This window comes from Macaca thibetana, chromosome 7 (assembly GCF_024542745.1).
Source record: "Macaca thibetana thibetana isolate TM-01 chromosome 7, ASM2454274v1, whole genome shotgun sequence".
Lineage (NCBI taxonomy): Eukaryota > Metazoa > Chordata > Mammalia > Primates > Cercopithecidae > Macaca > Macaca thibetana.
The window spans coordinates 122,299,491-122,360,780 of NC_065584.1; the positions used below are offsets into that span (position 1 = coordinate 122,299,491).

Genomic DNA, 61,290 nt, shown 5'->3' on the forward strand with positions numbered 1-61,290 from the left:
TATATGTTTAGGATTGTGGTATTTTCCTGTTGGACAAGGCCTTTTACCATTATAAAATGTCCTTCTTGTCTTTTTTAACTGCTGTTTCTTTAAAGTTTGTTTTGTCTGATATAAGAATAGCTACTCCGGGGGGGGCGGAGCAAGATGGCCGAATAGGAACAGCTCCAGTCTCCAACTCCCAGCGCGAGCGACACAGAAGACCGGTGATTTCTGCATTTTCAGCTGAGGTACTGGGTTCATCTCACTGGGGAGTGCCGGACGATCGGTGCTGGTCAGCTGCTGCAGCCCGACCAGCGAGAGTTGAAGCAGGGCGAGGCATTGCCTCACCTGGGAAGCGCAAGGGGGAAGGGAATCCCTTTTCCTAGCCAGGGGAACTGAGACACACAACACCTGGAAAATCGGGTAACTCCCACCCCAATACTGCGCTTTAAGCAAACAGGCACACCAGGAGATCATATCCCACACCTGGCCGGGAGGGTCCCACACCCACGGAGCCTCCCTCATTGCTAGCACAGCAGTCTGTGATCTACCGGCAAGGCAGCAGCGAGGCTGGGGGAGGGGCGCCCGCCATTGCTGAGGCTTAAGTAGGTAAACAAAGCTGCTGGGAAGCTCGAACTGGGTGGAGCTCACAGCAGCTCAAGGAAACCTGCCTGTCTCTGTAGACTCCACCTCTGGGGACAGGGCACAGTAAACAATAACAAATGCAGCAGAAAACTCTGCAGACGCAAACAACTCTGTCTGACAGCTTTGAAGAGAGCAGTGGATCTCCCAACACGGAGGCTGAGATCTGAGAAGGGACAGACTCCCTGCTCAAGTGGGTTCCTGACCCCTGAGCAGCCTAACTGGGAGACATCCCCCACTAGGGGCAGTATGACACCCCACACCTCACAGGGTGGAGTACACCCCTGAGAGGAAGCTTCCAAAGCAAGAATCAGACAGGTACACTCGCTGTTCAGAAATATTCTATCTTCTGCAGCCTCTGCTGCTGATACCCAGGCAAACAGGGTCTGGAGTGGACCTCAAGCAATCTCCAACAGACCTACAGCTGAGGGTCCTGACTGTTAGAAGGAAAACTATCAAACAGGAAGGACACCTACACCAAAACCCCATCAGTACATCACCATCATCAAAGACCAGAGGCAGATAAAACCACAAAGATGGGGAAAAAGCAGGGCAGAAAAGCTGGAAATTCAAAAAATAAGAGCGCATCTCCCCCGGCAAAGGAGCGCAGCTCATCGCCAGCAACGGATCAAAGCTGGACGGAGAATGACTTTGACGAGATGAGAGAAGAAGGCTTCAGTCCATCAAATTTCTCAGAGCTAAAGGAGGAATTACGTACCCAGCGCAAAGAAACTAAAAATCTTGAAAAAAAAGTGGAAGAATTGATGGCTAGAGTAATTAATGCAGAGAAGGTCATAAACGAAATGAAAGAGATGAAAACCATGACACGAGAAATACGTGACAAATGCACAAGCTTCAGTAACCGACTTGATCAACTGGAAGAAAGAGTATCAGCGATTGAGGATCAAATGAATGAAATAAAGCGAGAAGAGAAACCAAAAGAAAAAAGAAGAAAAAGAAATGAACAAAGCCTGCAAGAAGTATGGGATTATGTAAAAAGACCAAATCTACGTCTGATTGGGGTGCCTGAAAGTGAGGGGGAAAATGGAACCAAGTTGGAAAACACTCTGCAGGATATCATCCAGGAGAACTTCCCCAACCTAGTAGGGCAGGCCAACATTCAAATCCAGGAAATACAGAGAACGCCACAAAGATACTCCTTGAGAAGAACAACTCCAAGACACATAATTGCCAGATTCACCAAAGTTGAAATGAAGGAAAAAATCTTAAGGGCAGCCAGAGAGAAAGGTCGGGTTACCCACAAAGGGAAGCCCATCAGACTAACAGCAGATCTCTCGGCAGAAACTCTCCAAGCCAGAAGAGAGTGGCGGTCCAATATTCAACATTCTTAAAGAAAAGAATTTTAAACCCAGAATTTCATATCCAGCCAAACTAAGTTTCATAAGTGAAGGAGAAATAAAATCCTTTACAGATAAGCAAATGCTTAGAGATTTTGTCAGCACTAGACCTGCCTTCCAAGAGACCCTGAAGGAAGCACTAAACATGGAAAGGAACAACCGGTACCAGCCATTGCAAAAACATGCCAAAATGTAAAGACCATCGAGGCTAGGAAGAAACTGCATCAACTAACGAGCAAAATAACCAGTTAATATCATAATGGCAGGATCAAGTTCACACATAACAATCTTAACCTTAAATGTAAATGGACTAAATGCTCCAATTAAAAGACACAGACTGGCAAACTGGATAAAGAGTCAAGACCCATCAGTCTGCTGTATTCAGGAGACCCATTTCACATGCAGAGACACACATACGCTCAAAATAAAGGCATGGAGGAAGATCTGCCAAGCAAATGGAGAACAAAAAAAAGCGGGGGTTGCAATACTAGTCTCTGATAAAACAGACTTTAAACCATCAAAGATCCAAAGAGACAAAGAAGGCCATTACATAATGGTAAAGGGATCAATTCAAGAGGAAGAGCTAACTATCCTAAACATATATGCACCCAATACAGGAGCACCCAGATTCATCAAGCAAGTCCTTAGAGACTTACAAAGAGACTTAGACTCCCATACAATAATAATGGGAGACTTCAACACTCCACTGTCAACATTAGACAGATCAATGAGACAGAAAGTTAACAAGGATATCCAGGAATTGAACTCATCTCTGCAGCAAGCAGACCTAATAGACATCTATAGAACTCTCCACCCCAAATCAACAGAATATACATTCTTCTCAGCACCACATCGTACTTACTCCAAAATTGACCACGTAATTGGAAGTAAAGCACTCCTCAGCAAATGTACAAGAACAGAAATTATAACAAACTGTCTCTCAGACCACAGTGCAATCAAACTAGAACTCAGGACTAAGAAACTCAATCAAAACCGCTCAACTACATGGAAACTGAACAACCTGCTCCTGAATGACTACTAGGTACATAACGAAATGAAGGCAGAAATAAAGATGTTCTTTGAAACCAATGAGAACAAAGATACAACATACCAGAATCTCTGGGACACATTTAAAGCAGTGTGTAGAGGGAAATTTATAGCACTAAATGCCCACAAGAGAAAGCAGGAAAGATCTAAAATTGACACTCTAACATCGCAATTAAAAGAACTAGAGAAGCAAGAGCAAACACATTTGAAAGCTAGCAGAAGGCAAGAAATAACTAAGATCAGAGCAGAACTGAAGGAGATAGAAACACAAAAAACCCTCCAAAAAATCAATGAATCCAGGAGTTGGTTTTTTGAAAAGATCAACAAAACTGACAGACCACTAGCAAGACTAATAAAGAAGAAAAGAGAGAAGAATCAAATCGATGCAATTAAAAATGATAAAGGGGATATCACCACCGACCCCACAGAAATACAAACTACCATCAGAGAATACTATAAACACCTCTACGCAAATAAACTGGAAAATCTAGAAGAAATGGATAATTTCCTGGACACTTACACTCTTCCAAGACTAAACCAGGAAGAAGTTGAATCCCTGAATAGACCAATAGCAGGCTCTGAAATTGAGGCAATAATTAATAGCCTACCAACCAAAAAAAGTCCAGGACCAGATGGATTCACAGCTGAATTCTACCAGAGGTACAAGGAGGAGTTGGTACCATTCCTTCTGAAACTATTCCAATCAATAGAAAAAGAGGGAATCCTCCCTAACTCATTTTATGAGGCCAACATCATCCTGATACCAAAGCCTGGCAGAGACACAACAAAAAAAGAGAATTTTAGACCAATATCCCTGATGAACATCAATGCAAAAATCCTCAATAAAGTACTGGCAATCCGGATTCAGCAACACATCAAAAAGCTTATCCACCATGATCAAGTGGGCTTCATCCCTGGGATGCAAGGCTGGTTCAACATTTGCAAATCAATAAACATAATCCAGCATATAAACAGAACCAAAGACAAGAACCACACGATTACCTCAATAGATGCAGAAAAGGCTTTTGACAAAATTCAACAGCCCTTCATGCTAAAAACGCTCAAGAAATTCAGTATTGATGGAACGTACCTCAAAATAATAAGAGCTATCTATGACAAACCCACAGCCAATATCATACTGAATGGGCAAAAACTGGAAAAATTCCCTTTGAAAACTGGCACAAGACAGGGATGCCCTCTCTCACCACTCCTATTCAACATAGTGTTGGAAGTTCTGGCTAGGGCAATTAGGCAAGAGAAAGAAATCAAGGGTATTCAGTTAGGAAAAGAAGAAGTCAAATTGTCCCTGTTTGCAGATAACATGATTGTATATTTAGAAAACCCCATCGTCTCAGCCCAAAATCTCCTTAAGCTGATAAGCAACTTCAGCAGAGTCTCAGGATACAAAATTAATGTGCAAAAATCACAAGCATTCTTATACACCAGTAACAGACAAACAGAGAGCCAAATCAGGAATGAACTTCCATTCACAATTGCTTCAAAGAGAATAAAATACCTAGGAATCCAACTTACAAGGGATGTAAAGGACCTCTTCAAGGAGAACTACAAACCACTGCTCAGTGAAATAAAAGAGGACACAAACAAATGGAAGAACATACCATGCTCATGGATAGGAAGAATCAATATCCTGAAAATGGCCATACTGCCCAAGGTAATTTATAGATTCAATGCCATCCCCATCAAGCTACCAACGAGTTTCTTCACAGAATTGGAAAAAACTGCTTTAAAGTTCATATGGAACCAAAAAAGAGCCCGCATCTCCAAGACAATCCTAAGTCAAAAGAACAAAGCTGGAGGCATCACGCTACCTGACTTCAAACTATACTACAAGGCTACAGTAACCAAAACAGCATGGTACTGGTACCAAAACAGAGATATAGACCAATGGAACAGAACAGAGTCCTCAGAAATAATACCACACATCTACAGCCATCTGATCTTTGACAAACCTGAGAGAAACAACAAATGGGGAAAGGATTCCCTATTTAACAAATGGTGCTGGGAAAATTGGCTAGCCATAAGTAGAAAGCTGAAACTGGATCCTTTCCTTACTCCTTATACGAAAATTAATTCAAGATGGATTAGAGACTTAAATGTTAGACCTAATACCATAAAAATCCTAGAGGAAAACCTAAGTAGCACTATTCAGGACATAGGCATGGGCAAAGACTTCATGTCTAAAACACCAAAAGCAACAGCAGCAAAAGCCAAAATTGACAAATGGGATCTCATTAAACTAAAGAGCTTCTGCACAGCAAAAGAAACTACCATCAGAGTGAACAGGCAACCTACAGAAGGGGAGAAAATTTTTGCAATCTACTCATCTGACAAAGGGCTAATATCCAGAACCTACAAAGAACTCAAACAAATTTACAAGAAAAAAACAACCCCATCAAAAAGTGGGCAAAGGATATGAACAGACATTTCTCAAAAGAAGACATTCATACAGCCAACAGACACATGAAAAAATGCTCATCATCACTGGCCATCAGAGAAATGCAAATCAAAACCACAATGAGATACCATCTCACACCAGTTAGAATGGCGATCATTAAAAAGTCAGGAAACAGGCCGGGCGCGGTGGCTCAAGCCTGTAATCCCAGCACTTTGGGAGGCCGAGACGGGCGGATCACGAGGTCAGGAGATCGAGACCATCCTGGCTAACACAGTGAAACCCCGTCTCTACTAAAAATACAAAAAACTAGCCGGGCGAGGTGGCGGGCACCTGTAGTCCCAGCTACTCCGGAGGCTGAGGCAGGAGAATGGCGTGAACCCGGGAGGCGTAGCTTGCAGTGAGCTGAGACCCGGCCACTGCACTCCAGCCTGGGCGACAGAGCGAGACTCCGTCTCAAAAAAAAAAAAAAAAAAAGTCAGGAAACAACAGGTGCTGGAGAGGATGTGAAGAAATAGGAACACTTTTACACTGTTGGTGGGATTGTAAACTAGTTCAACCATTATGGAAAACAGTATGGCGATTCCTCAAGGATCTAGAACTAGATGTACCATATGACCCAGCCATCCCATTACTGGGTATATACCCAAAGGATTATAAATTATGCTGCTATAAAGACACATGCACACGTATGTTTATTGCAGCACTATTCACAATAGCAAAGACTTGGAATCAACCCAAATGTCCATCAGTGACAGATTGGATTAAGAAAATGTGGCACATATACACCACAGAATACTATGCAGCCATCAAAAAGGATGAGTTTGTGTCCTTTGTAGGGACATGGATGCAGCTGGAAACCATCATTCTTAGCAAACTATCACAAGAACAGAAAACCAAACACCGCATGTTCTCACTCATAGGTGGGAACTGAACAATGAGATCACTTGGACTCAGGAAGGGGAACATCACACACCGGGGCCTATCATGGGGAGGGGGGAGGGGGGAGGGGGGAGGGATTGCATTGGGAGTTATACCTGATGTAAATGACGAGTTGATGGGTGCAGCACACCAACAAGGCACAAGTATACATATGTAACAAACCTGCACGTTATGCGCATGTACCCTACAACTTAAAGTATAATAATAATAAATAAATTTAAAAAATAAATAAATAAAAATAAATAAATAAATAAACTTTAAAAAAAAAAAAAAAAGAATAGCTACTCCGGCTCACTTTTGGTATCCATTTGCATAAAATGCTTTTTTCCATCCCTTTAAGTTTATATGAGTCCTTATTAAGTTTAGATGAGTCCCTTGAAGGCAGCAGATAGTTGGTTAGTGAATTCTTTCAATTTCACAGTTCTGTAATTTTTAAGTGGCACATTTAGGCCATTTACGTTTAATGTTAGTATTGAGATGTAGGGTAGCATTCCATTTATCATGCTATTTGTTGCCTGTATACCTTTTTTGTTTGTTTTATTTTGTTTTTTAAATAGCATATTTTTGTTTTATAAGTCCTGTGTGATTTATCCTTTAAAGTGGTTCTGTTTTGATGTGATTCCAGGATTTGTTTCAAGATTTAGAGCTCCTTCTAACAGGTCTGGTAGTGGTGGCTTGGTAGTGGCAAATTCTTTCAGCATTTGTTTTTCAGAAAAAGACTGTATCTTTCCTTTATATGTGATGCTCAGTTTCTCTGGATACAAAATTCTCAGCTGATAATTGTTTTGTTTGAGGAGGCTGAAGATTGGGCCCCAGTCACTTCTAGCTTATAGGGTTTCTGCTGAGAAATCTGCAGTGAATCTGATAGGCTTTCCCTTATAGGTTACCTGGTGCTTCTGTCCCACAGCTCCAACCATTCTTGCCTTCATCTTAAATTTAGATAACCTGATGACTATGTGCCTACGCGATGATCTTTTTTGCAATTAATTTCCCAGGTCTTCTTTGTGCTTCTTGTATTTGGATGTCTAGGTCTCTAGCAAGGCCAGGGAAACTTTCCTTAATTATTCCCCCAAATATGTTTTCCAAACTTTTAGATTTCTCTTCTTCCTCAGGAACATGGATTGTTCTAAGGTTTAGTCATTTAACATAATTCCAGTCTTCTTGGAGGCTTTGTTTATATTTTCTTATTCTTTTTTCTTCACCTTTGTTGGATTGTGTTAATTCAAATACCTTGTCTTTGAAGTCTGAATTTCTTTCTTCTACCTGTTCAATTCTATTGCTAAGACTTTCCAGAGCATTTTGCATTGCTGTAAGTGTGTCCAATGTTTCCTGAAGTTTCTAATGTTTTTATTTATGCTACATATTTCATTGGATATTTCCCCCTTCACCTCTTGTATCAGTTTTTTTATTTCCTTGCATTTGGCTTCACCTTTCTCTGGTGCCTCCCTGACTAGCTTAATAACCTCCTGAATTCTTTTTCAGGTAAATCAAGGATTTCTTCTTGGTTTGGATCCATTGCTAGTGAGCTAGTGTGATTTTGGGGGTGTGTTAAAGAGTCTCATTTTGTCATATTACCAGAGTTGGTTTTCTGGTTCCTTCTCATTTGGGTAGGCTCTGCCAGAGGGAAGGTCTAGGGCTGAAGGCTGTTGTTCAAATTCTTATGTCTCAAGGGGTGTTTCTTTGATTAGTACTCTCCACCTTTTCCTATGGATGTGGCTTCCTGAGTGCAAAGCTGTAGTTATTGTTATCTCTCTTCTGGGTCTAGCCACCCAGCAAATCTACCAGGCTCCAGGCTGGTACTGGGGGTTGTCTGCAGAGAGTCCTGTGATGTGAACCATCTATGGATCTCTCAGTTGTGGATACCAGCACCTGTTCAGGTGGAAGTGGCAGGGGGTGAAATGGACTCTGTGAGAGTTCTTAGCTTTGGTGGTTTAATGCTCTATTTTGGTGCTGGTTGGCCTCCTGCCAAGAGGTGGTGCTTTCCAGAGAGCATCAACTGTAGTAGTATGGAGAGGAACTGGCAGTGGGCAGGGCCCTTATAACCCCTGAGTATATGCCCTTTGTGTTCAGTTCCAGGGTGGGTAGAGAAGGACCATCAGGTGGGAGGCATGACTAGGCATGTCTGAGCTCAGACTTTTTGGGTGGGTCTTGCTGTGGCTGCTGTGAGGGATGCGGGTGAGGTTCCCAGGTCAATGGAGTTATGTACTTAGGAGGATTATGGCTGCCTCTGCTGAGTCATGCAGGTTGTCAGGCAAGTGGGGGAAAGCCGGCAGCCACAGGCCTCATCCAGTTCCCACACAATCAAAGAGCTGGTCTCACTCCCACCATGCCCTCCCCACCAACAGTGCTAAGCCTATTTCCAGGCAGTGGGCAAGCAGGGCTGAGAAACTGCTGTAGGCTACCCACCTCCCAGCTGTGAAAGAAAGTGGGGCTTTAGTTCTTCCCCATACTCTGGAGTCTGCATGTCAGATTCATGCCCTCCCCGAGTTCTGGCCAGGTTTCTTGACCAGTTCAAACTGTTACAACATTCAGCTGGAGGTTTTGTTCTCCCTGTGGCATTTTTCCTGCATCTCTGGCCACCCTCCCAAAGAATCCCTGTAGTGCCAAGCAGGAACGACCTGCTTGGGGACCTAGCAAGCTCACAGGGCCTTTCCCATTGCTTCATCTACCCCTGTGTTGTGCTCAGCTCTCTACATTGGCTCAGCTCCAGGTAAGGTCAGAATCTTCTCCTGTAAACTAGACCTTTGGTTTTCCCAGTGGGGGCGTGTGTTCAGGGGCGGAGGATCTCCATTTTCAACTTCTACAGTTTGGGCACTCACAGTATTTGGGGTGTCTCCCAGGTCCTGCAGGAGCAATCCACTTCCTTCAGAGGGTCTGTGGGTCCTCTCAGGTTTCCTGATTCATTCCTGCAGTCGTGCTGGAGCTAAAATTCATGATGCGAGCCTCCACATGCTGCTCTGTCCATCCGAGTCAGAGCTGCAATCTAGTCCTCCCTCCTGTCCAGCATGATGGAAAGCTATGCCTATCTCTTCTTATAAGAGCACTAATTCCTGCATGGGGGCTCTACCTGCAGCACCTCGTCTAAACCTAATCACCACCCAAGGGTCTCACCTGCAAATACCATCATACTGGAGGTTAGAGATTCAACATATAAATTTTAGGGGACACAAACATTCAGTCCCTAGCACAAGCTGACTGGATTCTACCTTAATTAGACTCCCCATGATGGATGATGGAGCTTGGCACAGAGCTGAACCTGCATTTGTATGAATGTGGGGCAGAAAATCAAACAGGTCACACAGAGTTATCTACTCCAATATTCTACTTCCAAAGGGGGAAAAAAACTTACATGAGATGCTACTGAATATTTTAAACTAGGTCATATAAATGTTAAAACTGCAAGGTATCAGGATGCAAAGCAGGGAGTAGAAGTCAACAGCAACTTCCCAGACTTTTCAAAATAAACTCTTAATCAGAGGGAAATGAATCTTTTAACATATAGAATATGAAATGATGTATTATTGTTTTTCTACATGACTGCTATTATAACACTTTCTGCAAGTACGAAAGCTGACATACTAATTGCTATTGGAATACTTTAACTATGAAATTAGAAAACTGTAAAACAAAATGTGAATGTGAAAAACACTCAGATAAGGACTTGAGTGTAAATCAGTTTCTTTGAAAAACTGTTCAGAATTCAGAATAATAATTTTAAAGAAGTTCAGGGAACTGCCAGAAAATACTAATAGAAAATGAGGAAATAAAATTTAGCTAATAATTTATGAAAAAAAATTAAAAGTTTGACAAAGAAATAGAAACAATAAAAAACATAAATTCTAAAGATAAAGAAGATGGTAACTGAACTGAAAAATTCAATTAAAAACTTCAATAGCAGACTTCATCAAGCAGAAGACTCAGTGAGCTTGAAGACAGAACATTTAAAGTTCTCCAGTTAGAGGAGTAATAAGAAAAATGAGGGAAAAGAATGATGAATTCAGGAATTATGGGACACCATCAAGCAAACTAACCTTTACATAATAGGAGTTACTAGAGGAGAAGAGAGAGAAGAGGCCTGATAATGATATTTAAGGAAGTAGTGGGTGACAATTTCACAAATCTGGTGAAAGGCAACATTCAGGTACAGAAAGCTCAGGGGTCATCAACCAAATTAAGGCCAAAAAGGAGTTAGTCAAGACACCTCATAACCATCATAACCAAATTATCAAAAATCAAATACAAAGAAAACATACCAAAAGTAGCAAGAGATAAGAAATGCCTGTAGATGTCTGAGTTCACTTGGTGCAGAGCTGAGTTCAATTCCTGGATACCCTTGTTAACTTTCTGTCTCACTGATCTGTCTAATGTTGACAGTGGGGTATTAAAGTCTCCCATTATTATTGTGTGTGAGTCTAAGTCTCTTTGTCAGTCTCTAAGGACTCTTTATGAATCTGGGTGCTCCTGTATTGGGTGCATATATATTTAGGATAGTTAGCTTTTCTTGTTGAATTGATCCCTTTACCATTATGTAATGGCCTTCTTTGTCTCTTTTGATCTTGGTTGATTTAAAGTTTGTTTTATCAGAGACTAGGATTGCAACCCCTGCCTTTTTTTGTTTTTTGCTTGGCAGATCTTCCTCCATGCCTTTATTTTGAGCGTATGTGTGTCTCTGCATGTGAGATGGGTCTCCTGAATACAGCACACTGATGGGTCTTGACTCTTTATCCAATTTGCCAGTCTGTGTCTTTTAATTGGAGCATTTGGCCCATTTACATTTAAAGTTAATATTGTTATGTGTGAATTTTATCATGTCATTATGATGTTAGCTGGTTTTGTTGCTCGTTAGTTGATGCAGTTTCTTCCTAGCATCAATGGTCTTTCTATTTTGGCATGCTTTTGCAGTGGCTGGTACCAGTTGTTCCATTCCATGGTTAGTGTTTCCTTCAGGAGCTCTTGTAGGGCAAGCCTGGTGGTGACAAAATCTCTCAGCATTTGCTTGTCTGTAAAGGATTTTATTTCTCCTTCACTTATGAAACTTAGTTTGGCTGGATATGAAATTCTGGGTTGAAAATTCTTTTCTTTCAGAATGTTGAATATTGGCGCCCACTCTCTTCTGGCTTGTAGAGTTTCTGCTGAGAGATCTGCTGTTAGTCTGATGGGCTTCCCCTTGTGGGTAACCTGACCTTTCTCTCCAGCTGCCCTTAAGATTTTTTCCTTCATTTCAACTTTGGTGAATCTGACAATTATGTGTCTTGGAGTTGCTCTTCTCAAGGAGTATCTTTGTGGCATTCTCTGTATTTCCTGAATTTGAATGTTGGCCTGCCTTGCTAGGTTGGGGAAATTCTCCTGGATAATATCCTGCAGAGTGTTTTCCAACTTGGTTCCATTTTCCCCATCACTTTCAGGTACACCAATCAGATGTAGATTTGGTCTTTTCACATAGTCACAAAGTCCCATATTTCTTGGAGGCATTGTTCATTTCTTTTTACCCTTTTTTCTCTAAACTTCTCTTCTTGCTTCATTTCATTCATTTGATCTTCAATCGCTGATACCCTTTTTTCCAGTTGATTGAATCGGTTACTGAAGCTTGTGCATTTGTCATGTAGTTCTCGTGCCATGGTTTTCAGCTCCATCAGGTCATTTAAGGACTTCTCTACATTAGTTATTCTAGTTTGCCATTCATCTAATCTTTTTTCAAAGTTTTTAGCTTCTTTGCTGTGGGTTCGAACTTCCTCCTTTAGAACAGAGAAGTTTGATTAGAATCCCTGAATAGGCTCTGAAATTGAGGCAATAATTAATAGCCTACCAACCAAAAAAAGTCCAGGACCAGACGGATTCACAGTCGAATTCTACCAGAGGTACAAGGAAGAGCTGGTACCATTCCTTCTGAAACTATTCCAATCAAAAGAAAAAGAGGGAATCCTCCCTAACTCATTTTATGAGGCCAGCATTGTCCTGATACCAAAGCCTGGCAGAGACACAACAACAACAAAAAAGAGAATTTTAGACCAATATCCCTGATGAACATAGATGCAAAAATCCTCAATAAAATACTGGCAAACCAAATCCAGCAGCACATCAAAAAGCTTATCCACCATGATCAAGTGGGCTTCATCCCTGGGATGCAAGGCTGGTTCAACATTCACAAATCAATAAACATAATCCAGCATATAAACAAAACCAAAGACAAAAACTACATGATTATCTCAATAGATGCAGAAAAGTCCTTTGACAAAATTCAACAGCTCCTCATGCTAAAAACTCTCAATAAATTTGGTATTGATGGAATGTATCTCAAAAAAATAAGAGCTATTTATGACAAACGCACAGCCAATATCATACTGAATGGGCAAAAACTGGAAGCATTCCTTTTGAAAACTGGCACAAGACAGGGATGCCCTCTCTCACCACTCCTATTCAGCATAGTATTGGAAGTTCTGGCCAGGGCAATCAGGCAGGAGAAAGAAATAAAGGGTACTCAATTAAAAAAAGAAGAAGTCAAATTGTCCCTGTTTGCAGATGACATGATTGTGTATTGAGAAAACCACATCATCTCAGCCCAAAATCTCCTTAAGCTGATAAACAACTTCAGCAAAGTCTCAGGATACAAAATCAATGTGCAAAAATCACAAGCATTCTTATACACCAATAACAGACAAACAGCCAAATCATGAGGGAACTCCCATTCACAACTGCTTCAAATAGAATAAAATACCTAGGAATCGAACTTACAAGGGACGTGAAGGACCTCTTCAAGGAGAACTACAAACCACTGCTGAGTGAAATAAAAGAGGACACAAACAAATGGAAGAACATTCCATGCTCACAGATAGGAAGAATCAATATCATGAAAATGGCCATACTGCCCAAGGAAATTTGTAGATTCAATGCCATCCCCATTAAGCTACCAATAGTTTTCTTCACAGAACTGGAAAAAACTACTTTAAAGTTCATATGGAACCAAAAAGAGCCCATATAGCCAAGACAATCCTAAGCCAAAAGAACAAAGCTGGAGACATTACGCTACTTGACTTCAAACCATACTACAAGGCAAGAGTAACCAACATAGCATGGTACTGGTACCAAAACAGAGACCAATGGAATAGAACAACAGAACAGAGCCCTCAGAAATAATACCACACATCTACAACCATGTGATCTTTGACAAACCTGACAAAAACAAGAAATGGGGAAAGGATTCCTTATTTAATAAATGGTGCTGAGAAAACTGGCTAGCCATATGTAGAAAACTGAAAATGGATCCCTTCCTTACATCTTATACAAAAATTAATTGAAGATAGATTAGAGACTTAAATATTAGACCTAAAACCATAAAAACCCTAGAAGAAAACCTAGGCAATACCATTCAGGATATAGGCATGGGCAAGGACTTCATGTATAAAACACCAAAAGCAATGGCAACAAAAGCCAAAATTGACAAATGGGATCTCATTAAACTAAAGAGCTTCTGCACAGCAAAAGAAACTACCATCAGAATGAACAGGCAACCTACAGAAGGGGAGAAAACTTTTGCAATCTACAGATCAGACAAAGGGCTAATATCCAGAACCTACAAAGAACTCAAACAAATTTACAAGAAAGAAACAAACAACTCCATCAAAAAGTGGGTAAAGGATATGTACAGACACTTCTCAAAAGAAGACATTCATGCAGCCAACAGACACATGAAAAAATGCTCATCATCACTGGCCATCAGAGAAATGCAAATCAAAACCACAATGAGATACCATCTCACACCAGTTAAAATGGCAATCATTAAAAAGTCAGGAAATAACAGGTGCTGGAGAGGATGTGGAGAAATAGAAACACTTTTACACTGTTAGTGGGACTGTAAACTAGTTCAACCATTGTGGAAGACAGTATGGCAACTCCTCAAGGATCTAGAACTAGAAATACCATTTGACCCAGCCATCCCATTACTGGATATATACCCAAAGTATTATAAATCATGCTGCTATAAAGACACATGCACACGTATGTTTATTGTGGCACTATTCACAATAGCAAAGACTTGGAACCAACCCAAATGTTCATCAATCACAGACTGCATTAAGAAAATGTGGCACATATACACCATGGAATACTATGCAGCCATAAAAAAGGATGAGTTCATGTCCTTTGTAGGAACATGGATGCAGCTAGAAACCATCACTCTCAGCAAACTATCCCAAAAACAGAAAACCAAACACTGCATATTCTCACCCATAGGTGGGAATTGAACTATGAGAACATTTGGACACAGGAAGGGGAACATCACACACCGGGGCCTGTCTTGGGGTGGGGCGAGTGGGGAGGGATAGCATTAGGAGATACACTTAATGTAAATGACGAGTTAATGGGTGCAGCACACCAACATGGCACATGTATACATATGTAATAAACTTGCGTGTTGTGCACATGTACCCTAGAACTTAAAGTATAATAAAAAATTAAAAATTAAAAAAAAGAAATACCACATTCCAGGTAACCTTAATATGGCTTTCAGCAGATTTCTCACAGACACCCTACAGGCCAGGAGAAAGTAGGAGTATGATATATTAAAAGTGATGAAGGAGGTAATTGACAAATGGGATCTAATTAAACTAAAGAGCATCTGTACTGCAAATGAAACTATCATCAGAGTGAACAGGCAAGCTACAGAATGGGAGAAAATGTTTGCAATCTATCCATCTGACAAAGGACTAATATCCAGAATCTACAAAGAACTTGAACAAATTTACAAGAAAAAAACAAACAACTCCATCAAAAGTGGGTGAAGGATTTGAACAGACACTTCTCAAAAGAAGACACTTATGCAGCCAATGAACATATGAAAAAAAGCTCATCATCACTGGTTATTAGAGAAATGCAAATCAAAACCACAATGAGATACCATCTCACATCAGTTAGAATGACGATCATTAAAAAGTAAGGAAACAACAGATGCTGGAGAGGATGTGGAGAAATATGAATGCTTTTACACTGCTGGTGGGAGTGTAAATTAGTTCCACCATTGTGGAAGACAGTGTGGTGATTCCTCAAGGATCTAGAACCAGAAATATCATTTGACCCATTACTGGGTATATGCCCAAAGGATTATAAATCATTCTACTATAAAGACACATGCACACATTTGTTTATTGCAGCACTCCTCACAATAGCAAAGACTTGGAACCAACCCAAATGACCATCAATGATAGGCTGGATTAAGAAAGTGTGGCACATATGCATAATGGAATATGATGCAGCCATAAAGAAGGATGAGTTCATGTCCTTTGCAGGGACAGGGATGAAGCTGGAAACCATTATTCTCAGCAAATTAACACAGGAACAGAAAACCAAATACCACATGTTCTCACTCATAAGTGGGAGTTGAACAATGAGAACACATGGACACAGGGAGGGGAACATCACACACCAGGGCCTGTCAGGGGGCTGGGGGATAGGGGAGGAACAGCATTAGGAGGAATACCTAATGTAGATGATGGGTTGATGGATGCAGCAAACCACCATGGCACGTATATACCTATGTAACAAACCCGCACATTCTGTACATGTATCCCAGAACTTAAAGTATATTTTTAAAAAGTGCTGAAGGAAAATAACATGCCAACAAGAATTTTTTTACTCAGAAAAGCTGTCCTTCAGAAATGAGAGGGAAATTAAAATTTCCCAGAAAACAACAACAACAAAAAAAAATTAAGAGAGTTAATCACAATTAGGCCTGCTTTACAGGATTTTTAAAGGGAGTTCTTTAGTTCTTTAAACTGAAATGAAAATCTGCTAATTAATAACAAAAAACGTATAAAGTAAAAGAAAACCTCTATGGTATAAGTAATACATAGCCATACTCAGAATTCTCTTATTCCATAAGAATGTGTGTAAAATAATTTTATCCCTACTAGGAGGTTTAAAAGACAGAAGTGTTAAAAACAACTGTCGCTACCACAAATTGTAAAGGAGTGCAAATTACAAAAACAAATGTATATTTTGACATCAAAATCATAAAAGTGGGGAAGGGTGAAAGTGTTAGAGTTTTTTATTGTGATTAAAGGCAAGTAGTAGTCAATTTAAACTAGCTTGCTTTAAGGATAAGATATTTTAGGTAAGCCTCATAGCAACCACAAAGCAAAATCTATAGTAGTTACACAAAATAGAAAAGGAAAGGATCCAAAGCACATCGACATGGAAAATCATCACACCACACAGGAAGATAGCAACAGAGGAAGAAAAAAACAATCTACAACACAATGAGAAAACAAATTACAAAATGGCAGTAGTATGTTCTTACTTATCAATAATTACCTTAAATGAAATTAGATTAAATTTTCTAATAAAAAGACCAAATGGCTAAATATTTTTTTTTAAATCCAACCATATGCTATCTACAAAAGATCTACTTTACTAGTAAGAACACAGACTGAAAGTAAAGAGATGGAAAATCATATTCCACACAAATAGAAACCAAAAAAGAGTAAGGGGAGTGATACTTATATCAAAGTAGAGTTTAAGTAAGAAACCATAAAAAGAGGCAAAAAAGGTTATTACACATAATGAAGGTGTTAGTTCACCATGAACATATAACAATTGTAAATACATAGGCACCCAACATCATAGCACATATATACATAAAGCAACTATTGAATGATCTGAAGGGAAAGATAGATTTCAATACCGTAATAGTAGGGGGCCATGATATCCTAGTTTCAAAAATGGACAGATCATCTTGACAGAAAATCAGGAAAGAAGATTGGACTTGAGTTGCACTTTAGATCAAAAAGACCTAATAGACATACACAGAACATTCCATCCAACAGCAGCAAAACACACATTTTTCTCAAGTGCACATGGAACATTCTCCAGGATAGGTCATATGCTAGTCCACAAAACAAATCTGTACAAATATAACAAATATAATATGATTTAAATCATACTAAATGTCTTTTTAGATCACAATGGCATAAAACTAGAAATTGATAACAGGAGAAATCTTGGAAGATACACAAATATGTGGAAATTAAACAACACACTCATAACAAGCAATAGGTCACAGAACAAATAAAAAATGAAATCAATATTACCTTGAGACAAACTAAATTGGAAATACAACATACTGAAACATTTGAGATGGAGCAAAAGCATTTCTAAGACAGAAATATTTGGTGATAAACATCTATACCAAAAAGAGTAGGGCCCAGGCAAAGCGACTCACACCTATAATCCCAGCACTTTGAGAGGCCAAGGCTGGTGGATTGCTTGAGCCCAGGAGTTTGAGACTAGCCTGGGCAACATGGCAAAACCCCACCTCTATCAAAAACACAAAAATTACCTGGATATGGTGGCATGTGTCTGCAGTCCCAGCTACTTGGGAGGCTGAGGTGAAAGGATCACTTGAACCTGGGAGCTTGAGGTTGCAATGAGTGAAAATTGTGCCAGTGCACTCCAGCCTGGACAACAGAGTGAGGTGTCGAAAGAAGAAAGAAAGAAACAAAGAAAGAGAGAAAGAGAGGAAGGAAGGAAGGAAAGAAGGAATGAAGGAAGGAAAGAAGGGAGGGAGGAAGGGAAAGAAAACAAGAAAAGAAAAGAAAAGAAAAGAAAAGAAAAGAAAAGAAAAGAAAAGAAAAGAAAAGAAAGAAAGAAAGAAAGAAAGAAAGAAAGAAAGAAAGAAAGAAAGAAAGAAAGAAAGAAAGAAAGAAGAGAGAGAGAGGGAGGGAGGAAGGAAGGAAGGGAAGGGAAGGGAAGGGAGGAAGGAAGGAAGGAAGGAAGGAAGGAAGGAAGGAAGGAAGGAAGGAAGGAAGAGAGAGAAAGAAAGAGAGAGAGAAAGAGAAAGAGAAGAAAGAGAAAGAAAAAGAAAGAAGAAAGGAAGGAAGGAAGGAAAGAAAGAAAGAAAAAAAAGAAAAAAGAAAAGAAAAGAAAGAAAGAAGGAAGGAAAGAAAGATCACAAATTAACAATCTTAGATTTAACATTACACCTCAAGAAACTAGGAAAAGGAAGAATGAACTAACCCCAAAATTAGCGTAAGGAAGGAAATAACGAAGATCAGAGAAGAAATAAATAAAATAGAGATCAGGAAAACAATAGAAAAAAAATTAATGAAGCCAAGAGTTTTTTTTTTTTTTTTGGAAAAGATAAACAAAATTGACAAACCTCTAGCTATACTAACTAGGAAGTTAAGATAGGATCCTCAAATATAATTAGAAATGAAAGAGGAGACATTACAACTGATACCACCAAAATATAAATGATCATAAGAAACTACCATGAATAATTATATACTAACAAATATTACAATCTAGAAGAAGCAGATAAATACTTAGATACATACAAGCTACCACAACTGAGTCATGAGAAAATAGAAAGTCTGAACAGACCACCAAACACACACAAAGAAAGACAATAAAAAATGGGCAAAAGATGTGAACACGCATTTCTCAAAACAAGACTTAAAAATGGTCAATAAGTGCATGAGAAAATGCTCAGCATTACTCGTCTTTAGGGAAATGCAAATAAGAATCACCCTACACCTGTTAGAATGGCTTTTATCAAAAAGATAAGAGATACACACTGAATAGGGTGCAGAGAAACAGAAACTTTTAAACATTATTGCTGAGAAATGTACATTAGTACAGTTATTGTGGAAAATAGTATCAAAGTTTCTCTAAAAACTAAAAATAGAACTACTATATTATACATAATCCCATGTGTGAGTATATAGCCAAAGGAACTGAAATCTGTATGTCAAGGGGATATTTGTACTACTCCATGTTCATTGCAGCACCATTCAGAAAAGCCAAATTATGGAAACAGCCTAAGTGTCTATCAACAGATGACTGGATAAAGAAAATGCGATATAGATAGAGAGATAGATAGATAGATAGATATTCACACACACACACACACAATGAGACATGATTCAGCCTTAAAAAGGAAGGAAATCCTGTAATTTTCAACAACATAGATGAATCTGTAGGACATTTTGCTAAGTCAAACAAGTCAGGACAGAAAGACAAATACCACACGATCTCCCTTAGATGTGAAATTTAATAAACTTGAACTCACAGAATTGGAGAGTAGAATGATGGTTACCAAAGGCTGGGGGTGGGAAAAGAGGGAATAGGAAGTTGTTGATTAAAGGGTACAAAGTTTCAGATAGGAGAAATATATTTTGAGATTTATTGCACAGCAGGGTGACTATAGTCAATAGTAATATATATTTCAAAATAACTAGGAGAGTCCATTTTAGATGTCTCACTATAAAAAATGACAGGTAAGTGAGGTGATGGATAAGCTAATCAGTTTGACTTAATCACATCACATTATATAGATATATCAAAACATCACATTGTACCTCATAAATATATATGATTATGATTTATCAATCAAAAGGCATTTTTCAAAAAAAGTAATAAACAAAGTTGAGCCAAGATTAGAAGCGCAATCTCTTCAGAGGGCTGTGCTGTGACTGTATAGCCCCAAAGGGAAGGGTGCAAGGGCTAACCCTCCAAACCTAGAGAGACAAGAGGACCAAAAGGAAGGATGGGAGATCTGCTCTCCCTATGCAAGGTAAGTGAGGTGGGCTGAGTAAAGAGCTTCTAAACATGTTTACATGCTAATCTTCACAACCTATAAATATACCTTACATGGTAAAAAGAGTCTCTGCAGATGTGATTAAGCATCTTTAAACACAGAGATTATCCTAGGTTATCCAGATGGACTGGATGTAATCACAAAGATTTTTATAAGAGGGAGGCAGGTGGGTCACAGTGAGAGAAGCAATATGCCAATGGATGTAAAGGTGAGAGAGTCCCAGAGAGATTTGAAGATCCCATGCTCCTGGCCGCAAAGATGAATGACAGGGTCACACACTAGGAATGCAGGTGGGCTTTAGAAGCTATAACTGGCAAGAAAATAGATTCTTTCCTAGAGCCTCCAGAAGGAAAGCAGCTCTGCCAACACCTTGATTTTACCCCAGTGTATTAGTCTGTTTTCACACTGCTATTAAAAACTGCCTGAGACTGGGTAAATTATAAAGGATAGAGGTTTAATTGACTCACAGTCCAGCATGGCTGGGGAGGCTTCAGGAACTTACAATCATGGCAGAAGGCAAAGGGGAAGCAAGGCGCCTTCTTCACAGGCGGGAGGAAGAAGAAGTGCTGAGAGAAGAGGCAAGAACCCCTTGTAAAACCATCAGATCTCATGAGAACTCCCTCACTATCACAAGAACAACATGGGGGAAATAGCCCGTATGACTCAATTACCTCCACTCATTCTCTCCCTTGATACGTGGGGATTATGGGGATTACAATTCAAGATGAGATTCTGGTGGGGACAAAAAGCCTAACCATATCACCCAGTGAGAGCCATCTCAGACTTCTGACCTCCAAAACTGTACAATAGTAGATTTGCATTGTGCTAAGTCACAAGATTTGTGGTAATTTGTCATAGTGGCATAGAAAACTAATACAAGAGAAAAGGTTTTAGAAAGCCCACTAGGACATCTTACTATATTTCTTCTAAATCCCAGTGAACACTGGGTACTGCTATCTGACTGTCCTCTGAAAAGTCCAAGGGCTTGATACAGATTAGCTAACAGCTTTGACATCAGAGTGAACAACTGGGAATTGGCCTGCGTTCCAGAGCCTGTTGAGAGACAAAGAATATGTGAGTGTGCCTTTCCTGCAAAGGACTGTCAAGGTCTTATTTATGAAACCCACCTGCGGGGCCAATTTCATGGACATGGGACTTGTGCAGCTACACAGGGACCTACATTCAAAAGGAATCTGCTTAATTTAATGTTCTGTTTTCCCTGGCTTGAAATTCTTAATCATTTCTGAGCAAGGGGCCCTGCAATTTTGTTTTGCACTGGGTCTTGAAAATTATGTGGCCAATCATGGTCACCTAAAAGGACAAGAGACCAGCAAAGAGATGCTGACAAAAATGACAAAAGTCTTGCAGTTAGTAGAGAAGCAAGTGAAGAGCTAGATTAGACATGCTACTGTCCAGGTCAGGGCTACAGATCCCAGTTACACCAAGATACTGGTCGGGCAACCTCCAAAACATCTGTAAGAGCAAGTAAGAACTTTTTAAGTCCCCTTCCCTCTCCTATGTAGTAGGTGTATGTCACCATCATAGCCAGCTTGGTGGGAGGGAAGAGCAGACATGCTCCATGTGGAAAGAGATAAGTAAACAAAGCCCCTTTCCTCAGTTACAGCTTTTCTGCCTACAGTAGACCTCAGCTGCCAGAGGGTTGAATACTCAACTCCATACCAAGTTCAGGGTTTTGATGACTGCATGATATCAGATGTCTTGATTATCGAACTGGAACATTGCTGTGTGACTGGAAGCAACCAGAAAATGTCATGGGTATTCCAAGTTTCCATCTGGAGGAAGAATTAGTCCCAGTGGAAAAAATAAATAAATTTAAGGAACAATAGGAGACCAAACCGTCTATGGATGAGCTCTTGTTCAGCCAATGATTATCTAATCAGGTCAAAGTTAGGGAGTCAGAGATAAAAACTCTCACAGCCAGTTTGACAGACCTTGTGCATGTAGAAAAACACTCAGCATTGCCTTTAAAAACTAACCAGAGTATAAATAATATAAAAGGGAAAAACTTCCAATATATTATTTTCAATAGAAAAAAAATCCACGGTAAAAACTTGTATACACGTATAGAATTATTAAGTGTCAATTAAAAACAAAGAAAAAAAGAAAAGATAACAAACAAAAATAAATTTCCAAATGTACTCTTTTTGGTTGGAGGAAAGAAAAAAACTTGAGCCTCCGTTATAAATGGAAATATATGTACTACATCTCCCCTCAGACATCTAATCTGAGTGCGTAGCATAGACAAGCATGGGGATAAGGAGGGGACTCCTTCCTTATATCCATCCTTCACTGCCTCTGAGTGATCTTTCTCAAAGACAATGATTTTACCACTCTTTGCTTAGAAGTCTCAAATGCCTCTTCAGGAGGTTTCAAGGGGAAACCCAAAGTCTGCAGCACACGCACATGGTGCTCCTCAGCCAACATAGCTGTTTCTTCCCCACCATGCCATGCCACATACACTCTTAGAGCTCTGTTTCCCAGACTTCAGTCACTCACACACTGCCTTCACAGTGTTTGCTACATTCACGTTCCCCCAGAATTGCTATCAATTTAATAGTTTTCTATAAACCAAGTAATGTTTTTACTTAAAATTATCCTCGTGCTAAGCAGTGTCTTTTAGCCAAGTTTTAATGTGCCACTTTCAATTTTACTAAATAGTTGACTATTACTCTTGAAATTAACTTTTTAAAATTAAGAAGTTGCTCTCTGTGTCATGTTACACCACCAGTCGTTCATGTAACACACATTGGTATGCACTGCTCTAGACAGAAACTACAGTGACTTCTTTGTTGTACACTGAGCATACTGCGCCTTTGAAACTATTGTTTTCCTCCTCTTACCAAGCCCTTTTACATTATCTGGTAAAGTTATTCCCTTCCTTTAGGATTAACTTAACCCAAAGTTACCTTCCCATGGAAGCTTCCCCAAATCACTTAAAGCTAGATGTTTCTTCTCTGTATTCCAAAGCGCTTTCTACCTACTTTCTACCTTTCTTCAGTGTGACATGTATTACATTGTAGGGAGGGCCATACTAGGTACATGTCTGTCTCCCTTATGAAACTGAGTAGTCATCCATGGGTTATCCCATGATCTAGGTCGGTACATAATAGATGCTCAATAAAAATATTTGTTAAACAAAGAAAGAATGATAGGTATGTAGCCAAAGCTAAGTTAATGATGTCATTTATAGCATGACTATCTCAGCACAATATTACTTTGGTTGAACCAAAGATGCTCCAAAGTCTCAATGTATGGAAGATTCTCTACAATTATCAAATAAGACTAATTAAAAAATTAAATGTTTGTGTTTTCCATATATGGCAGAAAAACACAGAGCTGGAAGACTTGAGAAAAGAGTATGCAGTTACATTGGAAGTCAGTGTAAATTGTTTATAAGACTTTGCATGTAAGTTATTCCAGTTATTCTTTTTTAGGAATCCTCCATTTAATTATCACTAACTAACTGCAAATTTTAAAGATAAAAGTTAGGGAAGCAAACTTAAAATAAAGCAAAGGATGATGAAAGCAGCTACCAAGCATTGGTTACCTCTGATGAAATGACCTCATTAAAAACAAACAAAACAACTGTTACTAAGATGAAGCATACATAAATCACTGCTCCATGGTAGCATCACCATGTGATAATCAAGAAAATTCCCTTTTCCTGTTGCACTTTTCCAGCCTTCCAGAAGAATGAGTCAGAAAATGTTCCGGGTATAGTCATACATGTGGGAGATCTTTTAATATTGACTTTTAATCCCAGTGAGAGAGTTATTCCTTCTTGTCCTTACTTTTCTTATATTTTTTATTTTGAATACTGATTTATAAAGGGTCAAAATATAAGTTGTTTTATATTTTGCTTATACTGAAAATTATAATGCTTATACAAATAAAATCTTTGAATGCTTTTATAGGGATGGGGTCTCCCAGCAGAATGGCGCAAGGCATGGCACTGAAAAGTTAACAAGACAAAAACAGCTGCTCTAAAGCTGCACTCTGTGTTAATCAAACCATCTCCCGAAAAGCAGGAAGGCTTATATCAAACACCTTAATTTGCCCCCAAGGCCCTGTTTTTACCTTGATTTAACAATTCCCAATGATAGCAATCTGTTGTCCTCATCCCACACAAGGCCTCAAGCTTGGGGTTCTGCTGCTCATACCAGCTTGCCTTCAGTAGCCCCTCAAGGAGAAAGGCTCCCCAGGAAGGAGACAGAGCTTTATTTTTATCCCAGTTAAAGTCCCTGTCCAATCCATTAACAGCTTCGATAACCTTGGTCCAGGGCATTTCCTGCAGAAGCTATAACCAGCTGGGGTTAATGAACTCTCCCTACCATTAATTCCTGGGAGAGGCCATTGGCCTGAATTGTTACTTAATTACTCTTCTGTGTACAGCTTCATAAAGCAATGAAATGCCTTCTTTCAGGAAGAAGGGAGATGGTAATGGGGGTCATCAGAGGCCATTAATTTTACAAATAGTTTATTGGAAACGACAGTATGTTCAGAAGTCACTCTGGCTCACAAATCAACTCAATGTGGTCCTTCCTAAGTAGAGATCCAAAACTTCACAAGCTTCCGTGACTCGCATACACAAAAAGTCACAAACGGTACAGAATCTTATCAAAGGAACATACCTTCAGGCACGCAGAAATATATGCTTTAGATTCTGCAACTGATCATACCTTCCCCTCCAGCTCCTGTTCCTAAAGTTGGCAGGAAAGACTCACTCAAGTCAGTCTGAGATATCATAAAATTTTCCAATTTAAAAATCTCTTTCAGGTAATTTCTCAGTCTTTTAAGGAGATTCTCCCTCTCCAGTGTGCTGCTCTTTCCTAAGATGGTGGCAGGTACAAGGAAAAGCTACGTACCCAGAAAGCATCACAGGAAAGGGTTTGGGTTTTTATGCCTCCCCTGCCTGCTCCTAGATCTGCCGGACTCTGTGTCCACCTCAGCACAACTGGAGGGCTTCTCTTGTCCACGCAGCCTCTTACCACATCTGCAGACCACTTCCGGGTCTGAGAATGCTCAGCCGCTTTTTCTGCACCACCCTAGTTGTACTTGCAACAACCTCCCCACTATACACAAAACGCATATACACACTGCATTCGCTCTTACCTCCTTCACCTGTTTCTGTTTCCTCACGGCAGTGTTCCCAAGCAAAACAGCCTCACTGCCCAATGTGCTGGAAGCCAGTACTATGACGTGAGGTTTTTGAGGTTAAAAAAAAAGGTTTTTACTGTAGGTCTACCAACAAGGAGACAGGAATCCAACTAAAATCTGTCTACCTGCGCTGGCTTTCAGGCAGTACTTTTACTAGAAAAGGTTTAGGAAGTGGATTCTGGAATTAGCAAATGACTGGTAGAAGAAAAGGGGAGGTCTGAAAAGTCCTCGGGCATGCACAATTATCTCTTCATGCCTCCTTATGGGTCCCATGTGCAAATTTAGAGGAAATTAGTATGAAACACGCAGTGGAAACTCAAGCTGTGACATTAGTAAGCTTGTTCTGCACAGACTCCAGTTGGCCTTATTGGTTCCAACCAATTTCAGCTAGGTTTTTTGTTTCAAAAACCTCTCAAATAGAGGGAGTTTCAGCATTTCTGCAAGTTGTTCATTTTCTTATCTGCTATTCTGCAAGCTCAAGAATTTCTGTTAGTCACTGGTTTCTTTAACTCTTTGGGGTATGGTTTCAGCAGTCTCCTCTTTTATCGTATCAAGTAAAACTAATTTTATTTATTTTATTGATTGTGTTACCAGTCCCCCCTACACACATGCACGCACATACACACACACACATACACACACACACACACATCTTAGAATATAAACTTCATGAGGTCAATGGCTTTTGGCTGCTTTGTTCACTCTTTCTCTCCAGTGCTTAGAACAGAGCCTAGAAGACACACATTGTGCTCATTCAGTGTTTCACTGTTTGTTGAATGAATGAGTAGTTAGTTGGCTATATGTTGAAATTAGACTGCTGGCCAAAGGACCTAGACTTTCCATTTTAGTCACACTGGGGCAGGAAGAGAGCTTTATCTGCCAGAGAAATAAAAGATAGAGGCTGCTCCTCAAACTACCCAGAAATCAAATCTGTTGAACCTACTGCTACTTAGGGTAGACTTGGCCATGAAATCCATACACTTATCTAGGCTCTAGACTCTACACAAATGATGAGAAACCATTGCCACCCACCCCACTATGACATGTTGCCCCACCCATCCTATGTCAAAAGAAGAGTCATGACCTCTCAGAATGTTCTGAGATTCTACTGGATAGTTCCAGTGGAGAAAGATTAGACTCCTCAGAAGCTAATTGACTAGGGAAGGATCAGGGAGACAAGATACACCAAAAGGGAGAGGTAGAGTTTATAGAAGAAATAAAGGGGAAAAAAAGAAACTAAGGGGAAGAGAGAGCCAAATGATTTACATGTACTTGGTTTTCTGAGCCCGCTTTAATACTAAAGATCTTAATATCTGGAAATTCTGGCATACACCAAGATAGAGAGCAAAGATTATTTTTCAGGGCAGTTGTAAACCTACATCCATGCCTATGGTGCTTTATGGAAAGCAACTGGCCTAGAGCAAAAAGAGACTTAAGTATTGATTACCTCTATTTCTTTATATTGTCTTGTATAAACTTCCACAGGGTTTTATGTTGATAAACCATCTCTGACTATGTCTACTAATAGGATGTATATTCCAGCATTATCTCTGTATCCTGACCGTATCTTTACTAGGGTATAATCAGATCATGGGCAGAAGAATCAAACGGCTGAGTTTTGTCATGGTTAAAATGTGGGGATTCGAGGGAGAAAACAAGTTAACTTAATTTGGTTTCTACATTTTGGGAATCTTCCCCAGTTACTCTGTTCTTGACAAATGCAGCCATTTTTCCAATTCATTAGATACATCTCTGTTGGCATTTTAGGGAATCTACAATGGAAGGACACAAGAAAGATCAACTGGATTAAGTAGTCATGATTATGCAAAGCCACAGCCAGAGACCAAGGTGTAAAGCAGGTTTGCTATTGACCCCTTCCCTCATCTTCCAGCCTTCTTCTCACCTTCTACTCCTGTTATGCACCCACCTCCACACCCGACCCCAAGCATGCCATACCCTCCTGAAGTAATTACTATAAATCCCCCATCCAAGCAAGCCCTTCCAAGATAGGACTTAACTTTCCAATATTATCCTTCATTCCTATCTAAAACAAAAGCCCTGGTGCCTCACTACACTAGTTGTGGTTAATCAATTCAAACACAAACCAATGAATTAATTTACATTAGAAGAAAAAGAAAAATATATCAAGAGCCTCCCATGTACCCTTTCTAAAATACTCTAGAGTTACCATTATTTCATTTAAATTTACTTCAAAAAAGATGTTTGCATTTTTGAAAGCTATGCCTAGAGCCTATGTGTGTGTGTGCTTAATGGAATGACTCTCATGGTAAAAATTTCAAACTTTGTAGCAGATAAGTGAGGGAGAGGTGTTGAGCTGGGAGGAGGAAGGGAAAGAATGAAGCCCTATTATGCTGGTGGAAACCCCTTGTGGCTATGCAGAATGCCAGCCCCAATCAGAAGTGATGTGCCAGGTGCTGAGATAAAAGTGTTCAATAGATGTGTATTGTATGAGCGGGTTTTGTGAATAGTTTATCTAAGAAAAGATTTCCAAGAGAAACATTTCTCTTCAATGCTAGGGGCTATCTAAGGAAGCAAAGCTTCTCATGAAACCAGAGTGGAGGTGCACTATTAGATTGAGCACTTTGGAGGAGAAAGCCTGGGAAAGACCCTTGCTGACTGAGCTGAGAATTATCGAAACAGTTGTAGAGCATGATCAAGAAATGTAATTTTTCAAGAATGAAAATGGTATGCCCCCAGAGAGAGCAAGGTTAATAAACTAGATATCTTCTAAATATCCTTTTTGGCCCAATGATTATTGATCTTCAGATAACTGGCCCTTGTTCATTTTGGGGGCTGAGTCTATAGGTCGGAGAAAATGGAAATCTTTAGATTGGCTCAGTCAAAAAGAAACATTATCAGTTTGAACACGGACCTTGAAAGGGATATGCAGAGAATGGATGAAGCAAATCAGAAACTTCTTCTCAAAATCCAAGAGAGAGAAGATAAGATTCAGAGGTGAGTATTAAGGTTTCATGAGGGAAGGTCCCAATCCAAAGAAGGGGTGGAGGATCAAAACCAAAACTGAATTTTCCTGCTTGTTCTAGAGACCTCTATCTTGTGTGTCAGGAAGTTACTTCTTCATTCTTTAACATTTCTCTTGAACACTGAAGCACAGCAAGTTTCAAATAGATTCCTACAAGATGGAGTTGAGAGAACATTGGGGTATTTGGCTTAGGAATCAGGCAGGTCTTCCTTTTTATAATACTGAAGTGATCATGATCCTGTGGATTCAGTAAGGAAGAGTTTTCAGCTTGAGATTCATGTACATTGTCCCTAAAGTTCCCTTATATCAGACATCTGTGTTTTATCAGTTCTGAAACTGCCAAGCATGGGTCTTCATGGCATATGCTTGTGTTGTCCAGGCTGGAAAGTGAGATCATTCAGACGGGGGACCTGGTGGAAGATGAAGAGTGGGAGAAGGAGAACCGCACCACGATGGAAAGGGAAAGAGCCTTGCAGGAGCTGGAGGAAGAAACAGCCAGACTTGTAAGCAAGAAGTTGGGAAGAGCCGTTTAATAGGTTGCATTCCTCATTCCATCCTTCATCAATTATCAGATAAGCTTATCTCTCCTTTTTATACATGAAGAGTAGCCACCTCAAAAGTCATGTCAGAATTTGTCCATGCATGGAAGGGGATGTGTTTGGCTTCTTGGGCAATGTTTAATAATTGGGAAGCCCTACAGATGGGCATCTATATCCCTGTATTTTACCTGTTGTTTGATTTCAATATACACATGACATTATGCAAATAAGGTCAAGTTACTGAAGGAAAATATAGCTGGGGTGAAATGGACAGCAATCAACTGAATGAGAACAGGTGGAGTACAGAGGCAGACTTACACTGTTATTTCTCTCTCACAGGAAAGGAAGAATAAGACATTGGTTCACAGTATAACAGAACTTCAACAAAAGGTGAGGTGGGGTTCTTGTGTTCTCCAGTGCCCCCACAACAGCCCCACTCATCAAAGAGGCAAGGTTGGGGGGAAGTGATCATAGAGGAACCCGTAAGTCAGCGAGGCCTGTATGGGGAGTGCATACTACTCTCTAATCCATTCTCCTGAGGCCAAGGTTCATAACCTAAATGTTATGGATTTTCTCTGTAAGCATGAGGGGAAAGGAATGGATGGAATATTTAGTAATCTCATGGGTTCTTCATTCTATCGCCAGAAAATGGGTTCCAACAGATACTCTGTTGAAGTCACTGACTGGAACCTTTGTGGTGAGAGGTTAATTTTACTTTTGAAAGAGAACTTTCAAACAACAACAACAATAATTAACTTAATCCCCAAGGATTTCCTTTTTCTTACCTAGCCATTTCCAATACCTCAATACCTCCTCAGAATACAGTGGGCTTCCAATGACTACCCTACTCTCTGACCATGAGTAGAGAGTAGCCCTCTACTGTAGAGGGCTGTATCCCTGAGTAACCCAGTATGAATTACGGGTTAAGGAAAGTACTCCTGCCTTGAGTGGACTCTAGCATCAGTGGCCAAGACTAGTGAGAAGAAGATGGAGGTAGAACAAAGATGTTTTCCATAGGTCACCAAATATCTACCAAAGGACTATGTCCTGGAAAGTTTTATCAAGGCCATAGTTACTAATCTCCACACACCAGAGAAAGTCTTTGCCTTCTACACCTTTTAATTTAGTACATTTTTTTATTTGAAACTATAGCTTACAAGGAAATCACAAAAGATAACCAAGTGTGAACAAAGCAGTCCAGATGGAGCCCTAGAAGAGACAAAGGTAAATGAAAAAGCAATCCTAAATGTGGTCGGGCTATGTAACCAGGAAATAAGCTGTTAAGTTGGAAATCATTGTCAACGTTGTGACAAATTCTTGGTAGTTTTCCCCCATATCAAGCTTAAGCTTGAGCCACTGAGTGCTGAATTCTTCTCTGCCCTTAGTAAGGAATGTCACTCTTAAGTCTTATTTATTGTTCTCTCTTCTGTTAGGAAGAGGAGGGCACAAATGCATATGTAACATGTGGGGGCAGTTAAAGTCCCCAGTTTAAAGCCACAGCACATAATTTGGTGTATGAAGTTGGGTAATTTAATTATTCCCCCTTAGCCTCAGTTTCAAGATTAAATGAAATTGTGTATATAAAATATTCTCTCCTTTAAGTTTTACGTAATTATTTAAAAGTCTTGCTGAGGTGCATGTATGAATTCAGAGAGGAAGAACTAGGATTTGTAAGTCTACTGAGTGCTCGGCAATTTATGTACCCTGTCATGGATTCCAATCTAGAAAAGGATTCAATTAGTCACTCAAGTATTTAATGTGACCACTACCTGCTAAGCACATCATACTCTGCTTGGCATGTCTCTAATTGTGTTCCAGAGCTAAGAACCTGAGACCAACCACAACCTATTTGATGAGAGAGAGAGAGAAATTTTTTGTATATATTCAGGGGGTAAAGTGCCATTTTGCTAACATAGACATGTTGCATTGCGGAGACTTTATTTTTCTTCAGAGAAGAACAGATAAAATTTTTTTGACACCTTCTCTAGAATTACATCTTTGTCCTTGCCTTATCTAACTTCTCTTTACCCTCTAAAGCCTACACTTGGTTGTGTGTATGAAGCCTCTGAAGATTTGGATACATAGAAAATAGAAATAGAAAATGAAAGTATGGAGAATTACTCCCCTATCTTCTGGCCAATTTAGTTTTGATGACCACAAAAATAGGAAGTCCAAAGCCACCAAATAAGCTTGCTTGGCTGTGCTCATTCAGGTAAATTATCTGGAAAGAGAAATCTGGAAGAAATTGGAGCCCAAATTAGGAAGAGCTATAAACACCCCTGACTGCACTTGCCATATGATTCCAGTGGTCAGGACACTGATTTTCTTACAAAATCACTTATTTTTCCCAGAAAATAAGCCCAGTCAGAATTGAGTGGTGACACTTTAAGTCTGGCTGTGCTCACTATGTCAGGTAATAGAGAATAGAGTCTAGTGTTAGTCAGAATAATGGCCATTATTTTGCTGGCTAGCCCTAAAGAGTTCTAGAGTATTCTTTAATCCTTTGAACTACTCTTTGCCCACGTATTTTATTGAATTATCAGGTGATAGCTCTAATTCTGTGAAATGTACAGAATCTCTTTTGCGTCTGTTCCTCTGGCATGCTAGTCATCAGTGCAGCAGCTTTAATGGAGTGTCTAATTCAACCCTTTGTGACTCACACTATTGGCTTGAAACTATATATCCCTTAGCACATTTGGATAACTGGTCCTGGATGTAACTAACTGAAGAGTGAAGCAACTCTCAGAAGAATCTGGGTGTGAAATAATAGCACCTAGGTGAAAGTGGGAACAGCAGAGCCAAAAAGGGAAGGAAGAATGGGCATGTCTGCTCTTCTGCCAAATTATCTCCCAAATGTATCCGTTCCTCTCTACCACTTCTGTTACTACTATCCTTTTGCAAGCCACCATAACCCCTTACCTGGACAAAAGGAGTCACCTCTCAACCAGTCTCCCTGCTTCTACTCTCACACCCAAACAATCCTTTTCTTCAGACACAGAAAAGGCTATTCTCTAAAAACATTAATCAGATTGTGTCTTTAGACTTCAAGCCTCTCCCGCCTTCTCATTGCAATTAGAACAAAGAACCGAAATCCTTTTAGAAGCCACAAGGCCCTACACGATCTAGCCCCTGTCTACCTTTTCCCACCTTGCTTCCTACCTACCAATTTCCCTTACGCTCTGGTCACACGACTCCCTCATACAAGCCAAATCTGTGATAACCTCATAGTCTTGGCCCTTGCCATACCCTTCACAGAGAACATCTTTATTCCAGATCTCCATTTAGCTAGCATTTATCATTTAGGCTTTAGCTCAGGTATCATCACATCACAGAGGCCTTTGCCAACCACCTACCACCTCCTCTCACACCACCACTACCATCGCTATCTTTAAACGTTAATGTTTTTGTTTCCTTCATAGCACATACCATTATCATGTAGACGTATTTGTTGCCTTCCTACTAGAAGGCCAGCTCTGCAAGGGTGGAGAGCTAGTCCATCCTGTCTACTACTGTATCCTAAGTACTACTCCCTGCCCCCCGACACACACATGCTTCACTCCAGCATAGCAGCTGATGTAGAATGGTCTTTTTCCAAGTATTGAAGGAAATAAAAGGGCGAGCAAGGCATACAGGGAGGGAGAAAGGAGTGAACAAATGCCTTAGAGCCTGATCGACTATATTAAAGGAAAAGGAAGAGTGAAGTTTTTCAAAACTGGTATTGTTTTTCAGAGAAATGGCTAAGTAAGAGTAGGAAGCTCAGAACTGAAGTTTAGGGATGAAGGTAGCATCAGATGAGGACTAAAAGATAAGGAGTATAAAAGAGCAAGTTTAACAAGCAGCTGCAAAGGGTGCTGGGTAGTTTAACTCCTCCATCAGGAGACGTGTGAAGTCGTGGCCCTGAGGCTCCTCATGGCTCGTGAGACCACCTTGGTGACAGCATTCCATTCCTGCACAGCTTTCACCTTGCCAAGTTAGCAGTCTCTTTTGTTTTCTTTAGGTTAAGTTACAACAGCTGGAAGCTTCCTATGCACGCCAAGAGAAGGAGCTGCTCAAGGTAACAGCAGGAACTTCAGTGTGACTTCTCCCCGAAAAGGGAAATGTGATCTTTGGTCAGACAATCTATTTCTCAAATGATTGATTTACATAAAGGTTCCAGATCCAAGACCATGATGGGGCTAGGGAGGGGTAAAAAAAGGAAGACAAACACAATCCCTGAGGTGACCTTCTCTTCAGTGTTTTTTTTACAGAATACACTCAACAGTTTATATCTTGCAAATATTAGTATCTATCTATTCCTCTCCCAGCTGCTCCCAAATTCCACCTTTGACCAATAACTCCCATTTAGCTTATTTACCCTAAACAAAGGAAATCCATTTACCTGTACAGCAAAAAAGAAAACATATTTAGAATAATTAGAAAACCACATTTAGGAGCTGGGACACTGGAGGAAGCAAGTATGCTTGTGTTCTTACAGCAATTTACTGAAATATATTTACAACCAAATTTTGATTTCCCAGGTAATGAAGGAGTATGCTTTTGTGACCCAGCTCTGTGAAGATCAAGCCCTCTACATAAAGGTAGAGCTTCTTGGTAAAGGGCTAGCAAAGGGTTTATTAAGGTACAGGATGAAATAGAACCAGGATTTTCAAAGAATACTGTCCAGGGCAATTTCAACACTTCAAGGTGGCGCTACTGGGAGACTTTAAGGTCATCAGCACCCCACCTCGCTACCAATATCACTCTATTTGTCTTTGTCTCCCTGGGCATTCCTACCCTGCTCTCCCACTCTCTATGCTGTTAAGTTAATAATTCACACTTCTGCTATTTATAATGTCAATGATGCCCAGAAACCTATCCAGTGGTAAGGAGTAGTGAGAGATCAAGAGTAGTGGTGGGGTGAGGTTTATGAAAGCAGAGAAAGTGGCAGTGGAAATACCAAGCATTCATGGTATCATGTAAAATAACAAGTGCTCATTATGCTTAGAAAAATTAAAAACCTCCTAAGTAGTAACTGGGGCTTCCTTTGTTTCTCTTTGAAGAAGTACCAGGAAACATTGAAGAAAATAGAAGAAGAACTAGAGGCTCGGTTCCTTGAGAGAGAAGTGTGAGCTTTGGCAAAGGAACATCCCAGTTTTGGTAGAAACTCCATCTCAGCCTGAGTCAGAGCAAACAGTTCTCAGACCAGTTTCTATGTGGAATTGAATGAGTTCCGACACCACATATCTTTGCCCTCTGTTAGTGATCTGGTTGACCCCGGTAGATCACACCAACTTAAAACTTCCAGTCATTCTCCCATCCTTCTAAAAAGACCTCAGAAACACATCTCCCTTCATAATTTTATCACATTATCACATTATTATTTGGGTTGACATTAAGAGTATAAACGTACTTTAAAAAGAGTTGGTGGTCAGTCACCTTGATAAGTAGGCTATTCCTTATATATCACAGAAAGGCCTTTTAATTAATACCATCCTCACTTCCCCCAAATATACGGACACCCAACCATATTGGGTAGGCATGAAACTAATCTCTAGACTCATACCACAGCTACTACATTATATAAATCAGAACTGTACACTGTATTGAACTACAAACATTTAAAATTAGACATTATAAAAGGAAAGCACTTCTCATAATACACTGAGTTTGTCAAGAGTCTAAATGGTGAGAAATTACCAAAAACCTCATCTTCATTTCTTGACCCCCTTTGTAAGTTAAATCTTAACGCAGTCAAGCAATATTTCTATTTATGAAATATTTTTAAATCCTTAGATCAAGAACAAGAGATCAAAACTGCATATAGCTTCTATATAGGCCAAATACAAACTGTGGCCTAGGGGCCAGGGTCCTAGGACTTGTAGGTCCTTGTTTCTAAAGGACACCTTCAAGTCACTCAAGATCCCTGCTGAACATTGGTTTATGGCTTGACTGTTAAGCCAAGATTCTAGAACAGGTTGCCCAGCAGAATTTTCTGTGCTAGTTAGTAGGTAAAACTAACTACATATGGCAATTGAGTACATAAAAGATGTACTCAACTGAGGAAATGAATTTTAACTTTAATTAATTTAAATAGCTATAGGAAGCCAGTAGTTACAATATTGGACAGTACAGATGTAGAATATAAAGCTTTTTTAAAATAACAATGGTGTAGTATGAATATTTTAGTGCACTTTGTTCAATTTCTGTCCTGGCTCTTATCTTCATAGATCAAAACTTGTGAGCATGAACTCTGTGGAAAAAGAGCATACCAGGCAAAATAATGAGGTAAACACTCCACTCTCTCTTCAGCTCCTCACAGTGTCATTGCCTTTCAAAGACATCTCCAGCAAACTCTAAGGCACCAAATGTATACCCAGTCTTGCCATGTGCATTTTCCAAGAGAAGTACCAGTTATAATTACAGAGCATTCCAACCCTAAACAAACAAACTAGACTCTAAGGAACAATCTACTTTCTTCTCATTCAGCCATACAAATAACAGGCTCTTAAAAAACTAGCCAAAGACCTAAGAGAACTCAGAATGAAGGCAAGAAGCAACCTTAATTGAGGGTGTGCTCTATAGAAAGAGGCCAGTATAGGGCACATACACCACTTCTTCCATCTCCTGCAATCACATTACTCTTTCCTGATGATCTCGACATGGTCCCTAATCTCTCTCAACACAGAGCGCCCACCATCTATCATCATCTAGTCAGAGTTGGCCTGAGAGTTAAAACATAGAAAGCTATTGCTTCTTATTGCTTCTTTATGACAGTCTCAGTGTCTGTTCATATTTAACATTATGAACCCACCAGCACACATGTAAAGGTCTGAAGGAAAGAGAACAATTTCATGCAGAGAACCAATCCTCTTGGCCTGCTTGATATCTTGTGGCAGCAAGGATAAAAGGTTAAACTTGGGTTGGGTTTTAATTTTGTAATTTATATTGACTTTAGAGTCCAGGTTAACAATCATCAGAAATTACATATAGTCAAGATAAATTCTCAGAAAAGAGAACTAATCACTTCCTTAAAAGCAAATATCAAATATTGGCCATTGTGCTTGGGTCATCCAAATGTTTGGATATATGTTAGGCCATGTCCGTGGTTCTTAGAGTACCGAACAAGTCATTCTGGCCCTGAAGCTTGCATATTCTGCTTAGTAAACAAAATCCTTGAAATTAACTCGACCTAGTTCTGTAGAACCAAGTTTTTGACATCTCCAATGTGTCCTACCATCTCTCCCCACAGCTCATCAAAATATTCCTTCTAACTATGTGTGAGAGGAAAAAAATAAAGTTGTCTACATCAAGCTCATCCGGGTCCCATGATGGTTCAATGACCTAATGTTGTCTGAGCATCTTTGGAGACAGGCTGCCTGAGAACTGACTGTTTGGCATGACATGTAATCTTACTCAAACTACAGAACAAAATTTACAATCCTGAAAGTTTCTTTGTAATTCCAATTCTGTGAGCCTCATTTCCACAGCTCTAATTTTTCTTAGTAGAAAGAGGAATTCTCACTATGTTGTTCAGGCTGGTCTTGAACTCCTGGGCTCAAGGGTTCCTCCCATCTTCGCCTCCCAAGTAGCTAGGACTACAGGCACCCACCACCATGCCTGACTTGCTCTAAAATGTGATCGTAATTCCTCTTTTTATCTCACAAGGAAGGTTAAAGGACAATGAAATAACAGAAAATATTTTGAAACAAGAATGCCACAGAAATACAGGACATAGCCTCATCTTTAGATTTTTTTTCTTCAACTTTTAAAGTTCAGGGGTACATGTGCAGGACGTGCAGGTTTGTTACACAGGTAAACGTGTTCCATGGTGGTTTGCTGCAAAGATCATCCAATCACCTAGGTATTAAGTCCAGCAGCTATTAGCTATTCTTCCTGATGCTCTCCCTCCCACTACCTCACCCCCACTGACAAGCTTCAGTGTATGTTGTTCCCCTGCATGTGTCCATGTGTTCTCATCATTCGTCTCCCACTTATAAGTGAGAACATGCAGTGTTTGGGTTTCTGTTCTTGGGTTAGTTGGCTGAGGAAAATGGCTTCCAATACCACCCATGTCCCTGCAATATGTATATGTATCACATATTCTTTATTCAGTCTATCATTGATGGCACTTAGGTTGATTCCATGTCTTTGCTATTGTGAACAGTGCTGCAATGATATTTGTGTGCATGTGTCTCTATGACAGAATGATTTATATTCCTTTGGGTATATACCCAGTATTGACATTGCTGTGTCAAATGGTATTTCTGCCTCTAGGTTTCTGAGGAATTGCCACACTTCTTCCACAATGGTTGAACAAATTTATACTCCCACCAACAGTGTAAAAGCATGCCTTTTTCTCTGCAACCTCACCAGTATCTGTTGTTGTTTGACTTTTAAATAATAGCAATTCTGACTGGCATGAGATGGTATTTCATTGTTGCTTTGATTTGCATTTCTCTAATGATCAGTAATGTCGAACTTTTTTTCGTATGTTTGTTGGCTATATGTATGTCTTCTTTTGAGAAGTGTCTGTTCATGTTCTTTGCCCACTTTTTAATGAGGTTGTTTTTTTCTTGTAAATTTGTTTAAGTTCCTTGTAGACTCTGGGTGTTAGACCTTTGTCTAACATAGTTTTCAAAAATTGTCTCCTATTCTGTAGGTTGTCTGCTCACTCTGATGATAGTTTATTTTCCTGTGCAGAAGCTCTTTAGTTTAACTAGATCCCGCTTGTCAATTTTTGCTTTTGTTGCAATTGCTTTTGGCATTTTCATCATGAAATCTTTGCCCATGCCTATGTCCACAGTATTGCCTAGATTTTCTTCTAGGGTTTTAACAGTTTTGGGTTTTACATTTAAGTCTATAATCCATCTTGAGTTAATTTTTATATATTATGTAAGGAAGCAGTCCAGTTTCAATTTTCTGCATATGGGCTAGCCAGTTTTCCCAGCACCATTTATTGAATAGGGAGTCCTTTCCCCATTGTTTGTTTTTGTCAGATTTGTTGATGATCAGATGGTTGTAGGCAAGCAGTCTTATTTCTGAGTTTTCTATTTTATTTCATTGGTCTATGTGTCTGTTTTTGTACTAGTACCATGCTGTTTTGGTTACTGTAGCCTTGTAGTATAGTTTGAAGTCAGGTAGTGCGATGCCTCTAGCTTTGTTCTTTTTGCTGAGGATTGTCTTGGTTATTGGGGCTCTTTTTTGGTTCCATCTGAATTTTAAAATCATTTTTTTCTAATTCTGTGAAAAATGTCAATGGTAGGTTAATGTGAATAGCATTGAATCTAGAAATTATTGATTCTTTCTATCCAGGAACATGGAATGTTTTTCCATTTGTTTGAGTCCTCTCTGATTTCTTTCAGAGTAGTTTGTAGTTCTCCTTGAAGGAGTCTTTCATTTCCCTTGTTAGCTATATTCCTAGGTATTTTATTTTTTGTAGCAATTGTGAATGGGAGTTCTTTCATCATTTGGCTCTCTGCTTGACTGTTGTTGGTGTATAGGAACGCTGTGACTTCTGCACACTGAGTTTGTAGCCTGAGACTTCGCTGAAGTTGCTGAAGAGGCTTTTGGGCTGAGATGATGGGGTTTTCTAGATACAGGATCATGCCACCTGCAAACAAAGATAGTCTGACTTCTTCTTTTCCTATCTGAATACCCTTTATTTCTTTCTCTTTCCTGACTGCCCTGGCCGGAACTTCCAATGCTATGTTGAGTAGGAGTGGTAAGAGAGGGCACCCTTGTCTTATGCCATTTTTCAAGGGGAATGCTTCCAGCTTCTGTCTATTTAGTATGATATTGGCTGTGGATTTGTCATATGTGGCTCTTATTATTTTGACATATGTTCTTTCAATACCTAGGTTATTGAGAGTTTTTAACATTAAGGGATGTTGAATTTTATCAGAGGCCTTTTCTGCATCTTGAGATAATCATGTGGTTTTTGTTTTTAGTTCTGTTTATGTGATGGATTATATTTATCGATTTGTGTATGTTGAACCAACCTTGCATACCAGGGATGAAGCCAAACTTGATCACTCATCTTTAGATTTTTATAGCTTTTAAGACTTCTCTCTTAAGATATGTTTATGTAGTTTTCTTAGCCTATAAGCTTCTCTAAGGGTCACTGGTTAAGCAGAAGATAGAATGGTATAGTTGAGAGAGCCAAGAATGTGGGGTCAGACAATCCAGGTTCCAGGCCCGATCCTGCCACTAACTAACTATGTGACCTTGGGCAGCATACTTTGACTTTCTGTGCCTTAGTTTAGTTATATAAATATGTAAAAAGGTAGGACAAATAACAATAATAATAAATATATTTTAAATTTTTGGCCTGAAAATTATATGTGCTTATGCATATAAAAAGAATTTGTTAAAGTTATCTAAATAACATATAACTAATGGCTCACTAAATATTATTGGACAATGATAATAGCCTCCAGAAATTGCTTATTTATCAATATCCTTTCTTCTTCTTCCAGGGTACTCCTACCCAAAAGACAGCAACATTTTTCAGTAGAAAGTAAGTAAAATATCTTCAAGTAAACTTCCTATAAAACTGGGAGCCCTATTTAGCCATCCTGACAGAGAGAAAAGTCTAGACAAGGAGAACCTTGTACATGCGTGTGCACACACACATACACACAAGTCAGCAAACTAACGTCTTTGACTGTATTTCTCTATTCTAATGTTATGACTTATTTATTTAAAGGTAATTAATAATCTCAACTTTCCATTATTAAAAATCAACAGCCTTGTGGTATTAAGAAATAGAAATTTGATTATGTAAAAGAGATGTGGCAAATCTCTTATTTACCGCCTTTTCCCTTTAACAATTTGGATTCGCTTCATGTATCTGGTTTCCTAGTAGCATTGGTAGAGTAGAATGAAGCCTGTCACATGCTAGTATACCACTGACAAATAAGAGATAGAAGAGAGACAAGCATTATGAGAAAGAGCATCTAACACATAACGGTTGCTTGAAATACTGGTTAAATTGAAAAGAATTTAAGATTCAAACACCTGAGTAGATATTCATCCTGAGGGAAACACTGTGATAGCAAAGTAAAATTGGTATTCATGAAGCTACTACATTTTCAAGAAAAGGTCAAATTATATTCAATATAGTCTGTTTAAGAAGGCATAAAGAAACATATATTCAAAATGGTATGAAATATGATTTAGAGAGAGTTCCATCAAAATGTTTAACGTAAAATTATTGATGCTTAAAGGTCAGTTCCAATTATCTAGAAAATTTGCTTAAGTAGAATACCCCTTCATACCAGATAAATGAAATATTACATCTTTCAATATTCCTAGATACAATATTCCTGAAACAACTAGAAGAATTTTCTCTAGAACTCCTACTTGTTCTCTTATACTCCAACACAAGGGCCCACCATGGAATTGACTGTGTGGATTTCTAGAATAAGGACTGTCTGCCTAAACAGACTTGGCATCCTGAAGGAAATCTTAGAAAAGAGATCCTGAAAATCTAGCTAATCATGTCAAACTATAAATGTCTTTTTTCTTGTTCTGCTTCTACATCTTGTGGGGCACTGGTACACTGGACACTAACTCAAGAGACAAGAAAGCTAGGCTATTCCTAGGATTTTCCCTGAGAATGCAATCCCAGAACCTTCTCATGTGTATTGGCTCAAATTTCATGGAGAGTGGTGGGAAGATTTGTCAAGGGCTTCTGATTCTAATTTTGACCAAGGTGTTGTGCTATAATGAGTGCTGGCTCCTGTCACCAAGATCAACCATAGCAGCAAACTTGAGAAAAGTGGAGGGGAAGGGGCTGTTTTTGACCTTTAAAGGTGTATAGTGAATTTGTCCAGGGGCAGAGGCACCCCCAAAACAGCTGGGTAAGGATAATACAGGAAAGAAATGGTGAAGGTTTGCTCATGCAAATCATAACGAAGCCATAAGGCCTAAATAACTCATCAGTTGAAAGGAAAAAAAACAATCAAGACCACCATAGGATGGTTTATAAAAAATTATTACAGAATGTTACAGATAACATGAATGAAAGAAGACAACATAATCGTGGGTAGAAACTCATATCAAAACAGTAAGAATTGCCTCCAAATGATTCATAAATTCAGCCAAATTTCAATCAAACTCTCCAAAGGGTTTTTCATGGAACTGAATAAAATAATTCTAAAATATACTCTATATGAAGAATAAAGGGTCAAGAATAACCTGGACAGTTTTAAAGAGCAGGGAGTGGGGAACACGCCCTTCCAGATATCAGGACTTACTATGACGTTATAGTAATCATTATGGTGTGGTATTGGGACAGGAATAGGAAAACTGCCTAGTGGAATGGAACAAAGAGTTCAGAAATTGTGCACATAGCAAACTTTGGTATGTGACAGTGACTGCATGTCAAAGGAAAAGGAAGAATGAACTGTTCAATAAGAACAGCAGGAAAAAAAAATGGTTATCTATATGAGATTGGATCACTAAATGCAGTATATACAAAAGGCAAGCCCAGATGTGTTAAAGATGTAAATGCTTGAAAAAAAAAAAAAAAAATCTTCGAAACTCTGTATTATTTTCTATGCTACATAATAAATTACCCCAAAAACTTAGTGACTTCAAAGAACAAACAATTATTGGCACAGTTTCTATGGGCCAGGTGGTACTAGCCAAGTGGTTCTAGCTAATATGTGTCAAGAAGTTGCAGTTAGGATGTTGACCAAAATTGCAGTCATTAGAAGGTTTGGCTGGAGCTAGAAGTTATATTTCCAAGGTAAGTAACTTGCATATCTGGCAAGCTTTTTCTGGTAGTTGACACAAAGTCTCAGTTCCTCACTGCACAGACCCTCCCATAAAGCCACTTGAGTGTCCTCACAACATGACTGCTGGCTTCCTCCACAGTCTATGGAGGAAACTGCAATACCTTTATGATGTAATCTAGGAAGCTACACTACATACTGTGACTTCCACCATATTCCATTCTTTAGAAGTAAGTTATTAAGTCCAGTCCACACTCCAATTGAGGGGAATTCTCTTGAAAGGAGGAGTAATAAAGAATCTGTAGACATATTTTTAAATGAACATAGACTTTTAATAGAAAATATGGGTATCTTTCAGGTCTTGGGATAGGGAATTTTTGTAAAAAGGACACAGAAAGCATTGATTCTAATTAAAGAAAAGATTGACAAACTATACCCTATTAAAATTGATAATTTTTTTCTTTAACATCTTAGAGCAAGTGAAGGTTATAAAGTTAGGAGGATATATAACACTACACACAATGCAAAACGATTGATATCAACAACGTAAAACAAACTCTTACAAGTCAATAAGAAAAGCTAAAACTACCTTGTAGACAAATGGGCAAGAAGAAACACGTAAAACCAATAAACCTATCAACAGATGTTCAGCATCACTGTTCCTCATGGAAATGCATATTGAGGCCACAGTGAGAGATTATTTTACACCCATTTGATCAGCAAAAGTGTTTACATTTGATAATCAAGTGTTGGCGAGGATATGGGTCCACAAAACCTACACCTTGCTAGAGGGTTATAAACCAATGAAACTGTTTTGAAAAACAACTTGCCAAAACAAAACCAAAAATAAAACAAAAAATAAGAGAACAAAATTATTTTAGTGATAAATGCTACCAAGAAAATAAAACATGGTAAAGGATAGAGAATAACCAATAGGCCAGAACATGGGAGAGGGAAGCTGCCATTATAAAAGGTTGTCAAGAAAGGGGGTGATAATCCATGAGAGACATTAGAATATCAATTGGGAGACAGATATGCATTCAGGTATGATTTATTTTTTGTTCCAAGTTTTCTAACCTTCTGGTTAACAGTTTCATGGCATTCTCTTTTTAGGATATTTTGCTGTCTCTTTTTCATCACCCTATTTTTCATCAGACTGCTGAGCTACCTGTTTTTTCATGTAAGATTCATAAATCCAGATCTCCTCGTCAATGTACTGCCCAAGGTGCTGAGCAGGAGCACCTTGTGGAAGCTCAGATGCTTCTTCTTTCCATCTCTCACACTTGAGACAGAGGACATGTTACCCCACTGATTCCTCAAGAAATATCCTTGAGCAACAGAAGGCAAGTGGGATCCGAGCGTGTAGAAAGGAGGCATGAAACTTGTGGAGGAAAGAGATTTGCTTCAGTTTTTTCCTCATCGTTTGCCTACTTGACTACCTTCCATCACCACATCATCTTTCCAGGATTAACCTTGCCCAGTAAAAAGCTCTGTAATAGATTTATGTGGCTCTATGGATCGGCTGAATTAGTACCTGATAGTAAACAAATCTGACCTTGGGGAATTACATAGATGCTAAGAAAAGTTAATTCATAAATTATTCTAGTGAGTCTCAAAAATCTGACACATTGGATTCCTGAAATACAGAAGATTACTTACTACTTATATTAGAACTCATAGGTTGTAAGTGACCTTAGCTTGAGGTAATTTATAGCAAATCCATAAATATTTATATTTACATATTTAAACATAAAATAAAAAGCCTATGAATAAATACGCCAGGCAAGAAATCAGAAGACTCCATCAATTATCCGTCTTTCAAGGACATCAATTTAACAACTATCTACATAAAGAAAGCACCTTTATAAGAACCAAAAATCAGATGAGCACTCACAGTCAAGTAGTTTTAACTTCATACTGCTGAAAGAGGCACTGAAGAGATAGGAAAAACAGTCTGGAATCGCCAACGCCACCCCTTCCCCATCCTCCCAGCAGCAGGGGTGTGGTGTGGAGAGCATTTCTGAGTGCTGGGGAGAGAAAGATTGCAGCATCTGTGAGATATTGAACTCAGAGCTTCCCTATTATAACAGAAAACAAAACCAGACCAAACTCACGTGACACCTGCCACAGAGGGATAATTTAAACCAGCCCTAGCTAGTGAAGAATTGCTGATCCCAGCTGTCGGAATTTAAGTTTCTGCAAGCCTTGCCACTGCCAAGCTAAAGTACTTTGGAGGCTTAAATAAAGTTGAAATTCCTAGGTGAGTCCTAGTGCTGCACTAGGCCCAGACACAGTGGACTTGGCAGGGAGCGGGGGTGGTCACCGAGTGGCTAAGGGAGTGCTGGAATTACCCCTCCCCTAATCCCAGGCAGCACAGCACATGACTCCAAAAGAGACCGTTTCCATCTGCTCAAGGAGGACTCAAGTTGGGAGGACTTTGTCTTGCATCTTGAATAGCAGTTCAGCCACTGCAAGATAGGGTACCAGTCAGAGTCATGAAGCCCCCTTTCCAGGCCCTAGCTCCCAGATGACATTTCTAGACACACACTGGGCCAGAAAGGACCCTGCTACTTTGAAGAGGACTCAGTCCTTGAAGGACTCATCATCTGCTAACTGAAAAGCCTTTGGGCCCTGAATAACCAACAGCAATACTTAGGTACTATATGGGGGGCTTTAGGTGAGACCCTGAGAATTTCTGGCTTCAGGTGAGACTCAGCATAGTCCCAGCTATTGTGGCTATAGGACAAGATTCCTTCTACCTGAGAAAAGCAGAGGAAAAAAGCAAAGTGGACATTGTCTTCAGCTTGGCCACAGTGGGGTAGAGCACAGAGTGAGCCCTTGGGTCACCAGTTTCAGGACTTGGTTCTCGGAATACATTTCTGGAACTGCCCTAGGCCAGAGGGGATCTCACTGCCCTGAAGGGTGAGTCCCAGGCCAGGCAGCGTTCACTACAAGCTGACTGAAGAGCCTTTCTTTAAAGAAACATTAGTGGTAGTCTGGCAGTACTCCCCCATAGGCCTATGGTGGCAGTGGCCATGGTGTGAGGCATCTCTGCTTTTGGAAAGGGGAGGGAAGAGTGGGAAGAACTGAGACTTTTGGTTTGAAACCCAGCTCATCCGCAGTACAACAGAATATCAGGTAGACTTCTAAAGTTCTTGACTCTAGACCCTGGCCCCTGACAGCATCTCTGGACATGCACAGGGCCAGGGGGAACTCACCACCATGAAGGGAAGGACACAGGCCTGGTTGCTTTGCCACCTGCTGATTGTAGAGCCCCAGGGCCTTGAGTGAACATAGGACATAGCTAGGGAGTGATTACAGCAGACTTTGGGTAAGACCTAGTGCTGTGCTGGCTTCAGGTCTAACCCAGCACAATTCTAGTGGTTTTGGCCACAGAGGTACTTGTGTTACACCACCCAGAGCTCCAGGTGACTCAGAAAAGAGAGAGACGCCATTCATTTGAGGGAAAGTAGGAAAAGAGAATAAGAACCTCTGCCTGATAATCCAGAGAATTCTTCCAGATTTTTCTCAAAGTCATCAAGGTAGTACCTCTACAAGTCGGAAAGAACCACAGTATTACTGGGCTTAGGGTGGCCCCTACAGCAGGTAATGGCTTAGATCACAACATCAAAGTCCTTTTGAATATCTGGAAGGCCTTCCCAAGTAGAATGGGCACCAACAAGCCCAGACTGAGAAGACTACAATAAATGCCTAACTCTTCAATGCCCCAACACCAAACACCTACAAGCATCAACAACATTCAGGAAAACATGACCTCACCAAACTAAGTAAGGCATCAGGGACCAATCCTGGAGAAACAGAGATATGTGACCTTTCAGGCAGAAAAGTAAAATACCTGTTTTGAGGAAACTCAAATTCAAGATAACACAGAGAAGAAACTCAGAATTCTATCAGATAAATGTAACACCGAGATTAAAATAATTTAAAAGAATCAAGATCAAGCAGAAATTCTGGAGTTAAAATGCATTTAGCATACTGAAGAATACATCAGAGTCTTTTAATAGCAGAATTGATCAAGCAGAAGAAAGAATTGGTGAGGTTAAAGACAGGGTAGTGGAAAATACACAGAAGACACAAAAGAAAAAATAAAATGAAAAACAACAAAGCACACCTACAGGATCTAGAAAGTAACCTCAAAAGAAAAAATCTAAGAGTTACTGGCCTCAAAGGGGAGGTAAAGAGATAGGCATAGAAAGTTTATTCAAAGGAATAATAACAAAGAACTTCCCAAACTTAGAGAAAGACATCAATATCCAAATATAGAACACCAACAGATTTAACCCGAAGAAGACTATGTCAAGGCATTTAATAATCAAAACTCCCAAAGGTCAAGGATAAAGAAAGGATCACAAATGCAACAAGAGAAAAGAAACAAATAATGTACAATGGCGCTCTAATATGTCTGGCAGCAGACATTTCAATGAAAATCTTACAGACCAGGAGAGAGTGGCATGATATATTCAAAGTGCTAGAGGAAATAAACATTTATCCTGCTATAGTATTCTGGTGAAAATGTCCTTCGAACATGAAGGAGAAATAAAGACTTTCCCAGACAAACAAAATCTGAGGGACTTCATAAACACCAGACCTATCCTATAAGAAATGCTAATGGGAGTACATTAATCAGAAGGAAAAGGACGTTAATGAGCAATAGGAAATTATCTGAAGGTACAAAACTACTGCTAATAGCAAGTACACAGAAAAACACAATATTATAACATAGTAACTGTGGTATGTAAACTACTCTTAAGTAGGAAAACTAAACAATGAACCAATCAAAAATAACTACAACAATCCTTTTCAGAACATAGACACTATAACAAGATAAAAATAGAAACAATAAGAAGTTAAAAAGTGGGGGTACAAAGTTAAGAAATAGAGCCTTTGTTTTCTTTTTTCATGTTTGTTTATGCAAGTAATGTTCAGTTGTTACTAGCTTAAAATAATGGGTTATAAGATAGTATTTGCTAACCTCATGGTAATCTCAAAAAACATACAATGAATACACAAAAAAATGCAAAAAAAAAAAAAAAAACCTAAATTATATCACCAGACAGAATCACCTTTACTAGAAGGAAGACAGGAAGAAAAGGAAGAAGGAAGAGAAGACCACAAAACAACAAGACAAATAACAAAATGGCAGAAGTAAGTCTTTACTTATCAATAATAACATTGAATGTAAGTGGACTAAACTCTCCAATCAAAGGACATAGACTGACTGAATGAATTTATGAACAGGACCCAAAGATCTGTTGTCTAAAAGAAACACACTTTAGGCAAGAATAACTATTCTTATATAAGACAAAATAGATTTAACGAGTAAAAATATAAGAGATAAGGTCACTACATAATGATAAAGGGTTAATTCAGCAAGAGGATACAACAATTTTAAATATATACGCACCCAACACTGGAGCACCCAGATATATATAGCAAATATTATTAAAGCTAAAGAGAGAGATAGACCTTAATATGATAATACCTGGAGACTTCAACACTCTACCTTCAGCTTTGCACAGATCTCCTAGACAGAAAATCAACAAACAAACATTGGATGTAATCTGCACTGTAGTCCAAATAAACCTAATGGATACTTACAGAACATTTCATCCAGCGGCTTCAGAATACACATTATTTTCCTTGGCACATGGATCACTCTCAAGAATAGACCATATTTTAGGTCACAAAACAGCATTCTCAAAAATTGAAATAATATCAACTATCTTCTCTGACCACAATGGAATAAAGCTAGAAATCAATAATGAGGAATTTGAGAAAGTATAGAAATACATGGAAATTAAACAATATGCTCCTGAATGACTAGTAGGTCAATGAAGACATTAAGAAGGAAATTAAAAAATTTCTTGAAACAAATGATAATGGAAACATAACATAACAAAACCTACAGGATACAGCAAAAGTAGTACTAAAAGATAAATTTATAGCTATAAGTGCCTATATCAAGAAAGAAGAAAAACTTTAAATAAACAACAAAATGATGCATCTTGAAGAACTACAAAAGCAAGAGCAAAACAAACGCAAAATTAGTAGAAGAGAAACATAAAGATCAGAGCAGAAATAAATGAAATCAAAATGAAGAAAACAATACAAAAGATCAATGAAACAAAAAGTTTCTTTATTGAAAAGTTAAACAACATTGAAAAACCTGCAGCCAGACTAAGAAAAAAAGAGAGACGATCCAAATAAATGAAATCAGAGGTGAAAAAAGTAGACTTGCAACTGGTCCTGCAGAAATTCAAAGGATTTATTAGGGGCCACTATGAGCAACTATAGGCCAATAAATTGGAAAATCTAGAAGAAATTGACAAATTCCTAGACAAAAACAACAAGATTGAACCGTAAAGAAATCCAAACCTGAAAAGACCAATAGCAAGTAATGAGATCAAAGCTGTAATAAATAGTCTCCCAGTAAAGAAAAACCCAGGACCTGATGGCTTCACTCCTGAATTCTATCAAACATTTAAAGATGAACTACAGGGGTTGCAATCCTAGTCTCTGATAAAACAAACTTTAAACCAACAAATATCAAAAGAGACAAGGGCATTACATAATGGTAAAGGGATCGATGCAACAAGAAGAGCTAAATATCCTAAATGTATGTGCACCCAATACAGGAGCACCCAGATTCATAAAGCAAGTTCTCAGAGACCTACAAAGAGACTTAGACTCCCACACTATAATAGTGGAAGACAGCCAGGCGTGGTGACTTACGCCTGTAATCCCAGCACTCTGGGAGGCCGAGGCGGGCGGATCGTCAGGAGATCGAGACCATCCTGGTTAACACAGTGAAACTCCATCTCTACTAAAAATACAAAAAATTAGCCAGGCGTGGTGGCGGGCGCCTGTAGTCCCAGCTACTTGGGAGGCTGAGGCAGGAAAATGGCGTGAACCCGGGAGGCAGAGCTTGCAGTGAGCTGAGATCCGGCCACTGCACTCCAGCCTGGGAGACAGAGCCAGACTCCATCTCAAAAAAAAAAAAAAAGTGGAAGACTTTAACACTTAGACTCCCACACTATAATAGTGGAAGACTTTAACACCCCACTGTCAATATTAGATGGATCAACAAGGCAGAAAATTAATAAGAATATCCAGGACTTGAACTCAGCTGTGGACCAAGCAGATCTAATAGACATCTACAGAACTCTCCACCCTAAATCAACAGAATATACATTCATCTCAGCACCACATTGCACTTATTCCAAAATTGACCACATAATTGAAAGTAAAACACTCCTCAGCAAATGTAAAAGAACAGAAATCACAACAAAGAGCCTCTGAGATCACAGTGCAATCAAATTAGAACTCAGGATTAAGAAAGTCTCAAAACCGCACAACTACATGGAAACTAAACAACCTGCTCCTGAATGACTACTGGATAAATAACGAAATAAAGGCAGAAATAAATAAGTTCTTTGAAACCAATGAGAATAAAGACACAATGTACCAGAATCTTGAGGACACATTTAAAGCAGTGTGTACAGGGAAATTTATAGGACTAAATGCCCACAAGAGAACCAGGAAAGATCTAAAATCAACACCCTAACATTACAATTGAAAGAACTAGAGAAGCAAGAGTAAACAAATTCAAAAGCAAGCAGAAAGCAAGAAATAACTCAGAACAGAACTGAAGGAGAGAGACACGAAAAACTCTTCAAAAAATCAGTGAATCCAGGAGCTGGTTTTTTTAAAAGATCAACAAAATAGATAGACCACTAGCCAGACTAATAAAGAAGAAAACAGAGAAGAATCAAATAGATGCAATAAAAAATGATAAAGGGGATAGCACCACTGATTCCACAGAAATACAAACTACGTCAAAGAATAACCTCTATGCAAATAAACTAGAAAATCTAGAAGAAATGGATAAGTTCCTGGATACATACACCCTCCCAAGACTAAACCAGGATGAAGTCGAATCCTGAATAGACCAATAACAAGTTCTGAAATTGAGACAGCAATTAATAGCCTATCAACCGAAAAAAGTCCAGGACCAGTTGAATTCCTAGCCGAATTCTACCAGAAGTACAAAGAGTAGCTGGCACCATTCCTTCTGAAACTATTCCAAACAACACAAAAAGAGGGAATCCTCCCTAACTCATTTTATGAGGCCAGCATTATCCTGATACCAAAACCTGGCAGAGACACAACAAAAAAAGAAAATTCCAGGCCAATATTCCTAATGAACATAGATTTGAAAATCCTCAATAAAACACCTGCAAACCGAATCCAGCAGCACATCCACCACGATCAAGTTGGCTTCATCCCTGGGATGTGAGGCTGATTCAACATATGCAAATCAATAAACATAATCCTTCATATAAACAGAACCAATGACAAAAACCACATGATTATCTCAATAGATGCACAAAAGGCCTTCAACAAAATTCAATAGCTCTTCATGCTAAAAACTCTCACTAAACTAGGTATTGATGGAACATTTCTCAAAATAATGAGTGCTATTTATGACAAACCCACAGCCAATATCATACTGAATGGGAAAAAACTGGAGGCATTCCCTATGAATACCAGCACAAGACAAGGATGCCCTCTCTCACTCCTATTCAACATAGTATTGGAAGTTCTAGCCAGGGCAATCAGGCAAGAGAAAGAAATAAAAGGTATTCAATTCGGAAAAGAGGAAGTCAAATTGTCCCTGTTTGCAGATGACATGATTGTATATTTAGAAAACCACATCATCTCAGCCCCAAATCTCCTTAAGCTGATAAGCAACTTCAGCAAAGTCTCAGGATACAAAATCAATGTGCAAAAATCACAAGCATTCCTATACACCAATAATAGACAAACAGAGAGCCAAATCATGAGTAAACTCCCATTCACAATTGCTACAAAGAGAATAATACACCTAGGAATACAACTTACAAGGGAAGTGAAGGACCTCTTCAAGGAGAACTGCAAACCACTCCTCAAGGAAATAAGAGAGGATACAAACAAATGGAAAAACATTCCATGCTCACAGATGGGAATAATCAATATCGTGAAAATGGCCATACTGCCCAAAGTAATTTGTAGATTCAGTGCTATCCCCATCAAGCTACCATTGACTATCTTCAAAGAATTGGAAAAAACTACTTTAAATTTCATATGGAACCAAAAAAGAGCCCATATAGCAAAGACAACCCTACTAAGCAAAAAGAACAACGCTGGAGGCATCACACTACCTGACTTCAAACTATACTACAAGGCTACAGTAACCAAAACAACATGGTACTGGTACCAAAACACATATATAGACTAATGGAACAGAACAGAGGCCTCAGAAGTAATGCCACACATATACAACCATCTGATCTTTGATAAACCTGACAAAAACTAGCAATGGGGAAAGGATTCCCTATTTAATAAGTGGTGTTGGGAAAACTGGCTAGCCATATGTAGAAAGCTGAAACTGGATCCCTTCCTTACACCTTACACAAAAATTAACTCAAGATGGATTAAAGACTTAAACGTAAGACCTAAAACCATAAAAACCCTAGAATAAAACCTAGGCAATACCATTTAGGACATAGGCATGAGCAAATACTTCATGACTAAGACACCAAAAGCAATGGCAACAAAAGCCAAAATAGACAAATGGGATATACTTAAACTAAAGAGCTTCTGCACATCAAAAGAAACTATCGTCAGAGTGAACAGGCAACCTACAGAAAGGGAGAAAATTTTTGCAATCTATCCATCTGACAAAGGGCTAATATCCAGAATTTACAAAGAACTTAAACAAATTTACAAGAAAAAAAAAAAAAAACCCCACCAAAAAGCGGGCAAAGGATATGGACAGACACTTTCCAAAAGAAGACATTTATGCAGCCAACAAACATGAAAAAAAGCTCATCATCACTGGTCATTAGAGAAATGTAAATCAAAACCACAATGAGATACCATCTCACACCAGTTAGAGTGGCAATCACTAAAATGTCAGGAAACAACAGATGCTGGGGAGAAAATGGAGAAATAGGAATGCTTTTACACTGTTGGTGGGAGTGTAAATTAGTTCAACCATTGTGGAAGATAGTGTGGCATTTCCTCAAGGATCTAGAACTAGAAATACCATTTGACCCAGCCATCCCATTACTGGGTATATCCCCAATGGATTATAAATCATTCTACTAAAAAGACACATGCACATGTACGTTGATTGTGGCACTGTCTGTTCACAATAGCAAAGACTTGGAACCAACCCAAATGCTCATCAATGATAGACTGGATAAAGAAAATGTGACATGTATACACCATAGACTACCATGCAGCCATAAAAAAGGATGAGTTCATGTACTTTGCAGTGCAACAGATGAAGCTTGAAATCATCATTCTCAGCAAACTAACACAAGAACTGAAAACCAAACACCACATGTTCTCATAAGTGGGAGTTGAACAAGAGAACACATGAACATGGAGGGGAACATCACACACAGGGGCCTGTCAGGGGATGGGAGGTTAGGGGAGGGATAGCATTAGGAGAAATACCTAATGTAGATGATGGGTTGATGGGTGCAGCAAACCAACATGGCACATGTTTATCTATGTAGCAAACCTGCACATTCTGCACATGTACCTCAGAACTTAAAGTATAATTAAAAAATAAATAAAGATGAACAATACCAATTCTATTCAAACTATTCCAAAATGCAGAAGAGGAGGGAATACTTCCAAACACATTCTATAAGGTCAATATTACCCTGACACCAAAACCAGACAGAAACACATCAAAAAAGAAAACTACAGGCCAAAATATCTGATGAATATTGGTGCAAAATCCTCCACAAAATACCAGCAAATCAAATTCAACAATACATTAAAAAGATCATATATCATGACCTGGGATGCAGGGATAGTTCAACATACACAAATCAATCAATGTGATTCATTATATGTACAGAATGAAGGACAAAAACCATATGATCATTTCAATTGATGCTGAAAAAGCAATTGATAAAATTCAACAATATTTCATGATAAAAGCCCTCAAAGAACTGGAGATAGAAAGAACATATCTCAACATAATAAAAGCCATATATGACAGACTCACAGCTAGTATCATACCGAATGAGGAAAAACTGAAGGCCTTTCCTCTAATTTCTGGAACATGTCCACTTTCATGACTGTTATTCAATATAGTACTGGAAATTCTAGCTAGAGCAATCAGAAAAGATAGAGAAATAAAGAACATCCAAATTGAAAAGAAAGAAGTCAAATTCTGCTTGTTTTCAGATGATATTATATTTGGAAAAAAATAAAGAATACACCAAAAAAGGCTATTTAGAACTGATAACAAATTCAGTAAAGTTGCAGGATACAAAATCAACATACAAAAATCAGTAACTTTTTTTTGTAAGTTATTGGGGTACAGTTGGTATTTGGTTACATTAGTAAGTTCTTTAGTGGTGATTTGTGAGATTCTGGTGCACCCATCACCCCAGCAGTATACACTGCACTATATCTGTAGTCTTTTTAAAAATATTTTTGTCCCTATATTTTTGTCCCTCACCCCCTACCACTCTTCCCCACAAGTCCCCAAAGTCCATTGTATCATTCATATGCCTTTGCGTCCTCATAGTTTAGCTCCCACATATCAGTAATAACATATGATATTTGGTTTTCCATTTCCGAGTTACTTCCCTTAGAATAATGGCTTCCAATCTCATCCAGGTCGCTGCAAATGCCATTGTTTCATTTCTTTTTATGACTGAGTAGTATTCCATCATATAAATATACCACAATTTGTTTATCCATTAGTTGATTGATGGGCATTTGGGTTGGTTCCACGATTTTGCAATTGCAAATTGTGCTGCTATAAACATGAGTGTGCAAATATCTTTTTTGTATGATGACTTCTTCTCCTCCTGGTAGATATCCAGTAGTGGGATTGCTGGATCAAATGGTAGTTCTTTTAGTTGTTTAAAGAATCTCTACACTGTTTTCCATAGTGTTTGTACTAGTTTACATTCCCACCAGCAGTGTAGAAGTGTTTCCCTCTTCACCACATCCACGTCAATATCTACTATTTTTTTATTTATTTATTTTTATTATGGCCATTCTTGCAAGAGGAAGGTGGTATCACATTGTGGTTTTGATTTGCATTTCTTTGATCATTAGTGATATTGAGCATTTTTTCATATGTTTGTTGGTCATTTGTACATCTTTTGAGAATTGTCTATTCATGTCCTTAGCCTACTTTTTGATGGGATTGTTTGGTTTTTCTTGCTGACTTGTTTGAGTTTGTTGTAGATTCTGAATATAGATTCTGAATAGTCCCTTGTCAGATGTATAGATTGTGAAGATTTTCTGCCACTCTGTGGACTGTCTGTTTACTCTGCTGACTATTCCTTTTGCCAGGCAAAAGTTCTTTAGTTTAATTAAGTCCTAGTTATTTATCTTTGTTTTTATTGCATTTGTTTTTGGGTTCTTGGTCATGAAATCCTTGCCTAAGCCAATGTCTAAAAGGATTTTTCCAACGTTATCTTCTAGAATTTTTATAGTTTCAGGTCTTAGATTTAAGTCCTTAATCCGTCTTGAGTTGATTTTTGTATAAGGCAAGAGATGAGGATCCACTTTCATTCTCCTACATGTGGCTATCCAGTTGTCCCAGCACTATTTGTTGAAAAGGGTGTCCTTTCCCCACCTTATGTTTTTGTTTGCTTTATCAAAGATCAGTTGGCTATAAGTATTTGGGTTTATTTCTGAGTTCTCTATTCTGTTCCATTGGTCTATGTGCCTATTTTTATACCAGTACCATGCTGTTTTGGTGACTATGGCCTTATAGATTCGTTTGAAATCAGGTAGTGTCATGCCTCCAGATTTGTTCTTTTTGCTTAGTCTTGCTTTGGCTATGTGGGTTCTTTTTTTGTTTTACATCAATTTTAGAATTGTTTTTTCTAATTCTGTAAAGAATGATGGTGGTATTTTGATGGGGATTGCATTGAATTTGTAGATTGTTTTTGGCAGTATGTCATTTTCACAACACTGATTCTACCCATCAGTGAGCATGGGATGTGTTTCCATTTGTTTGTGTCAACTATGATTTCTTTCAGCAATGTTTTTTAGTTTTCCTTGTAGAGGTCTTTCGTCTCCTTGTTTAGGTAAATTCCTAAGTATTTTATTTTATGTTTGCAGCTACTGTAAAAGGGGTTGAATTCTTGATTTGATTCTCCCCTTGGTCACTGTTGGTATATAGAAGAGCTACTGATTTGTGTACATTAATCTTGTATCCGGAAACTTTGCTGAATTCTTCTATCAATTCTAGGAGCCTTCTGGAGTAGTCTTTAGGGTTTTCAAGGTAAACGATCATATCATCAGCAAACAGTGGCAGTTTGACTTCCTCTTTACAGATTTGGATGCCCTTTTTTTCTTTTGTCTGATTGCTCTGGCTAAGACTTACAACAGTATGTTGAACAGGAGTAGTGAGATTGGGCATCCTTGTCTTGTTCCAATTCTCAGGGGGAATGCTTTCAACTTTTCCCTATTCGGTATTATGTTGGCTGGTGATTTGTCATAGATGGCTTTTATTACATTGAAGTATCTCCCTTGTATGCCAATTTTGCTGAGAGTTTTAACCACAAAGGGATGCTGGATTTCGTCAAATGCTTTTTCTTCATCTATTGAGATGATCACATGATTTTGGTTTTAATTCTGTTTATGTGGTATATAACATTTGTTGACTTGTGTATGTTAAACCATCCCTGCATCCCTGGTATGAAACCCACTTGATCATGATGGATTATCTTTTTGATATGTTGTTGAATTCAGGTAGCTAGTATTTTGTTAAGGATTTTAGTATCTATGTTCATCAAGGATATCAATCTGTAATTTTCTTTTTTGGTTGTGTCCTTTCTTGGTTTTGGTATTAGGGTGATACTGGCTTCACAGAATGAATTGGGGGTGTGGGGGTTCCCTCTTTCTCTATCTTGTGGAATAGTGTCAAAATGATTGGTACCAATTCTTCTTTGAATGTCTTGTAGAATTCTTCTGTGAATCCATTCGGTCCTGGACTTTTTTTGTTGGTGGTAATTTTTAAATTGCCATTTCTATCTCGCTGCTTGTTATTGGTCTGTTCAGGGTATCTAATTCTTCCCAATTTAAGCTAGGAGGGTTGTATCTTTCCAGGAATTTATCCATCTCTTCTAGGTTTTATCGTTTATGTGTGTAGAGGTGTTCATAATAACCTTTAATAATCTTTTGTATTTCTGTGGTGTCAGTTGTAATATCTCCTGTTTCATTTCTTAACGAGGTTATTTGGATTTTCTCTCTTCTTTTCTTTGTTTATCTTGCTAATGATCTATCAATTTTATCACTCTTTTCAAAGAACCAGCTTTTTGTTTCATTTATCTTTTGCATTTCTTTTGTTGTTGTTGTTTGTTTCAATTACATTTAGTTTTGCTCTAATCTTCGTTATTTCCTTTCTTCTGCCGGGTTTGGTGTGGTATGTTCTTGTTTCTGTAGTTCCTTGAGGTGTGACCTTAGAATGTCAGCTTGTGCTCTTTCAGTCTTTTTGATGTAGGTGTTAAGGGCTATAAACTTTCCTCTTAGCACTACCTTTGCTGTATCCCAGATGTTTTGATAGGTTGTGTCATTATTGTCCTTCAGTTAGAAGAATTTTTTAATTTCCTTCATTTCATTTTTGACTCATTGCTCATTCAGGAGCAGGTTATATAATTTCCATGTATTTCCATTGTTTTGAAGGTTTCTTTTTATGTTGATTTCCAGTTTTATTCCACTGTGGTCTGAGAGAGTGCTTGATATAATTTAAATTTTCTTAAATTTATTGAGGCTCATTTTATGGCCTATCATATGGTATATATTGGAGAAAGTTCCATGTGCTGTTGAATAGAATGTGTATTCTGCAGTTGTTGGATAAAATGTTCTATATGTATCTGTTAAGTCCATTTGTTCCAAGATACAATTTAAATCCATCGTTTCTTTATTGACTTTCTATCTTGATGACCTATCTACTGCTGTCAGTGGAGTATGGAAGTTCCCCACTATTATCAAGTTACTGTCTATCTCATTTCTTAGGTCTATTAGTAATTGTCTAATAAATTATGGAGCTCAAATGTTAGGTGTATATGTTTAGGATTGTGATATTTTCCTGTTGGACAAGGTCTTTTACCATCATATAATGTCCCTCTTTGTCTTTTTTAACTGCTGTTGCTTTAAAGTTTGTTTTGTCTGATATAAGAATAGCTACCTCTTCCTTGAATATTTATCCCTTCACTTCTTGTTTCATTTTTTGGATTCCCTTGCATTGGGCTTTGCCTTTCTCTGGTGCCTCCCTAATTAACTTAATAACTAACCTCCTGAATTCTTTTTCAGGTAAATCAGGGATTTTTTTTTCTTGACTTGAATCCACTGCTAGTGAACTAGTGTGATTTGTGGGGGGTGTTAAGGAGCCTTGTTTTGTCGTATTACCAGAGTTGGTTTTCTGGTTCCTTCTCATTTAGGTAGGCCCTGTTAGAGGGAAAGTCTAGGGCTGAAGGCTGTTGTTCAGATTATTTTGTCCCATAGGGTGTTCCCTTGATGTAGTACTCTCCCCCTTTTCCTAAGAATGTGGATTTCTGTAAGCTGAACTGCAGTGATTGTTGCCTCTCTTCTGGGTCTAGCCACCCAGCAAGTCTACCAGGTGCCAGGCTGGTACTGGGGGTTGTCTGCACAGAGTCCTGTCATGTGAACTGTCTATGGGTCTCTCAGTCATTAATACCAACAGAGTATTTGGGGTGGCTTCTGGGTCCTGCAGGAGCAGTCCACTTCCTTCAGAGGGTCTGTGAGTCCTCTCAGAATCGCTGGTTTGTTCTTGAAGTTGATCTGGAGCTACAATTCAAAATGCGAGCCTCTGCATGCTTCTCTCTCTGTCTGAGTTGCAGCTGCAATCTAGTCCTGCCTCCCATCCACCATGATGACCTGTCCCCACGTTGTGAAAATCAGTAGGATTTCTATATGCCAACAGTGAACAATCTGAAAAAAAAATAATAATAATAATTCCACTTATCATAGCCACAAATAAAATTAAATATCTAGGAATTAACCAAAGAAGTGAAAGATCTTTATAATGAAAAATGTAAAACACTGATGAAGGAAATTGAAGAGGACACCAAAAAATGGAAACTTATTCCAAGTTCATGGATTGGAAAAATTAACATTGTTAAAATATCCATACTACCCAAAGCAATCTACAGATTTAGTGCAATTTTTATCAAAATACCAATGACATTCTTCACATAAATTAAAAAAAAAAAAACTATTCTAAAATTTATAGGGAGCCACTAAAGACCCAGAACAGCCAAAACTAATCTAAGCAAAAAGAATAAAACAGGAGGAATCACATTACTTGACTTCAAATTATACTACAGAGCTATAGTGACCAAAGCAGCATGGTACTGGCATAAAAACAGACACATATACCAATGGAACATAATAGAGAACCTAGAAACAAATCTGCACACCTTGGCACCTACAGAGGTGCCAAGAACAAACATGGGAGAAAAGACAGTCTCTTCAATAAATGAAACTGAGAAAACTGGATATCCATATGCAGGAAAATGAAACTAAATCCCTCTCACCATATACAAAAGTCAAATCAAAATGGATTAAAGTCTTAAATCTAAGTCCTCAGCCTATGAAACCAGCACAAGAAAACATCAGAGAAACCCTCCAGTACATTGATCTGAGCAAAAATTTCTTGAGTAATACCTTAAAAGCACAGGCAACCAAGACAAAAATGGACAAATGAGTTCTCATCAAGTTAAAAAGCTTCTGCATAGCAAATGAAACAATCAACAAAGTTAAGAGACACATCACAGAATGGGGGAAAATATTTGCAAACTGCTCTTCTGACAAGGGATTAATAACCAGGATATATAAGGAGCTCAAACAACTCTATAGGAAATAAATCTAATAATCTGATTTAAAATGGGCAAAAGATTTGAATAGACATTTCTAAAAGAATACATACAGATGGCAAACAGGCATGTGAAAGGTACTTGACATCACGGATCATCAGAGAAATGCAAATCAAAACTACAATGAGATATCATCTCACCCCAGTTAAAATGGCTTATATCCAAAAACGGAATAACAAATGCTGGCAAAGATAGAGAGAAAAGGGAATGCTCATACATTGTTAGTGGGAATGTAAGTTAGTACAAACACCATGGAGAACAGTTTGGAGGTTCCTCAAAAAACTAAAAATAGAGCTACCATATGATCCAGCAATCCCACTGATGGGTATATACTCAAAGGAAATCAGTATATTGAAGAGCCATCCACACTTTCATGTTCACTGCAGCACTGTTCACAATAGCCAAAATTTGGAATCAGCCTAAGTGCCCATCAACAGATGAATGAATAAAGAAAATATAGTACATCTACGCAATAGAGTGCTATTCAGCCATAAAAAGAAAATGAGATTCTGTCATTTGCATTGGAACTGGAGGCCATCATGCTAAGTGAAATAAGCCATGCACAAAAAGACACATATCACATGTTCTCATTTATTTGTAAAACCTAAAAAATCAAAATAATTGAACTCATGAAGATAGAGAGTAGAAGAACGGTTACCAGAGGTTGTGAAGGGTGATGGCAGGGAGGTGAGAATGCTTAGTGGATTTTTTTTTTTAAAGTAAGACCTAGTATTTTATAGCAAAACAGGGTGACTATCATCAATAACAATTTAATTGTACATTTTTAAATAACTAAAAGAGTATAATTGGTTTGTAAACACAATGGATAAATGCTTGAGGAGATGGGTACATCATTTTACATGATGTGATTATTACTCATTGCATACCTGTATCAAAACATTTCATATACCCCATAAATATACACACCTACTATGTACCCACAAAATTTTTTTAAGTGCATGAATAGATTTGGGGCTTTAGACAAGGCTAGAGCAAGAAACCTCAAAACAATGTCTTTGAGACATCGTTTCTTTTTCTTCTCTCTTCAGATGGGTCTTCTCTTTTTAGTGACAAGATGGCTGCCAACAACCTAAATCTCGTACTACCAGATTAGCAATCTTTGCAGAATAAAAGCATTTTCCAATAGGTTCAGCAGTAAAGTCCAGAAAAGATCATAAACTGGCCTATCTGAAGTCAATTGCCTACCCTGTCCCACAGTCAATGTGGCCAGAGGGATGGAATACTCTGATTGGTCAAGCTTATGTCATATGTTCAGCCCCTTATTAAGGATTAAGAGTAGTAAAAGAAGAAGAATAAAGTAAGGGAATCACCTAAACTATGTGGAATGCATTTCTCCCAGTAAAACGGGCTCAGTTCCTATGGAAGAGAAAAGGGATGCTGGACATGCAAAAGCAGAGGTCTACTTCATTGTTAAAGTCTGTGTCTTTGTATAAGCAAAAATTGTAACTTCTAAAGACTGTAGGTTAAGGTGGCGAAAGCTACTACACCACTACAAAGAGCTCAGTTTAAGAACCATGTAAATAATCAGGTCACTAGGGCTAAAGTAAGCAACAATTCTAAAATAACTAGAATATGACTGGTATAAATTGCTTCACCAACTCAAAGTAGCATATACATCACACCTCTTATTTTTCCAATTAATTGCTGAAATACTCACATGCCTTACTAATAGGATATACTCTACATTATTTTCCAGTACAAGAGAAAATTATTTTAAATGATAAGGTTTTAGGTCTAAAAATGTCATTAACTTTAAGAAAGCTGGTATCAAGCAGGTCATATTTTCTAGGCATTGTGCAATGACTATAGAAATTATGAAAATGTGTAACCAACCAGTAATATCTAGCCACATGCAAATTTTATAAAAGATCCTTTTAATTAACTTCTCGATTAAATGGAAAATCCAAACTGAGGTTACATTTATAGGGTCAGTTACGTGCTAAGGAGGAAGCATAGAGAATAGAATAGTTCCCAGAGGCTGTCACTTTCTTAATTTAAGGTAAAAAATTTTACCCTATTAGCTTAGTATTAGATGAAAACAGAAATTCTGGTCACATAGAGTTACTATTCACTGCAGTGAAGTATATCTTTTCAGAAAGTTGCATAAAATTGAATAATATATCATGTATTAAATTAAAAAAAAAAAACAGGATATATTTGAACTCCTTGAAGTTATTCCTCCCACCTAAACTGTCAGAATCTTTACAGCTCTTAAGTCCAAGGGCAGGGAGGGGTCATTCTAGCATTCACACCAGCCAGGAGTCAACCTGGGACACCTTGGTCCACTGCCATTGCTTTGTGAGAACACATAATGTCGCTATTGAAAACTGATCCTACACAAAGTGGTCAAGTAATTTATTGTACAAATTGAGACATTTTTGATAATAGAAAGGAATGCTGTTAATAGTTATGCCAGGACAAGAGACGTTAGCCAGGACTGTTTCAGAAAACCAGGATGTATGGTTACCTTCTATGTAATTCAAGATCTTGTTCACCCTATGTGGTTTGCTGAAGCAGGTGGGTTTCATTCTTCAGTGTTAAGTGCAGATAACAGTGTTCCATGCTTAGTATCTCAGTGCCACACTCAAGGTGCACCTCTTCTTCCATTCAAATACTCAGCCCTACTCAGCCCTCTGCTTCAAGGTCAAGTTCCTAGAGGATCAAGATGAACACTGGTTTCTGCCTCCCTCACCCTTGCCTCTCCAGGATGCCCTTCAGGAAGTCAGGCTACTCTCTGGAGATCCACCCCCTCGGAGGTCAGAAGTCTTACCTTCCAAAGACCCACCACCCAAACACAAAGAGCTCAATGATACACTCCAAGGAAAGCTCCAAGGTGCACACCTTTCCTTCCAGACACTTTCCACACTCCTTTGAAGCTTCTGCATCTGGAGAAGAGAAAAAGTTTACTAAAAGC

At 38.7% G+C, this 61,290-nt stretch overlaps 1 protein-coding gene across 5 annotated transcripts; it reads left to right on the top strand.

The window, feature by feature from the left end:
* The first annotated feature begins 26,231 nt into the window (after positions 1-26,231).
* Positions 26,232-60,538, top strand: TMCO5A (transmembrane and coiled-coil domains 5A). Of its 5 annotated transcripts, XM_050796071.1 has the most exons (13): positions 26,232-26,345; positions 26,915-27,006; positions 27,685-27,853; positions 27,974-28,123; positions 28,531-28,654; positions 29,030-29,080; positions 29,843-29,914; positions 32,688-32,744; positions 33,208-33,267; positions 33,730-33,794; positions 34,897-34,954; positions 39,145-39,185; positions 42,520-42,906. In XM_050796071.1, exons 4-13 carry the CDS (start codon positions 27,984-27,986, stop codon positions 42,716-42,718), a joined length of 867 nt encoding a protein of 288 aa, XP_050652028.1. In that variant the 5' UTR covers positions 26,232-26,345; positions 26,915-27,006; positions 27,685-27,853; positions 27,974-27,983; the 3' UTR covers positions 42,719-42,906. The 5 variants fall into 5 exon arrangements, with proteins under 5 accessions (XP_050652028.1, XP_050652030.1, XP_050652027.1 ...); XM_050796073.1 differs by lacking the exons at positions 27,685-27,853; positions 42,520-42,906 and adding an exon at positions 59,405-60,538; XM_050796070.1 differs by lacking the exon at positions 27,685-27,853.
* Positions 60,539-61,290: the final 752 nt, after the last annotated feature.

Bases quoted from the DNA above. Each gene is read 5' to 3' on its own strand.
- TMCO5A (XM_050796071.1), top strand. From the start codon at position 27,984: ATGGAAATCTTTAGATTGGCTCAGTCAAAAAGAAACATTATCAGTTTG. The intron at 29,081-29,842 runs GTGAGGTGGGGT...TTGAAACTATAG, and splicing joins TAACAGAACTTCAACAAAAG to CTTACAAGGAAATCACAAAA. The intron at 29,915-32,687 runs GTAAATGAAAAA...TGTTTTCTTTAG, and splicing joins GAGCCCTAGAAGAGACAAAG to GTTAAGTTACAACAGCTGGA.